Consider the following 72,089-nt stretch of genomic DNA (forward strand, 5'->3'; position numbering starts at 1 on the left):
AATAACACTGAAAATATTTCATAGCTTTTGTATACATTTTTTTTCATAGTACACTTTACATATACTTTACAAAAATTATTTTTTGAAAAAAATACAGAAATTTAGTTAGGTATTAGTTTATTAATGTGTTTAATTGCTCAGAATAAAATCAACTATCTTAAAATAATGACATTTATTAATTTGCTATTTAAGTAAATGATATTTTAGTAAGAATGAAAAACAGCCCTAGAAAGCTTTACCGCTTATCTTACGATGACGAAATCATACAGCCCGAATTCAAGCGAATATACAGGGTTAAACTATATTCATTAAAAAATTATGTTTATATTTACATATTTAAAATTGCAATAGTGTCAAAAAAATATAAATTTTTTTTTTATTGTTTTGAAATATTTACTTTTTTGTAGAAAGTTGTTGAAATTATGAATCATGGTGCAATATAGGATTTCTGCTTAAAATTATATAAACTCCCTCACACAAAATTCTTTCATCAGTGTTTCTCTGTCTGATAAACAGTTACCAAGCAAACATAAAAGTACACATACCTATAAACCAATTAAACGGTGAAAAATATTCAATATTATAAGTTATTATTTATCTAAATACACTTAAAAGACACTAAAAATGGATCCAAACCAGTTGACAGAAACCATAAAATCATCGTTCATATATAATTTCAGGTAAACCCTTTTAAATATATCCTTTTAAATAAAGTAGTAAGGGGTTTATGTCTGTAGCCTAAGATCTCATTCAATAGGTTTCTTTATTTTACATAAGCTTCATACAGGTCCTGTTGTGGTTTTAGGCTATTTCATTTTCAGATTTAAGTTATAGAATGCTTTAAACTTAATTTTCTAATCCCTCTCTAGTCCATTGAATACAGAGCCCTCAGATTCTAATGGCTTGTCCGTTAGTATTTTATAAACTAGCGGCTTCGCCTCTAGCCTCTAGGGGCTTTGCCCCAAGAGGTTTGATCAAACTAATTTTTCGTGTTTTAGATTTTAAAGAAATTTTTTTTTTTTGGGGGGGGTTAGGGGTGTTCTACCCCCCAAGAAAATAGTTATAAACCTTCCCGGACCTATGAAAAGCTACCATTTAAAGGAGAACTCGATCGATTCAGCGGTTAGCGAGATTCTTCGCTTCAAACAAACAGACAGACAAACAAACAGACAAACAAACAGACAAACAAACAGACAAACAAACAGACAAACAAACAGACAAACAAACAGACAAACAAACAGACAAACAGACAGACAGACATCGTTCTACTTTGCATTATAGATAAAAAAGTTATTCATTATGCACAAATTAAAAATGATGTAAACAAGAAAATCCTAATTTCTGTTTGGATGGCCGAATAAAGATATTTTTAGACTAGAATAATATCCACAACAGATATACAGTATAGATGTATATACAGACAACTACCTCCCTTCCTTTTTCAAAGACCTCTTTCGTCTGCTTCTAAATTTTTTTCTGCTTCTTCGCTGTGTTAATATAAGCGACACCATTGGTTGACTTTCGTTAACCCAATAAAAAAGGTTTCACAAGGCGGTTGCGATGGGGAGATACAGTTATTTAACCCTTTCTCCCTCTAGTGTTTTATTCTAATATATTTTATTCCTAGAACTGGAAATGTGATGCTGGACACAGTGTTAACTGGGTTGATCATCATGTTCACCACCCAGATTGTTAACTTCCTGGCGCAGTTCTGCAGGATGGACTACTTCTGGACCTACCTGGACAAGTTCAAGTCCACAGACTCAAAAATTATCATTACGGGGAAAAAACTACAGGTAATTTTTTTTCTATTTTTAAAAAGTAATAGGATCTGCCTGTCTATGTGTACCGAAGGATCTTGATAATATTTGAATCGATATGGTTCTCCACTACCGTCCTAAGAGAAATCACCCCTAAAAAGTCATACCCCACCACAAAAAAAGTTTTTACAACTCAAGTGCCCCAAGAGGCCTCCAGGGGCGTAACCGCTAGAAAAAAGGATAAGAGCAAAAAATTTACGGAATAAGACAATGGACGATAAATTGATATTAACCCTTATCATGATAACAATTAATTCTGTAGATGCTAATTGTTGGTTGAAAAGTTTAAAACACAAATGAAACAGCTGATTATTTGTTTCAGGGTATGCACAGCACGCGGCTGGAGTACAGTACCAACTTCTTCGCTGTACTGCACCAGATCAAGAAGCTGAACTGTGTGGAGGCCAACATCTTCCAGCTCAGCGAGGTGCCCATCCAGGAGCCAGATGAGGCCAGGTATAAAAATAAACAGTGTTATAAAAAAATAACTAGTCATAGAACGCTGTACTCCAATAAACACCCAATAATAATCCAAACCGTAGCTATGTCTAGTGTCCTAGGAAAATTTGGCCCAACTATTCTATTGACGTCATAGTATAGTAAAGGAAAAGAGAAAGGGAAGGTGGAAAGAAACCACTCAAAAAGAAATGGGATATAGGATATTTCCTGACGTCAATAGAATAGGTAGGCCAAAGCAGTGATATCTATCCCCATTTTGCTAGGGCACTATAGATAGCTACATTCAAACCTTCCCCCTTCCCTTTTCAATTCACATCATATTGACTGCTTCCCCTTCATTTTTTGTACAACCATCTTAAAATAATGATATAAAGGTTTTTTTTTCTTTGTGAATTGTAAGTACCTATTAGATTCTTTTTATCAGAATCATTTGTTATCAAAGTTAAGTTTGAATGTTTTATCTTTAAAGATTGGGTTGAGAAAGATTTCTAAACTGAATGTGTTTTTTTTCAGGTACAACTACCAGGACAATGGGGAGTCCTACAGTGACTACAGCCAGGAGGATTATGAAATAAATGGCGAGGCTGACAAGGACAATGTCAAGGGGATGAAGACAAACCTGATTGTAAGTCAGTCACAGCCGTTCAGATTGTCTGATAAAGTCTGGGGAAAGGTTAATATCATGCAGAATGATGACAATAATGAAAAGAATCCCATGAAAACAGAGGAATTCCAGGTTATTATTGGATCTGAAACGATGACCACAGAAGAGCTCCGGCAACTGCTGAATGTTTGGGTTAGAGAGTATCATTCCTATTTGAATTCAGACAAACATCTGCGCTACTTTGTGTACACACCTTCTAGTGACTCAACCAATGATTACTATGACGCCACAGCAAATTATTCAGAATTCAGATTTGAGTCGGGAAAATCTTTTGATAACATTTTCTTCCCCGAAAAAGATGATATTCTCCGACGAATTAACTTTTTTAACAAGAACAAAAAGTGGTACAAGCAGCGTGGCATCCCCTATACAATGGGATTTTTGTTCTACGGTGAACCTGGTTGTGGCAAGACTTCAACAATCAAAGCCATTGCAAATCATACAGACAGACATATTGTAGCCATCCCTCTGAACAAAATTAAAACAGGCAAAGAGTTACTAAACGTATTTTATAACACTAAAATGAACCACAAAGATATTCCTCTCCACAAACGTCTCTATGTTCTAGAAGATATTGATTGTGCTGATCTCAAGAATGTTGTTGGTGACAGAGCTAAACTTGATGAAGAGGCTGAGAAAGAAAAGGCTGAAAAGAGCAACAATGATAATACAGAAAGTGGCGATGATGGTTTTGATATTCTTAGCCTACTAAAAGTATCCAATAATACCCCAGCATGGGATAAAAAAGCAAACAAGCTTACCCTAGCCACTCTGCTGGAAGTTCTTGATGGTGTTATGGAAATGGAGGGACGAATGTTGGTCATCACAACCAATTATCCAGAAAAGCTGGACAAAGCCCTGATTCGCCCAGGCAGAATTGACCTTAAAGTAAAATTTAACAAATGCACCAAGGAGAGTTTGATCCAGATGTATCAGCATTACTTTACCAGCGACCTGCCTGCAGATTTTGATCCTGCCAGCCTGCCAGACCTTGAGTGGACGCCAGCAGAGGCCACCCAGGTTTTCCTCAATAATATGTTTACACCGGAACAGAGTCTACAAACTTTGGCAAAGTCAAAAAAGGGAAATTATGTAACATTGGAATAAACAAATATTTATCACATTGTAATATAGACAGCTTTCCGCGGATATAAAAACGAAAATATTATAATATTAAAGAAGATTTAATAACCCCGAAAGGCCAATGTCTCAGTCTTATAAAACAGGGTCATATTTTATGATTTTTATTTTATTCATGAAAAATTGTTTGTAATACGATGCTATACGGGATTTTTCAGTAAGGTTATAATCAATCTGATATTGATCGGTTTTGAAATATCTATTAAAATTGGCGTAATCAGGGTCAGGCTAAGATATTTAGCAATTTTAAATACCTGGTCTGCAATCAGTATTTTTGCAAAGTACTTCAATATATTATTATTTATTTGAATAAATATTCAACTTTATGTGATAAAATAAAATAAAATTAATTCAAAGTGCAACCTAGATGTGATATTTGTTAGGACAGCGGAAAGTGTCATGTGTGACGTCATAAAAATACGTTTATTATCCCTCTCTTTTGTAGGGGTATCATTCCCTTCTCCTCTCACCCCTCCCTTTTAGACGTATTTATATGACGTCACACAAGACACCTTCATCTGTCCCTATTTGTATAGTAACTTAACATTCAATGTTTCAATGCTATTCATGCTTGAAAATAAATCATCAATTTTTAATATTTGTTTGTCCTTTAAGAAGCAAAAAAACAGTTGATAGACCAACGGACAATGTTAGTTTTGTAGCATGAGTCATAAAAAAGCAAAAAATAACAGAACCTTTTTGCATTAATCCGTCAATCTTAAATATCTTCGACAATATACTAGAAATATTGTGGTGGTTATTACACAAGTCCCCAAAGTTTTTTTAAATATCGTTTTCTTATTCGTTAGCTTTAAAATTTTGGTGACTCTTGAATTTTAATTCGTTTTTGTATTAGGTTAAGTGTCCGAACGTTTTAACCACTAAAAGTAATCTACAGAAGTGGGAATCTTGTGTATTAACATTGGGGATGTACAGCAGTTTATTAGTCATTTTCTTATCCCTTTAGATCCCTATTGGTTTTTAGTACCGTATGGTTAATTAAGCTACGCTATAATTAATATGTTTTGCCCTTGTCTTGTATACTCTAACGTTCTTTGTAAGGTTTGAAATAAATTGTTCTATTCACTAGAATTTCAATATGAAAAGCTAATTTAAATGTCGTCATATTAGTTAAAATTCTTAATTTAGTATATTTGAAAGATAAATTATAATTATGTATTACTTAAATCTTTTTAATTATATTCAAAAAGACGGACAAAGTGAGTTTTAGAATATATATAGAGTTTCCGTCGGATGGACATACGTGCATACATAGTCATTGAGTATTTACGCTACTAAAAATAAATCATATATATAATGTTAGAAATGTTACCTATATTTTATCAATTTAAAATATGTTTTTATTCACAAATAATTAAAATTAAATTTTACAGATTTTCAATAATATTTTTCCTTTATAAATTAAATCTTTGAGCAACAATATAAACAAACTAATTTAGTATTGAATTAAAATTGAAGTAAAATATATTTTATATTAGCAACAAAGTTTAAATGAATTATAAACTAGAAAAATTACATTCATAAAAAGATGACATAGAATCTGTTTAATTTTAGTCTTTTTAGTAGTGCAACTACTCTGTGTAATTGAATATGTTTTATAGTATTATATTACAGACAATTTTCCACATATATTAAAATAAAAATCATAAATCAATGCAAGTTTTATTAGCCCGGGGTAAAAATTTTAAGGGGGGTAAAAAAAATTTGCGGCGCGCTTCGCGAGCCATTTACCCCCCCCCCCCTTAAAAAAAATGTATCCCCCCCAAACAAAAAAGCTTGAACGCCCCTGTTACGAAGTATCATACGCTAATTATGGACACAATTGATCTTGTTCACTAAAAGCAATTTTCAAATAATACAATGAGGAATATTTATTTCTCGCATCGTATTATAAACAGCTTTCCGTTGATATGAAATGTAAAATTATAAGATTAAAACCAGTTTTTTTAGCCCCGAGATGGCAAAGGCACGGGCTAAAAAAAACTAGTTTCAATCTTATGATTGTACCTCTTCATATTCGTGAAAACTGGATATAAAACGATGATAGACCTAGTTTTTTTCGTATGGATAAGAACCGGTTATAAAAAAAACTTATTTAAATTTTGCTGTGTCAATTCCCCCATATTCTAGAGACGCCGTGTATTGTTTATGATAATTTTTAAATGTTTCATCAAATTCATCCTCCATTTGTGTGTCGAAATGTTCCAGCTCTCTCCGCAGGGTTTGGCTTAACCTAAACATCAAAGAACGTGTCCTAACTTTTGTGATTTTTCTAACCCATTCGTGACAAGCTCCCAAAGTTCAAAGTTTTCATTCACCAGGCTTCAACAAAATAGTTTTTTCACTCAACAGCATTCAAAAAGTAATAAATCAAATTAAAGATCTTATTATTTTTGTTCATAATGGCAATTTTTTTTTTTTTTTGTTGCCTTTTAGTACCTTAAAACTAACTTAATTTTAAAAAAATCTTAAATTATTTTTTAAAAAGAGGTCTACAAAACAAACCATTTGCATTTCTAAATTCTATGGATCATTTTACATCTACTAATCACTGAAAGCACCGACTAGCTGTTTTTTTTTTAAATATCACAAAAGTTAGGACACCTTCTTTATAACAAACAAAAAATAATAAGGTTTGAATGTAGCACAGCAGTTGATATAGAATATACGTGGATATCATGACCGAAGAAAAATTGTCATCAATTTAGGTTGCTAACAGCGAACTCATTTATTTAGTCAGTTTATTCATACAGTAGGAAGGGAGAGGATGGCGTGTATCGTTATATTTGCCCGCTGCAAGTTTCTCTTTATTAGAATACATGTTAATCTGGTGCAAGATCCAAGTAATAATAATTATAGTGATTTACCTATCAAATTCCGCCTGCTTTAAATCTAATTCTTCTAGTTTGTCCGTAGTTTTAGATTGTTTCTTTTCCAGCTTATGTAACTCCTACAAAAAAAATTATAAATTATTGTTCTCAGAAACTATTCAATATTAACCTAATTTCTTTTGGAGTGTTTTAAAGAGCCAATAAAGGTACTAAGAAAGAGAGGGAATGTCTGATTGAGCCAATAGGAGAATCGCATCGGAATTTACATTGGATCTCATTGGTTGAAATTATGTACACATTTTCCTACGAAGGCATGTTTTTTTTCATTTCATACATACATAAAAGTCAGCTGTTAACAGTATATTTTCTTAGTAGAAAGCTTTGCGGAATCAGAATTAATTGCCCAAAAATTTCGTTTACAATTTGAAAGCTTGAAACAAAGTTGGATTCTTTAAAAAAAAGTTAGGCTGGCAACTCGCTGGTGAGGCAAAATTATTTTTGTGAAAAATCCTCCAAAATCGAATAAAAAATTTTACAAAAATGAAATAAAATCTTAAGAGGGTTATTAACATATGATTTTGTTTAATTTTTGTAGATTTTTAATGTGCTTTTGGATGATTTTTCACAAAAATAATTTTGCCTCACTATCGAATAGCGAGTCTATCATTTTTTAAGAATCCACATCAGCTTGAGTCGAAAGTAAACAATACTTTTGTCTGCTAGGAATGTTCTCTCTTAGATTTGACGAAAAAAGGGTTCAGAATATTCTTCTACTCTTCTATTTCTATTAAAGAGCCTTAATGGTCTCAGTAATATTGCCATATCTGGTTGTTTAGAGTTAAAGGGGAGGGAAAATTGGTTGAAGATTATTTTTTAAGGAACCTCTGCCATGACCTTTCTGCGACCAGTTGGATACTGTCGAACTTGTTTAATCTTTTTAACTGGGACACCCTCTAGGCAGGGATCTAAAGGGATCAGACACTCGCCAATATATTAATGTACATACTCCATGATGATACACAAAATTACCTCTTCTGTAGCGTAAGATTAATGGTTGAAACGTTTGAACTTAAGAAACCAATCAATCAAAATTTACTAAAGTCCCCAAAGTTGTTAGGCCAATGAATAAAAAAAACTGTATTATAAAACTTTAGGGACTAGTGTAATAAACAGGCCATTGTCCCTCTCTCTCTATGCTCTGTATGTGTATATATATCTTGGTGAAACATGTTCAATTATCGAATTGTCAAAGTGGAAATGAGATGGGATAACATCCAGGCAGGGTAGGGACAATGGGCTGTTTATTACACTAGTCTCCAAAGTCTTAAAATAACGTTTTCTTATTTTGTTGACCTAGCAACTTTGAGGACCTCTATAGAATTTTGAATAGTTGGTTCATAAAGTTGAGTGTCAAAAAGTTTTGACCCATAATTGTATAAATGAACAGAAGGGGTGATTTTGTGTATCATTGTACATGTACATCAATTTATCGGCCATTGTCTTATCCTTTTAGATTCCTGGATAACATCAAACTTTTCAAAAGAGAGTATTTCTTTTCAGGAAAAAAGGAAGTCAAAATAAACAAAGAAAGGTATGTTTTCTGGTCTGTGCAAATTAAAACCCGTTTAAGCCGCAAATTTAAAATAAAAAAGGTATTGCCATATTTTGTTTATGTTTAGACTTTTAGCTGATTTTTAAAATTGTGTTGATTTTCCAGATGCTTACAGGTGGCTGAGCCTTGTTTTATTCTATAACTAAAACTGCAAACTATAAGATATTAAATATTTTCTAAAAATCCATCTGTATAAAATATTAATCTACAAAATCAGAACCTTTTTATTAATTGTGGTATAATAGTTATTTATCGTATTATTGACAGCTTTTCGCGGATTTCAAAATAAAAATTGTAAAACTAAAAACCAGTTTTGTTAGCTGGAACTTTTTTATTTAATGATTTTTATTTTATTATTCATGAAAAATTGTCGGTAATACGATACTTTACATAATTTTTCAGTTTGGCTGATAACCGGTTCTAATCCAGCGGATATTGATCTGTTTCGAAGCCATACTGGAAAATAATCTACTTATACATTGATTCCTGAAGAGATTTTAAATATTTGACAGGTATATGGTCAATATTCTACATTTTTGAATTTTAGAATATTTTACGTATATAATATTGTGGTATCCGCCTAGGATAAATGGCAGACACCAGAGTTCAAAATGACTACGGCAGTGTGAACAGACGTGGACACCTATACTATAGAGAAGCTACGCTTCTCTAGCAATCACTAAATAACAAACAGCATCTATTCAGTTGTTCCTTTATTGAAGGTCTAAGGATTACTAAAGTTATATACAACAAACAATAGCTACACAGATAGGAATAAATAATCATAAATAAAAGCAATATAATACATATACAATAGTCAGTTTGGGCAATAATGATCCCCCATCCCTGGGAAGGGTGGGGGGAATTAACAATGCAGCTTAACCATAATAAGGCTGTCAGATTCAATCATTAATTTTAGGCATAGGGAGGGGGTCGGCAGACCCCTTCCCCAGGACTCAGGGAGGGCCTTTGGCCCTTCCCCGAACCCCGGTCAGGGGTGCCATAGGCATGGCTCACGGTTGCCGAATACCACAACTCTCCCCTCGGAAGGCTGGGAGGGGGTCTCCCTGCCAGACTTCCGACAGTGGTTGAGGCCTTCGGCCCGCTCCTTAGGGCTAAGATATATACAAATGATAATGATTCAATGGAATCCTAGTGGTGATTTTCAGGGCTGATGGGCTCCCAACGTGGGATAGAAGGTAGAGGCTGGCTTTGGTTGGACACGTAGCTCGGCGCCGGCAGGTGTCAGGTTGGCGTGGGGCACAGCTGTTGCGGGGCCGGTCAGCAGCGGGGCATTCTGGTTGTTGTTGGCAGCGGCTGGGGCACTGGCTGCCAAGTTGACCGTCTGAGCGGCAGCCTGGCCTCCCGAGGGGCCGCGGGGTCTTCCAGAGGGCGGTCCAGGCCTGCCTGGGCGGTCATGCCCGCTATCGGCTGATTGCATGGACACCATTTCCTCGGCGGCTTCCCGGCCGATGGGAATGGCATCCCAGTCTACTGAAAAGTCCCGGGACTTGGCATGGGTGAGCCGGGCTCTGGCCAAGGCCTTCCTGTACAAGGTTGGATGGTACGGGAACACTTGTGACATCGCATTCATGGCGGCCCGTACACCTCCTTGTGCGGCTGCCAGGGAAATGATGGTCAGATCCCCCAGCAGTTTGAGGATCAACAACAGCAAACACAGTATGGCTGCGCCATCTCCCCACTCGTGAATAGCTTGTCTGAACCCAGCCCAGACATCCAGGGCAGCCTCTCCTTCCTCCGCCAGTCGGTCGATATTGTAGGACACGATCCCATGGTCTCCGGTGGCCGAACAGCTACCTTGCTGAACGCATGAGCCATAGGACAGGCCGGTCAGCATGGCGGATTTATACGCTGGGAACGCTAGCAGCTGCTGCCAGTCGTTCAACTCAGCCTGCGAATACAAGCCTCCCGAACTAAAGTCATCCAAGGGTTCTGTCAGCAGCTGCTTGGGCGTATCCAGCGGGGGTGGCCTCTTCTTAGGTGCGGGGGTTAGCTCTATCCAGCCTTCCTCCGCGTGCACAGTCAGGGGGTAGGTGGAGGAGCAGGGAATCTTGGTGGCGTGGCCGCTATACACCCGTGTCACGGCGTCTACAAATCCTGTGGGTTCCACTGGTACTTTGTCCCAACATTCCTTGCTTTCACGGACAACGTATTTGTTGCGTTGGCAGGTAAGCTGGAGCAGGACATCTCCCCTCAGCACAGAGAACGTGCTCCCCTGGACACGCACCGGGTGGGCCGGGTCTAGTTGCTGGAGCTTCCAGCAATTGGCCGCTACTTCTTCTGCCGCTGTGCTTTTCATGCGTGTCTCCAGGGTAAATCCAATGTAGCCTGCATGTATCTGGGCCTGCAGGGGGACATCCACATCCCTGGCCGATACTCTGGGCAGCGCTGCCGCGGCCGGGTCAGCTGCCACGAACAATGCTGGGTGGTTGGTGGCATGGGCCTCAAAGTCGCAGTTCACTATTGAGGTGGGGGTGGTCATGTTGATGAAGAACTGGGCTTGATGGTCAACCAGGAACGCATCCATCACTAGGCTAGGCTGGAGGCTGCGGATCAGCCTCAAGGGGCAATCTCTCCCCAGGTGGTCCCACACGTAGGTTGCTTCCCCAGTGATGCAAGACAGCTCAGAATGGGGACATTCTAGGGTCAGGTGGTCAGATTGGGACTCCACCCGTCCATCCTCTACTACGTAGGTCTCTTCCTTGACCAGCAGCCGTCGTTCCTGGAGCACTAATTCATTGCGGTACAGCTGGCCCTCGAAGTGGACGTCCTCCCCTTCACAACCCACCCCCTCGGGGCTGTTGACCAAGGCGCCCACCATGTCGAGGGTGAAGAACAGGGGATGGTTCAGCTGGAACACCAGTGGCTGGGTCTTGCCTGGCAGCGTATAGACTCGGTTCCTGGCCAGGTCTCGGCACGTTTCTGGATCAATCTTGGTTGGCCTCATGAGGGTGGGGACCGAGGTCACCTTGAGGTGACCCCATACCCCACACCTGAATGTCCACTGGGACACGGTGAGTTGGCAACTGTATCCTGTTGTTTCTCTAATCTTGACTTGCTGCAGGACATGTACTTCATGGCCCAGGGGCACCTCCTGGTGTAGCGGTTCCGTGCTACACATCTTCTCCTTATTGTAGGCTGTGACATGGGTGGGGTTGGCGCAATCCCACCCTACCAGGACGTAGCTAGTTGTAGGCCACACGGCTGCCAGCAGTAGTCCCCACAGAACCATCCACCAGTGTGAGAAGCTACCAGACAGCCATCTACCTCACGCACGCGGCTGGGGATCTTCGGCTCGGGTTACGGCTGCTTCTTGGGGCTGGACACGGCTGGGCTGCTCCTGGCTAGATACAAATTTCCATTGAGCGTTATCTTTGTGTGTCCGGGGCACCCCGATACCCTCCCCAATGACAGACTGACAGGCGACTGGCGCCTGCCTGGGTGTCGGCTCCCCTAGCCCCAAGGGGTCCCTTCCCTTGTCCATGGCATGCCCAGTGGCATGGGGCTGAAGTGCGTGTGGCACAGGCTCGCCCTGACTCACGTCCCTCCCCTGCCCTAGGAACTCAGGTGCATGTGGCACAGGCAAGTCCTTATATCCCGAAATTTCAATCTCCCCAGCCTCTGGTGCAGGAGGCACAGGCAAGGTTGGGGTTTTACAATAATTTGGATACAATACATTTGTTAAATTTAACTTATCCTGGCTCGACTGGAAGTGCTGGGCAGCTGGGTTCCCTCGGCTGGCAGGGGGCGCTGGATGGTGTATGGCTGGGCTCTCCCTACAGGCTGGTGGCGCTGGCTGACTGGGGGTGACGGTTGTCACCCCTTCCTCTGGGACTGCTGGCTCGTTCCAGGATCCAGGTATCTCGGTGGCGGCGATGGTTGTCGCCCCAGGCACCAGGTTGGAGGCGCTGGATAGCACCCCCCAGTCATCGCAGGTGGCGGCGCCGGGTGGCGCCCCATACATCGACTCTGATGCGCTGGCTAGCGCCTCCTGCCTCTCTCGTTCAACGGCCGCCAGGGCCTCCCCGTACACCGTCTCAGTGACGCTGGGTAGCGCCCCTCCACTCTTGCTGGGTAGGCTCGGTCGGGCAGGCCCCATCATGTTTAGGCTAAAGGGCTGGGGCCTCAGAACTTCTGGCTCGGCAATGTTGTTGGGCTGCACAAACTCCGGCCCCAGGTGGTTGAGGCTGAAGCCCAGGCCAACCCGGTTGGGTTCAGCCGCGCCTCCCAGTACGTTGATCCTAGCTGGAACGGTTCCAAACTGCGGCATTCCGTCGGCTCGGCCCGCTGCGTTGGGGGCGGCTGCTTGCTGTGGTGGTGCTGGGGGCGCGCTCCCTTCCATGTTGGCTACTCTGCTGGGCTTTCCTGGGGGAGCGCCCTTGTCTGCAGTGCGCCTCCGGCCGGCTACCTGGTCCCAGTCGGCTCTGCACTCGGCCGCTGTATGGCCAGCATAGTGGCAACGCTCGCACTTGGCAGGACGGTCACGGCGTGGCTGGGTGCGTCTCTCCTCCAGGCTGACTTCCATAGGCGTCGGACAGTCTCGGGCTCGGTGGCCTTTCCCTTGGCAGCGGTAACAGCGGCCTGAAGTCTTGTCATCTGGGGCGACCTTCCCCATCTGGTGGAGACCCGGAGCCAAGGCGCCAATCTCCATTGGCTCCGACTCGTCGTAGTTGGGCAACTGGACGCTGGCTGATCCCGTGAGCCCGTCGGTGGCGTCCACTAGGCACACACCCTCCTTCAGCTGCTTGGTAATCATTGTGACGGTGAACATGGCTCGCCTCGTGTACTCAGGTACAGAGGCGATCTCATGACTCATCATTTCACGTTTCACATTAGCGTTACGAATGCCATGATTTAATTCATCGATTAATAACTCGAGATCCTCATGGCTGTAGGCCTCCCTATACAAGGCACACTTTGTGGATATGTATGCTTGTATAGGTTCTGTCGAGTGTTGCCTGTAATCCCTGAAGGCTTGCTTCAAAGTCTGGGATTCAAAGGCTGGACGAAATAACATTTCACACTCGGCCTTGACTTGTTCGTAAGTCAAGGCTTGGCCTGCCTCGCCAAACAGATGAGAAGCCATTTCCGCCGCTTGCCCTACCAGTGACAGTAAAAGGGCGTTGCGGCGGTTGAGGGTGTCATGGGGAGGCACGCGGTAAGCCGCCCATGACATCTCGAGTCTGCGGATGTGGGAACTCCAGGATTGCTTGGGCGGCCCTCTATACTCCGGCAGGTTACTCAGCATCAGCTTGCGGTACTCGGCTGGAGCCGGCTGGGGGTCATCCTGGAGCCATCCTTGGGCTTGGTCGCCTCCTGGCGCTTGCGGCTGCTCCATCGGGTCAACGGTTCAGCGGCGGGACACAAAGTTATAAGGCAATATTATAAATGGTTTATCACTTGAGGCTTTCTAGCCTAGCAGCCAACACTGTTTATCACTAGGTTGGTAGTTTAGCTACAAAGATATAACTTAGATGTACTTGTCACTAGTTTTATTCTGAGTTTGTAGAGTAGGCGGGTAGGGGCAGATAGCTGTTGAGGGTCTGAACTGCTGTCAGGAACTGATTGGGTTTTCCTTTATCACACTATAGATAGGAGGGAGAAGCTTGTAGTTCTTATTTTCTAAAAATATCTCTGTTAGATGCTATGGAGTAGCTCCGCTCCTGTGTGTGTGTGTGTGCGTGAAATATCCTTTCCTTGCAGCGCGCTTACGCACCGTCAAATCCGCGCACACAGGTAAAACGCGCACTTATCCCTCAACTCGCTCTCTCATTGGTCCGCTTTGTCCGTTGAATTTTATGATATGTCCCGAACTCTGTTGCGCGACCCGTAAATGGCGCTCTGTTCTCCCGGTCGCTAGCTCCACACCGTGGGCGGACTTAGTCAATCCTTGCTCATAAATCTATTGTTTAGCCATCACACTAGGGTGGTAATCCCTACAATGTGATATAATATCTGCTTTTCTAGATGGGTGGCTGCGCTGTAGCCTCTCAGGATACTTGGAGTTGACGTAGTTTCCTCTGCTTGGTACACTACACTCGTATGTTGGCTCGCAGCTCGCAGCTATTTGGCGTGTTTCAGCCTATCGGCGGCAGGGAATGTCCCGTCCTGCAGCGCCGTGTATCCGAATCCGGCTGTTGGCGGCAGGGAATGTCCCGTCCTGCGGCGCCGCTGGTTCGAATCCTTGGCTTGTTTCAGTCTATCGGCGGCAGGGAATGTCCCGTCCTGCAGCGCCGTGTATCCGAATCCGGCTGATGGCGGCAGGGAATGTCCCGTCCTGCAGCGCCGCTGGTTCGAATCCTGCTATCTCTTGCAGTAAATGTTGGCCTATTTTCAGCCGTTTACACTTAGTTGGCCTGTTTCAGCCGGTCCGCAGGCCTGTTTCAGCCCTTGAGCGCTCAATTCTCCGTTAGATGTCGGCGCTTCTTGCGGTTCTCCGTCAAGTTTCGCTGTCTCGCTTCCACAACTGCCGGATACAGAGTTAGACCTTGCTATCCAGGGTGGGTAATTCAGGTTGCTTGTGTCAGTTTTGCCAGTTTCACTGCTGGGAGTACCTTAGCCTCAGCTGCGCATCTGCTCTACACTTGTGGTTTGCCGTAATCTCACACAGCTGTCACCAAAAGTTGTGGTATCCGCCTAGGATAAATGGCAGACACCAGAGTTCAAAATGACTAGGGCAGTGTGAACAGACGTGGACACCTATACTATAGAGAAGCTACGCTTCTCTAGCAATCACTAAATAACAAACAGCATCTATTCAGTTGTTCCTTTATTGAAGGTCTAAGGATTACTAAAGTTATATACAACAAACAATAGCTACACAGATAGGAATAAATAATCATAAATAAAAGCAATATAATACATATACAATAGTCAGTTTGGGCAATAATGATCCCCCATCCCTGGGAAGGGTGGGGGGAATTAACAATGCAGCTTAACCATAATAAGGCTGTCAGATTCAATCATTAATTTTAGGCATAGGGAGGGGGTCGGCAGACCCCTTCCCCAGGACTCGGGGGAGGGCCTTTGGCCCTTCCCCGAACCCCGGTCAGGGGTGCCATAGGCATGGCTCACGGTTGCCGAATACCACAATATAACCAAAAAAACAACTTTTTTATCATGAAAACGGAAAGATTCAACTAAAGCAGCTTAGAGTGCCTAATAAAAAATGACGTCATACAATACAAAAGACCAATGATAGGCCAGTATCGGCCAATTACACTGTATACTGGCCTATCATTGATCATATGTATTGTATGACGTCATTTTTATTAGGCAGTATAAGCTGCTTCGCATTGTTTTTTTTTTCAAGAAAGTCAAAACAAAAAGAATAAAAATTCTATAGTAGTTATTTATCGCATCGTATCATAGACAGCTTTCCACGGATATTAAAATAAAACCTTGGGCCCATCGGAGCTAACAAAAATAGTATAATTTTTTTTATTTCTATTTTAATATTAGTGGAAAAATGTCTGTAATACGTTGCTATACATGATTTTTCAGTTTTTCTTACTACCGGTTCTAATCCAGCGGATATCAACCGATTTCGAAGCCATACTGGAATTTTTTTTACCTTCAATGCTTTTATTCTAACAGCCATACTATGGTCTACGGAATCTAAAATATAAAAATGCATTCTTAATTTGTTAAGTTTGACTTCTGAGATCTGGATTCCTAGAACATTAGGTATAATATTGAAAGCGGAACATCTCTATAGTGAAGTGTTAAAATTAAGGTTTGTCAATATGAGGCAACATGTATTTGAGTAATTTTGAGAATTATTTGTATGGAATTTTTTGTTTCTTAAAAATGTCGAATAATGCGTTTTTTTTATATAATTGTAAATATTAGGTTGTCCGACTTCCGAATTTTGAAGATAATCTTGACCATTTTTCTAGAAAGAAAAAAACAGAATCAAATAAAAGGTTTACTATATTGTTTTTGTAATTGGAACATTTCCACATTTATACCGATAAAACGATCCCCTTATTCTAAATTAAAGAAAGAAAGGGAGAGGAGACTTCACCCTTAACAACGAGGGGCTCTCTGAAATCTTATATTACCTACAAGAAGCACAACAAACCTTCTATTAACCCTTAACAGTCGGGCCCCTTGGCGCACATTTATCGGACGTGGGAAGAATGGGGGGGGGGGGGGGGGGTTCTTCAAATTGAAATTTTAATATGTTTTGTAGTCATATAAGAAAAGCTTAAGTTTAAAATTTGAAGTATCTGAGTAAAGAATTGCTGTCACAGGAGGCTTTTTAAAGATTTCTGTTTACACATAGAAAATGAGATAGAAAAACCGGAGAGGGGGGCGTTCACCCCCCCCCCCCAACCGTTAAGTGTTAAGTTAAGAAAAAAAACAAACTTTTAGGGAAATCACTAACTGTTATATTACCTAATATTTTACTATAATCAATAGCCAGATATGCAAGAAGATCGTCAGCCTCTGCCTGGTTTATATACAGGTCTGCCATGCCATTCTGAATATCAGCTACCTGAAATAAACATTTTAAAGTACGTAAGGTTTCGTGATTTTTTTCTTCATATTTACAAGAATAAATATTTACTTAAAAAATAATTTTTAAAAATATAATAAATGAAGTTTAAGTGTTAAAAAATGAGGAAAAAGTAAAAAGGTATGGTTTGTATTTAAAAAAAATAACTTATAAAAAATATTTTCAAAGGGATGTTATTTTTATATCCTCATGTATCATGCAAAATTTTTTTTTTTGACAAGCAAAAAATAAAGAAGTAAAAAGTTATCTTTTTTAAAGAACGTGTCCTAATTTTTGTGATATTTTAAACCCATTCGTGACGAGCTCCCAAAGTTTTGATTCAACAAAGTTCAACAAAATAGATTTTTTTCAATAATTACTCAACAGAATTTAAAAAGTAAGGTTTCAAATTAAAGATCTTACTATTTTTGTTCATTATGGCATTTTTTTCTTTTTTTTGTTGCGTTTTAGTACCTTAAAACCAATTAAATTTTAAAAAATTAAATTACTTCAAAAATAAGAGGTCTACAAAAAAACGACTGCATATCTAAATTCAATGGATTATTTTGCATCTACTACTTACTAAAAACACGGACTAGCTATTTTTTAAAAATCAAAAAAAGTTAGGACACCTTCTTTGGATTAATGCTCGTTCATTGGTGATACGTGGGATTGTTCAATTTTAAAGACGACATTCCTAATATATTCCGCCAATACCTCTACCTTCCTAAGCAGTTCATTCCCCTCCGTTTCCTTCAGGTTTCGCATAGACTTTCTCTGGCTGTCTCCGACGGTCACTAGCTCCAGCAAATTTCTCCTACATGAAACATTATTGATTTTTATTTTATTATTCGTGGAAAAGTGTATGTAGTTCGAAGCTATACATGATTTTTCAGAACGGCTGAGAACCAGTTCTAATCTACCGTATATTAGTAGATGGGATAAATGTATATATGTAGAATAAACGTGGATATTATGGCAGGGAAAAAATTGTCGTCAATTTTGATTGCTAACATGGAATTCATTTATTAGTCAGTTTCTTCATTAAGAAGAAAGGGATCAGGGAAATGGGGTGGATGGAGGGTGTCGTTATTTTAGCCCGCTGCAAGTTTCACTTTATTATAGAACATGTAAATTTGGTGTAAAATCTAAGTAATGATAAATCCATTATGGTATATGTCAGAAGGGCCCAAATTGAAGACGACATTGCAATCGTCCAATATTTTACCTATTTCCTAGCTTTCATCCGGCACAGTTATACTAACTAAATATTACCTAAATGTAGTAGTTGCAACAAAAAGTTCCATTTTTTCTTCGCTCATTGCCCTAAAATAATATTTTTATATAAAGATATTTGAATCAACACTCTGGTAAATTATAACGGTTATACTATCAATTTTTACAAAAGGTTGAGCTAAATTAGACAGCTCATCAAAACAAACTGTAAAAATTATGACAACAATCATATGGGCGAAGCTCGGAAGTGAACAACCGAAAAAACGCTAATGAACACTTAAAGAGAGTCAAAAATCTACATATTGTTGTCCTAGGAATCATTATTACAAAAATCAGAAGAATAGAAAAATTATGTCATACAAAAAAGGGTTGACAAAAAAGGAGAGCTAACCGTGAAAGGATGGACGTACAGACACAAATTATAGAAAAGCTTCGCTATTAAAAATAATTGTATCTTGTTATACTATTTACAATTATATTACCAAACCAACAAGGATAAAAACGTCCAAAGAAACTTATTAAAAACATTGCAACATCTAATAGTAAAAAATAATATAATTATAGAAATGCATCGCCTCTGAAAATAACAGTCTGTAAACTTTTATTATTTGCTTTTTTAATTACTTTGTTGCTTTCTTGTTTAATTACAAATATTTTGGTCATAACTAGGACAAAAGACTTTTGAGAAGCGAAGCTTTTCTATAATTAGGGTCGATTCTCATGGTGATTCCTATAACAATTAGATACCAGTTAGGAAGCGTAGCAATTCTATAATTTGTTACCAGAAAGACCATACGTCCATTTTAAAAATGCAGATTTTTTACCTTTTAGGCAACAACAGTATGACCTTTTACTATATCCTGTATTTAGCAATTTTGCCACAAATTTATATACAATTTTGTTTAGACTTATAAATTAATGTTTAACTTTTATGCATGTTGTCATCCTTGTTTAATTACATCATAACTAGGACAAAATATTTTTTTTAATTATCTTTGCGAAGACTCTTTACATATTAGATTTGTTAGTTTGTCGGTCGATTTGCAGCATTAATTTTAGATTTATTGTAATTGATCCATCTAAAAGTAAACCACTATGGGCAAAACTGCTATCCATGACACTTTAATTTGTCTATAAGTCTTAAATGTGACAAAGACCAAAGTGTGTTAAAAATAACCCATGAATTTCCATCTCTTTTTAGGGGTTTTCTTTCCTACTTCTCCTTACATCTCCCTCATTTTTATGACGTCAGGAATCATTTATAACGTATTTAGGGAATCATTTATAACTTATTTAGTTATGACGTGGTGTTAAGCCAATATTCGAACCTATCACCTCCCCGACGATTAGCGGATGTACTACGTGTTGAGCTATTGTCTATCTAATAGTTATTTCTTCCATCGTATTATAAACCGCTTTCCGCGGATATAGAATGTACATCGTATTATATCCAGCTTTCTACGAATATAGAAATGTACAATCATAAGATTAAAACTCGTTTTTTTTAGCCCCGAGGTGCCTAAGGCACAGGCTAAAAAAACTGGTTTTATTCTTATGATTGTACATTTCTATATTCGTAGAAAGCTGGATATAATACGATGCTAGACATAGTATAGATGAGAACCGGTTCCTATCCACCGGATTCGAATGAATACGAGAATAATTATTTCTCGTATCGTATTATAAACGGCTTTCCGCGGATATAGAATGTACAATTATAAGATTAAAACTAGTTTTTTTAGCCCCGTGGTGTTAAAGGCACCACGGGGCTAAAATACGAGAAAAGTTATTATGAACCTTACCTAATGTCTTTTCTCAGTGTTTCCAGTTGTTTTCTAAGTTCCTTTTGATGAAGCACTCTGGAAGCATATCAGACAAATATTGAATCTAACTTGTTACCAGAGTAAGGATTAACCATCATACAATTTATATGACCAATACATTTTATAATTGTGTATAAACTTGCAAAATCACTTAGACATAAAAAGGATCTGTTTAAGAAATTACTTATTTTTTTAGGACTTATAATATTGTACCTTAATGATATGTTCTAGGAATTATTACTCAATAAAAAAGATTATTAGGATATGTTGTATAAAAGCTTTAAAGACTGCTTGTGAACATATACTGGTAACGATTATAGAGAAGCTACTTTTTAAAAAAAATTCTAAACCTTTTAGAGGAATCAATATTCCACATTTGAAATCGATAGGACAATTCTAACATGCCTAAATTTACGATAAAAGCTATCCATTACGGACAAATGGACGGACAAAGCTTTGCTTTTAAAAATAATCGACTTTTAAACAGTGTTTCGGAGTCGGAGCCGGGAGCCGTGGAGTCTCAATATTTTGCTGGAGCCGGAGCCGTAATTTCGTTAAAAACGGCTCCGGCTCCGGACTAAATAAATAAAGTGATTTTTTATGAATTATGATTTGGTAACTCTGTTTGTCATGTGCAAATGCCCTTTTTAAGTTTTTCAAGTCCATTTTTATCAAAAATTGAACTTATAAAACCTTCAAAAGTCAAAAATAAAAAATAAAATTTTTTTATGGGGAAAAAAATATGTCGAGTTTTTTTTTATTTTTGGTCGGAGCCGGAGCCGCACCAAAATCAAACAGCTCTGAAACGCGGCTTTTAAATTTCTTTTTATAAGCATGGACGTTATAATAATAACTTTTCGATCCAAAAAGTTTGAATAATTTTATTTGTCTGTGATTTCCTAGTTTTGAACCATAAATCTGCATCCTTCACTAATAGTTTGTCCTTTTTTAATCCCAACTTGGCAAATTTGGAACTCCAAGATTCTTTTATGGATTTCTTGGTTTGGAAATTTATGGATAATTTTGCCTCCTAAAATTTTTGTGTCATTTTTCCTTTTTTTATTTTTTGTTGTTGAAATAGATAAAAAGAGAACGAGAAAATGGTCAAAGATATTCATATAGAATAAATTAAATTTATAGAGAGAAGAAAAGAGTTTTACATTTTTTTTCCTTGTCCTCTCCCTCCTGATAAATTTGAATTAAAAAATGGGTATTTTTAGGATATTTCCCTTAGGAGTTTGGTACCCTTCCCTAAAATATCTATAAACCTTTACAGGACTTATAAAAAGCGACAATGTAAAGGAAAATCGTTTCAGTGGTTAGTGAGATCCTTCGTTTCAAACACACAGATCCTGTTACTTTATTATAATAATAATTAAAAACACAAATAATTTTCCTGAAGAAAAGATCTGAAATCTGGATCCTTCCTGAGGACTGGGTGTCGGGCTAATCTGTTTATATATCTACATAATTCAAATCAATTATTGCTTAAAACTTCAAGGCTTTTCAGACAAGGTTGCTACATTAGAATCGGTGTAAATTAATCAAGTTTATTTGTATTGTACACTAATTCTTTGTTATATTTGTATTGTTTAGAAAATGCACAACTGGACATTGTTTTAATGCAGGTATATTTAACCTTCAAAGTCGAAAATGCTTTCTGCCCCTCAATCTGTTGCATATCATCTCAGCTCCTATTAGAGAGCAAAACAAATGTGGACATTCTCCATTTGATAAAGAATTTCTGACTATAAGTCAGTCCGTATCATAATTTGCTTCCTTAAACCTTTTACATAACAACCTTTGTATTAAGGTCCTTTTTTACTTGACAATTTTAAATGTTTGTAATTTTCTTGTTTTTTAATATATTATTATTGATTTTACAAATTATATTAGCAATAATTCATTCCTGTCTAATTCTTTACATCTCAATGCAATAACTCTGAAAATAAGGAAAAATTTCAATAAAAAATCTGCATTCTACATAGAATTTTAGCATTATTCTTTTTTGTCCAACATACAAATCTAAATTTTTAATCATAGTAATTATATAAATTTAAAAATATTATTCAATTTACTTAATGTTTGTTTAAGTAACTAATTTGCGACAAAATGAAATTAAATTTGCAAATATAATTAATCATATATAATTTATTTACCTGTCTAAACCACTGTTGTTTAAATCAGATACCTAGAATTTTAATTAATTATCAATTAGCAAAATTGTTATACAACTACAAATCTATTTATCATTTAATTATATCAAAATTTGAATTAATACTTTGAGTATACAATGTACATATTTTAGTACAAAATTTTATTCTTGACGATACAATGCTTGGCTTGTAAAATATTAGTATGAACAGTGTCCTATCAATCAATATATCATTACTTGGATGTTGCACAAATTTTTGTAATGAAATAAAGTGTTGCTCGCAGCTAGATGCTCAAATAATGATACTCTTAATCTACCACCTTTACCCCCTCTTATTGGTTGAATGACTTGACCAATAAATGAGGTCCATATGAATAAGCTTAATTTTCTCCTGTCAATATATCCACATATATCCTACATACATATATGTATATTGTCCTACCTTGCTCCAAACAGAGGTGATTTGATTTTTCTCTGGAGGAGGGGGAACAATTACACATGTTGATCCATATGATGTGCTCAATCTTTCTGATAATGCAAGGAAATCCTAAAATAAATTATGAATTTTATTTTCAATCAATAACATCTAATGATTAGTAAGCAAATAAATATTTTTCATCTTTTAATATGAAGATGATTAAAGTCCCTCCACAGATTATGACATCATATGATAGAATAGCCAATGACAGGCCAGTATACACTGTAATTGATCAATAATAAAATTTGTACTGGCCTCTCATTGGTTATTCTATCATATGACGTCATAATCTGGGGAGGGACTTTAATCTTCTTCATTAATATCTTAAATTTTACCTTGTATCTTCTGTAAACTTGAAAATCTGAGTCATTATTACTCCCTAAAAATTTTTATAATTTAAGTAACTAATATGGCTACTAAGACCCAATTAAAAGGAAAATGGAGAACCAGTGTGTATGGCCTATGCTCTGGAAAGAAGAGATAAATGGCGATGATGATGATGGCTTATATTATTAATCCTTTGATAAACCTTTTATCCTAAACACAATTTTAATTATTTATCACATTATTTTTAAAAACTTGAATTTTTTTTTGTAATACAATGCCATACATGATTTTTCAGTGTCGCTAAATTGTAATCCAGCCGATATCAAATGGTTTAGAAACCATACTGGATGGCAAGATTTTAAATGGGTATTAACTAAGGAGTAAAAACAGTTTCAAGACAAAGTTAATAATACCTGAATGAGATATTTTTGTGACAAGTCTGTAGGTAATATATGCAAACATCCCTTTTCCAACCTACATTAAAACTAGTATTATTTTATTATTCTATTTTAATATTTGTGGAAAGTTGGTTGTAACATGATGCTATACATGTTTTTTTTAGTATGGTTGCGATCCGGTTCTAATTAAGCAGATAATAAGCAGTTCCAGAGCCATACTGGAAATATAAAATCAGAGTGTGATAAATTTTTATCAACCATAGTTAAAAAAACAAACAAATATATTTTGAACTTGATTGTATTATAATTTTGACACTAGACAAAGTGAAAATGCAACATTTTTAGAAGATGCATTTTTTGCAGAAAATCTCAGAAGTATTTAAGTTATAGTAAAAACATTTAGTATGCACTTATTTTCGAAGAGTTTTTGTATTTTTACAATTTTGCAATTAGATGTGTAATGCAAAAAGTTATATTGATTCAAACTTCTCTTTAGATTTTTTTGCTTGGAAGAAAGGAATTTTTGTATATTAGAAATATATAAAATAGAGTGGGCAAAAGCTATACATAACCCATGTAGTCAAAAAAGGTCTCCACCACATGGGTCAGGTAATTGTCTGGATTATGCATCTATACTTCTAAATTCAATCTAACCAATATGGTACTCCTTTACAGTGTAGCTTCTCATAGATCCTGGGAAAGTAAATAACTATTTTGGGGGAGAATACCACTAACTTCCCAAGAAAAATCGCCAATAATTTACTGACTTACTGGGCCAAAACTTTTCTTTCTTTAACTACAATTGAAAGTGAGGTGGTCGAATAACCTATCCCCCTTCCCCCATCTCAAGGTCCTCTTGAGGCTTCTATTGGCGTAACCGCTATTGTAGGAACCTGTATAAATAACATTGTTTACCTTAGTAGGATTGTCTACCGTAACTGTTATTGTTTGCGTAGAGGTCAAATCCTTCATTTTGTTTAGCTGAACATAAAAATATATTTTTTTATTATTTTGATAATAGTTCAAATAAAAACAAGGATGACAACATTCACAAGTAGCAAAGATCTTGGATGTAGAAGAACGGACAACAAAGAAATGAAAGAAAAATAGTGCCTAACTGATAGACAGACGGAAATAGTAAAAAATCAGGGGCTGCTATTCAGCCAATTAATTCCATTGAAATTGTCAAAATTTAAATATTTTGTTGGAGTAAAACTTGTTTTTTAGTGTAACTAAAAGGGAAGCGGATAAGAAGGTGGGAAAAAAGTGTCAGGAGTTGAGGGAAAATTTTCACATTAGAATTGTTTGTCATAATTACATTCCCTTTTCCCTGGTAAGAAATATATGCTCAGTGGTCAAATAGCCAAAGAGAAAAACACGTTTTATCTACAGAAAATTTGTTTTCTCTAGAGAATTGCCGACAGACTGGCGGACCAAGTGATATATATAGTACATGTTTATTTATCACAAAAAAACTGTATCTATTTGACGGGGAAGGCGTGGACAGAAAAATCCTAAAACCCTAATCTAAAATTGAATAGCCTTAGGCCATCCCAGGTTCATATAAGCATTAGCAAATGAAGATTTCCCTATACAACTTTAAATATTAGGATAGCTATCGAGTAAATAAACCTTTTCAAATATATATATGATGACGGTAAGAGCATTACCGACGCAACAAGTTAATTATATGCTGGATGCTCATTGGTAAAAGAAATTTTCACAAATATTTTCAGCTGTCTATATGGTTCCAGGACAAACGCAGGAGTCCCAAACGTCGGAGTGGACAAACGCAGGAGTGGACAAACGCAGGAGTGGACTAACGCAGGAGTGTTAAAAGATTAATTTCATTAAGTATTTCTGTACAGATTAGGTTAGATTAAGATATGAATGAACAAATAAGCCCCCCGCAGGGGTGGTCTAAAATATTTCTAAGACGAGAACGCCTAAAATTTTATTGACGCATTTTTCTAGCTTTTTAGTGAGAACGCTTCATGGAACTTATTATTTACGTTTTGTTAGCCCCCAATATTTTAAGTCATTTTCCTGTCTGCGATAGATTCACAAGAATTCTACAATAATCGGCACATTCCCTGATATTTTTACAGGACCCCTCTGTATTTTGTTAAATTGATGTAAAAGGGGTTTAATAATACGTAATTATCGCATCGTATTATAAAAAGCTGTTTGCGGATTCTAAAATGAAAAATAATTAAGGTTAAAATTAGTTTTGTTTGCCCCCTGGGCCTATACATGATTGAGAACCGGTTCAAATCCAGCGGATATCAATCGGTTTCAAAGTCATACTGGAAACTCTTTTATGGATGCATGTATAGGAAAGGGGGGGGGGGAAGAAGCTTGTATATTTATTCCAAAGTTCTTTTCCTCCACGGTTATAGTAGTTTAGGTTCAAATTAAATATTACTTTAAGTATTTTTAGAAGCGAAGCTTTTCTATTATTAGGGTCGGTCCGTCCGTCCGTTAATTTAGGAATGTTAGAATTTTCCTATCAATTTTTAAACTTTGTATGATGATTCCTCTAGTAATTAGGTACGATTTAGAAAGCGTAGCAACTCTATAATCATTACCAAAATGTCCGTACGTCCATTTTATACATGTTGATTTTTAACAACCAATTTTTATGTGATCTAATTATCCGATTGATCTGATTTTTGGTATATTGATTCCTGGGACAACAAAGTATAATATAATAAGCGAATCAACCTTATAATCAAGTCTTTAAATTATGATAAACATTATCCTGTATCAAGCAGTTTTTCAACAAGTTTACTTACAAGTTTGCTTCGACTCTTATACATTAATATTCTGATTATTCAGTTCTGACACTCTACAAGAGTTAATGTTCATTTGTCATATCGTTTCAAGGCTTGCTTTTATAGATGTTGTCATCCTTGTTTATATTATTGGGATGTCTAGAAATAACCTCCGTTGGGAAGGGTGGGGGGGGGGGGGACGGGCGGGTTAATATCAGTCGGGGGATTTCTTCCGATTTTCCAGCTAAGCATGAAAAGCTTGTTTGTAAAAGAGCAAGTTGTTTTAGTTTACAACAAAGTACGGCCTACTTTTTAAAGTATGCATAGCAAAAAAGTAAAGCTTTTTTCTGGATTGCATGCTTAACTATTAATTTCAAACTTAAGCTGGTTGATTTGTTTTACTATGTAACATTCAAAAGAAAATCTTAAACAAAAAAAATTAAATCATAAATCAATTACTTTTGTGGAATAGTTATTTTCCGCGGGTATAAAAATGTACAATTATAAGATTAAAACCAGTTTTGATAGCTCCGGGATGCCAAAAGTACGGGTTAACAAAGCTGGTTTTAATATCACTTTTTTGATATTAAAACCAGCTGGTTTGTAACTTTTTAGATTTTAAGAAAACTAGATATAATACGATACAATGCATGATTTTTCAGCATGGCTGAGAACCGGTCCGATTTTGAAGCCATTCCGAAGCAGAAATGGAACAAAGACCAAAGTGTGTTGAAAATCAGCCATGTGACGTCATAAAAATGAACGAGATGAGAGAGGAAGTGGGAAAGAAAACCCCAAAAAAAGAGATGGATAATCCCCCATTTTTATGACGTCACACGAGTGATTTTTAACACACTTTGGTGTATGTATGTATGTAGCCTTGATTCTCTGAAGTTAGGATTCAGATGCACGAGGAGATTGGAGGTGAGAATCCTTTGGCCAATTTTAGATTGGTAAGCTTCGCGCACAGCTGAGTGTATTCTATGTTACATTACAAGCTGACCCGCAATTCTCGTGGAAGCTACTCAATTATAACATCACCCTGGCCTAGAGTTTTGGCAGGTGTTCCATATTAAGCCACCCTAATTAATGGCACTCTCATATGAATGAGGAGCATGGAAGAGGGAAAGCACGATTACAGTTGCTTGATAGGTAGGATCCTAACTTCCTACAAATCTCCCTCCTTACAACCTAAGGGCATCTCAATGATCCAAGTGCAATATCTATGAGGGGACTTGAAATCGGATTTTCCCAACCACAGCGTAGTGCGCTAACCACTACTCTATGGGACACACTTTGGTCTTTGTCAGTAATGGTTGACAAAAAATGCTGGCACTCACCTTAAGATTTTTCAATTTACCCGCCAGGATTTCCGCCGTCCGGTTTCTTGTGCTAACTAGCGCATGGCCACATTGAGGACACTGAAAAAAAATCAGATGTAACATTTCTATATAGGTTAGGTTGAGTTAAGAAAAGAATATACAAATAAGAACCCCGCATAAGTAAGGAATACAAAAAACAGGTTTGAAATAGATTAGGTTAGGTGTCCACTCCGACGTTTGTCACTCCTGCGTTTGTCCTAGGACCCCTTCTTGATCTTAAACTTTTAGAGCAGCTTAAAAAATGAATAAGCATGTAACACTTTTTATGTTTTATTTCTGGAATAGATCATTTACAAAGTTGAACTCATTTGACTTTTGCCATAAATATTTGTACTAAATATACAGGGTGTTTAGTTTGTATTTTTCTTAAGATATTTAAGAAAAATAACTGCAGCGTCATTCCGTGTTGTTCAACAGATTTTCTAGAGATGTCATTCAGTAATTAATTGAAAAAACCTGCAAACAAATTATTGTTCATTTTAGAAACCTTTTAATTTTGTATTTGCTACTACCTAAAGCCATTTCAATCCTGTTATATTTTAATAGATTAGGTCATTTACATAGGTTTGGAGGTTTCATTAATATTCATTTGCCCTCAAGGGATTTTTCCTCATGGATCTAGAGGGATAAGACAATGTCCGAATAATTGATGTACATCCCCAATGTTTAAACACAAAATAACCCCTTCTGTAGATTACAATTAGTGGTTGAAACGTATAGACATTCAATTCAATAATCCAGTCAATCAAAATTCATTAAAAGTCCCAAAAGTTTTTATCCAACGAATAAAAAAACGTGATTCTAAAACTTTAGGGATTTGTGTAATAAACAGCCGATTGTCCCCTCTAATGTGGCTTTTCCTAATATCTTATATATCAAATGTCTTGTTAAAGTCAGGACAACAATAATTCTGATTTTATGATTCATGGTTTTCTCCCAAGACTTTTTTTTAGTAAAAATTACAAAAATGCAACCTACTAGCATAAAACCATCCCAAGATTTTAAATCTTAGAATAAAATAGCCTAAATCCACTCTACAGTATATGCAAACAACTAACATAAAACCATCCCAAGACTTCAAATCTTAGAATAAAATAGCCTAAATCCACTCCACAGTATATGCAACCAACTAGCATAAAACCATCCCAAGACTTCAAATCTTAAAATAATATAGCCTAAATCCACTCTACAGTATATGCAACCAACTAGCATAAAACCATCCCAAGACTTCCAATCTTAAAATAAAATAGCCTAAATCCACTATAGGACCTGTGTGAATCTTCACTAACTTAGAGAACTCAATCAGTTTAGTAGTTAATGAAATCTTAGTCTTTAGACAAAAAAACACTAACTACTTTATTTTATAGGATAATTATTGAAACATCCTGTATTTTGTACTGCTTTTGAAAATATTAACATCATACAACTTTTTCAGTTTAAATTCCAGGAAAATCTGTTTATCAAATTTTGAACTTTGTAGTGTCAGTCTTTGCCCCAGTAAAATAGGAAAATTTCTGCATAAATAATTTTAGACCCCTTTTCACTATGGACGTCCAAGCTTTTTATTTTGATTGGTTAAAATGAGGGGTTTCAAAATTTTTACACCTTTACATATTCAAAAATGATTGTTTTTTTTCAATAAAATAAAAGAATATCTAAACATTGACAATTAGGTCCAAAAATTTTGTAAATCCCAAGGAAAATGTTTTTAAATTGAGAACTTAATATGAATGGCAAAAGTCTAAACAAAAGTACTTTCACATGAGCTTGAACATGAGAGGACATGTAAGGTTTGCCAGAGATCTTAAGGGATAAGACAATAGCCTATAAATTGATGTAGATCTTCAATGGTGATAGACAAAATAACTCCTTCTGTAGATAGTAATTAGTGGTTGAAATGTTTGTACACTCAACTAAATGAATAGATCAACAATAGTCGGCGTTATACCCGCCCCCCGACAACGACGAACAACTACTTTAGGTTAGGTTAGGTTTTAGGCTAGGGAGCCGAGCGCTGCGGCCAGAGTACATAGTTCGCTGTCGTGGGGGGGGGGGGGGTGGTACTCAAATTTTCAAAATTGAAAAAAAAATTTCTAAGAGGATGAACACAGTAATAGTGTCCGACTGATTATGACGTAACAAAAAAAATTAGCCAATGAGAGGCCGTTATTGACCAATGGTAAAATTTATAGTGGCCTCTCATTGGCTAATTTTTTTTTGTTACGTCATAATCAGTCAGACACTATTACTGTGTTCTAAGAGGATAATACCCAATAGTCACCAAAGTTGTTAAGCCAGCGATTAAGAAAACTTTGGGACTATTTCATAAAACAAAAATATTTTTACCTCAATTAGTTTTTCGTTGCAATTGCCACAGATGAGGTGACCAGATGGACACTGAAAAATATTTAAAGAATTAATAGATATACAAAAAATATGTTATCAACAATGGACCTACTCTTAAAGACCCTGCTCCCAATTCTTAAACTTATGATAATGAGAAGCTACTAAATAAAAATAATCATTATATTTTCCAATGTTGCTTAGAAACCAATTTATTTCCTCTGGAATCATGTATCGCATCGTATTACTATCAATTTTTACATGGATATTAAAATAAAAATAAAAAAATTAATACCTGTTTTGTTAGACCAGGCCTTTGGCTTCTCAGGTCTAACCAAACTGGTTTAATTCTTAAAATTTTTCATTTTAATATCCCTGGAAAGCTGTCTATGATACGATAACAAATAACTTTAATTTAAAATATATTCATTTGTACTTTTTTAGTACAAGCAGTACCTGATAGATAGGTTCTTCATCCGCAGTCTCCAGGCAAACTGGACACTCCAGGGCCTCCAAAAGCTGGCTGGCCTGTGCCTGCACCTGGAACTGACCAACGTTGTCATATGGAGCACTATCTGAACATATAAAAATCAATAAAGTACTAATTTACTAGGGGCAATCAAGCAATCAATCTATCAAACAATCTATCTATAAATCAATCTATCAATCAATCTATTAATTAATCTATCAATTAATCTATCAATCAATCTATCAATCAATCTATCAATCAATCTATCAATCAATCTATCAATCAATCTATCAATCAATCTATCAATCAATCTATCAATCAATCTATCAATCAATCTATCAATCAATCTATCAATCAATCTTTCAATCAATCTATCAATCAATCTATCAATCAATCTATCAATCAAACTATCAATCAATCTATTAATCAATCTATCAATCAATCTATTAATCAATCTATCAATCAATCTATCAATCTATCTATCAATCAATCTATCAAACAATCCATCAATCAATCTATCAATCAATCTATCAATCAATCTATCAATCAATCTATCAATCAATCTATCAATCAATCTATCAATCAATCTATCAATCAATCTATCAATCAATCTATCAATCAATCTATCAATTAATCTATCAATCAATCTATCAATCAATCTATCAATCAATCTATCAATCAATCTATCAATCAATCTATCAATCAATCTATCAATCAATCTATCAATCAATCTTTCAATCAATCTATCAATCAATCTATCAATCAAACTATCAATCAATCTATTTATCAATCTATCAATCAATCTATTAATCAATCTATCAATCAATCTATCAATCAATCTATCAATCAATCTATCAATCAATCTATCAATCAATCTATCAATCAATCTATCAATCAATCTATCAATCAATCTATCAATCAATCTATCAATCAATCTATCAATCAATCTATCAATCAATCTATCAATCAATCTATCAATCAATCTATCAATCAATCTATCAATCAATCTATCAATCAATCTATCAATCAATCTATCAATCAATCTATTAATCAATCTATCAATCAATCTATTAATCAATCTATCAATCAATCTATCAATCAATCTATCAATCAATCTATCAATCAATCTATCAATCAATCTATCAATCAATCTATCAATCAATCTATCAATCAATCTATCAATCAATCTATCAATCAATCAATCAATCTATCAATCAATCTATCAATCAATCTATCAATCAATCTATCAATCAATCTATCAATCAATCTATCAATCAATCTATCAATCAATCTATCAATCAATCTATCAATCAATCTATCAATCAATCTATCAATCAATCTATCAATCAATCTATCAATCAATCTATCAATCAATCTATCAATCAATCTATCAATCAATCTATCAATCAATCTATCAAACAATATATCAATCAGTCAATTTATCAATCAATCTATCAATCAATATATTAATGAATCTATCAATAAATCTATCAATCAGTATATCAATCAATGTATTACCTATGATAGTGGGATAAAGTTTAGATGGTTGAGTATCGGACTGGTCCGGAACTGTATCTACATAGTTTGGTGGACTTTCTTTTCTTGAATGCTCGTTTAAAACATTCTTTAAACCCTTAAAAATATATACATTTATTGTATTCTAATACTAGCCGATGACCCCTAGCATCTATAGGGGATCTATATTGAAAGGTATATGGAAGGGCATAAAAATTTCCTAATACCATTTCCAGACTTTTTTTTATAAAAATATAACAGCCTTAAACCATCTCAGGACGTATAAGAAGCTTCACTGTAAAGGAGAACCATATCGGTTCAGCGGTAAGCAAGATCCTTTGATACAGACAATAACTCTTACTACTTTATATTATAGGCTAGGATGACTTGGGGGACTGCCATTTACAAGTCCAGCAAATTTACAGTGGGGATGTATTTTCACCAGTGCAATTCAGAAAGTATGGATGTATTTAAGTCAAACTGCATGTTGAAATAAAATTGATTCTCCTTAAACTTACATCTAAAATATTATTTATACTGTCAATAATACACTTAATTAGGTAACCCTTCTAAAATTAGTACATTAGAAGTTTTTACTTTAGTGTAATCATTACCATATTTCATTAGAACTTTTTAGAAATGATAAACGTCTTTGGCTGGCCTTAATGATAGAAAAGTTTTAATAAAATTTTCCTCTTAAATCAAATTGTATATTCAATATTTGGTAAAGCTAACATTGAATGAAATATAAAAGCAACGCTAAGCAACGTCATAAGATTTTCCGTAGAAATTCCCCACTAATGTATAAAATATGAAAATAAAGTTTGTGCTATTATTCAGCTAAAACCCTTATTTTTAAAATAGCCACACATGGCAAGTAATAGATTATTCTTTTGTATTAGGAGTTGAGTACTAAAGACAGGGATCTAAAGGGATAAGACAATGGCCAAAAAATTGATGTACATCCCCAATGATAATCCGCGAAATTACCATTTATAATTGTATATTACAATTGATGGTTGAAAAGATTAAACACTTAATTCAATTAATCAACCAATAATAATTCACTTAAGTCCCCAAAGACAATAATCCATCGAATAAGAAAACGTTATTATAAAGCTATAATGACTAGTGTAATAAACAGCTCATTGTCCCCCCTCTCTCTCTCTCTGAGTATTAACTGATGCGGATTTTGGTATGGGTTCGGTTATTTGATAAAGGGAAATTCTTTGGATGCGGCTGCCAAGCCATGAAAGATTTTAATATATTTTATTTTTTTTTGCATATATTCTAAAAAATTGTGGTATTAATGAAACACTTTATAAATCAAATAATTGACGCTAACCTGATGAATTATTAATGTTAACTGCCTAATGATAATTAAACTAACTTGGAGGCCTACCTAGCACACTTACATGGGACATGAGATTGAAGTTTATGAAAGAACCTACGTTGGATTATTTTAAAATATTAATTTAATACTTCTTTCGCTAATTTAGGCCAGGTATTTTTTACAGAGAGAAAGGGGACAATGGGCTTTTTATTACAGTAGTCTTCAAAGTTTTATAATACCGTTTTCTTATTTTCGTTGGCTTAACAACTTTGGGATTTCAGTGAATTTTGATTGGTTGGTTTATTAAGGTGGGTGTTCAAATGTTTCAACCACTAATTTTAATCTACAGAAGGGGTTATTTTGTGTGTCAACATTGGCGTTGTACATCAATTTATCATAGTCATAGTCATAGTCTTATCCCTTTTAATTCCTGAACAAAACCTAATTTGTCCTAACATAGGTTCTTTTTACAAAGTTAAATTTTTATTCCGGGGAGGGTAGTTTCCTAACAAAGTCGCTGTATACAAAATGTTTAAATATGTATCATTATAAACATTCCCAAGGACAGTTTAATGCATTTTTTTTAAAGCAATGGTTTTCCAACATTATCAAAAGCGAAGTGAAATCTTTGTAAATATAATAAGGGTGTATGTGTCCGTCCGTACGGAACGGTTAGCCCATTTCGTTAATATACATTGTCCTTTCGATTTAAAACTTAGGATGAAGAATCCTGAACAATAGGGTATGATTAAAAAACGTAGCAACTCTATAATCGTCACGTTAAAGTCTGTACGCTCAATTATAACATGCTGATTTTTAACTTTTGATTCAATTATTATATTGAAACATTGATTACTAGGACAACAAGGTACAATATTTCAAGCAAAGTATCTCTACAATCAAGCCTGGAACAGAAAATTTTGGAAGCATTTCTGAAGCAAACAGAGGACAGGATATATTAAATTTTAGAGGGGAGTTTTTGCAAGGAGAGGGGGGATATATTGGGTTGTTTATTATTCTAGTCCCCAAAGTATTATAAACGGTTCCCTATTCGTAGGATAAACAACTTTGGGGACTTTTATTGAATTTTTATTGGTTTGTTGATCAAGCGGAGTAATCAAAAGTTTTAACCACTAATTGTAATCTACAGAAGGGGTAACTCTGTGTATCATTATTGGTGATGTACATCAAATAAACAGCCATTATCATATCCCTTTGTATCCCTACAAATTTCATGTGTACCTGTATGCCACCTGGAGGCGGGGTCGGGTTAGACTTGGCGGGAGTCTGTACCTGTATGCCACCTGGAGGCGGGGGCGGGTTAGACTTGGCGGGAGTCTGTACCTGTATGCCACCTGGAGGCGGGGGCGGGTTAGACTTGGCGGGAGTGTGTACCTGTATGCCACCTGGAGGCGGGGGCGGGTTAGACTTGGCGGGAGTCTGTACCTGTATGCCACCTGGAGGCGGGGGCGGGTTAGACTTGGCGGGAGTCTGTACCTGTATGCCACCTGGAGGCGGGGGTGGGTTAGACTTGGCGGGTGACAGGCTGTCTAGGTTTTCAACTATATCCTCGTCTGCACGCACTGTTTCTATCTCGTCCTTAATAAAGCTTTTTATAGTCCCTATTAAAAATTGCGTAGCTGTCTATAGTACCACAGGAAAATAGAAATAGATGCCACCGCTTTTGGCTTACCTATTCTATTGACGTCATAGTAATAAATAAAGAAGGGGAAGGTGAAAAGAAACCCCCTTGAAAAGAGATGATGTATAGGAAAGTTTCTGAAGTCAATAGAATAGATAGGCTAAAAACCATACTGAAAAATCATGTATATAATAGTAATACAGACAATTATCTACGGATATCAAATAAAATAATATAAATACCAGCCCTGACCTTAGGGCAGCCCCTGCTAAAACTGATTTAAATCTTGTAATTTTTTATTTTAAATTCCGCGGAAAGCTGTCTATAATACGATGCGATAAATAACTATTCTCCATTTAAAGTTTATTTTGGAATTTTACATATCACTATAGAAGTCCATAATTGCGTTTAATAATATAACGTCCATGTTAGACTATACATATGAGGTCTTCAAGTATCCGCGGACATAAAATCAGAATACCTAAGGCTCGGGTTAACAGAACTGTTTAATGCTATGATTGTACATTTTATATTCGTGAAAACTGGATATAATACGATACGATACATGGTTTTTCAGAATGCATTAGAACCGGTTCTAATCCAGCAAATATAAATCGGTTTCGAAGCTGTTTCGGTATGTTTTTCTTGTATTCCCTGGCAAGTTCGAACCCATTAATCCCTGTTTCCTTACACCAAATTTCCTAGAGAATGAGTGTGTTACGCGGCATTCCTAACTATCTCCGCGCGGCGCGTGGCTTGTAAACGGACAAAAGAAACGCGCACTTTTCCTTTGATTAGTCCCACGTGAGGAGCTAAGTGAATAAAAATAATGTATTGCTTTAATATACATGTGCTCTGATGTGTGGAATATCTCAAATAAGCCTTCTGCTTAGTTTGACATCATAATGTGGTAAGAATTTATCTTTAATTCTTAAAAATAAGTGTAGAATGGTATAATTTTATGAGGAAATTTAAAACATTAATTTTTCAATAAATAGACCATTTAACTGCTAAGTTTTGACATACGAATATTTTCCTTTATATTATTGATCATTTTATTCTAAAATTATCAATTTCTGATGCTATTTAATATGATTCGTGCCAATTTAAAGTTTTTTATAAATTTCATATTTTTAATTAAATTGAAATCACGCAACCTCGATCTTACAAGAATAATAATCATTAATTTTATGATATTAATTCTTATATTTTTGTTTTAGACTCACTGTTTTCATGGTAATAAATACACATTTGTAAACTTCACATGTTGGTCATTCGGAGGGCTTGAGATTAAGATATCGAGAACGGCTAGGATTGCGTTCCGATACAATGAAAACAAGACAGAACAGATGCAGCTAAGAACATTCTGTGAAGTTTTGTGAATGTGTTGGTTGTGATACCTTACCACACATTATTATTATAGTCATAATCAGTACAGTTAACTTTAGTGACAATTATGGGTCCTAAAAAGAATAAAGGTGAACAATTGAGTAAGCGGCTGCGTCCAGCCGTTGATGCCCTAACCAGTGAGCTAAATAGAGTGATGAAGTTGGTCAGTGATACTTCAGAACTTAATGTTAGACATCTCACTAAGGAATCAATCCTTGTCCATGACAAGTTCGAGACATTTGACAGCATCATGGTCGGTTTTAGCAAGCTCGGTTTGAGAATCCAAGAGCTTGATGAGTTTAGTGACATTTATTCTGATATAGTTACTGTACAAAAAGACTATAGTGCCCTGAAAGACGCTCTTGATGCTATAGAAGAGCTTAGTGACATTCAAAGTGTTGTTGATGTTGTTGGTGATAATTTGCCTAACCATCAGGCTGAACTTTATGATCGATGTTTGAAGATTGTGAAAGTTATTAAAGGGCCATATTTTCCCTTACCTGATGCAATTATAAACACTTTGTCTGCCTTGATGAAACGTCTGGCTGAGGTTAAGCTTGAACCTGTGAAGCCACCCACGACGACGGCGGGTGCCTCGACAGCATCGCCATTTGTGTCACCGTTTGGCACACCACAGTTCGTCGCCGGTTCTATGTTCACGCCAGGATATATGAATCGTGTCGACGAACGTCTTCTTCCATCTTTCGACGGCCTGGAAGCTTCCTATGTAAGTTTTAAAGACACTTTTAAAAAGCTTACTGTAGGACAAGACCCGTCGTATTTACAGTTATTGTTGAGCAGTGAAAAGGTCTGTAAGAATAAAGAGCTTAGACTCCAGTTAATTCAGATTCAATCGCATGAATCTCAGTGGGCCTACCTTGACGCACGTTTTAAGTCCAAAACACGTCAGATGCTCTGCCTTTTCAACCAATGGGAGAAGAAGTCTAAACCGTCGGACTCCAACCAGATTGTGACTGTGTTAGCAGAGTTTGGCGGAGCAGTTAGCCAGCTGGAGCAGCTGACTAAAGATGATGAAGATGATGAAGTTACCACTAGCCAGTGGTTGACTGTGATACTTCTTGAGATGTTATCCAAGAAGTTGCCACGTGATTTTCAAGATAAGCTCAATTTATCATTGGGCTCGATGGATGTCCCAAACGTCCCAAAGCTGTTAAAGATTATTGAAGAACAGCGTGGCGCCATTTTAATGAGGTGTTCGACTGATATGGACACCCCCTCTAAGAAGAAAGGTAACCCTGCGACAGCCGCTACCGCCGTAGGTAAACCTGGTAAATCTAAGATGAAGCAGTCATGTTTTGTTAATGGCTGTAGTGAGATGCACTTACTTTACAAGTGCCCAAAATTTCATGACCTGTCAGTGTCAGACAGGAAGAGTATTGTGGAGAGTGCTGGATGCTGTTGGATTTGTTTGCAAAAAGGGCATAAATCTGTGGATTGCCCGAAGGCAGATGTAATAGGCGGCTGCAAAGTGGACAATTGTGGTCAGGCCCATAACAACCTTTTGCATGAGAGTGTTGATATGGCTGCCGCCGTCTATGAAGTACACACTTCCCCTGAGGCGAACCTAATGTTAATGTTACAACAATTAGACGTTGTTGACATTAATCGCCAGAAGGTCCCAGTGAACGCTATGTGGGACACTGGTTTAACTACCACAATGGTAACCCAGTCACTTGTTAATAAACTTCAGTTACCTTTTACTGGACGTTCAGCAAGAATTTCTCTAGCTGACGGTGAAGTTAAACGTCTCCCGACGGTCAAGCTATGTTTAATTGATCGACACAAGAATTATCACATATTAGAACCTGTGGTAGTGCCTCTCATTGGTCCAAAAGAGGCGATCTGCTCCATAAATCCTGTGGAGGCAGCTGTTTTGTTTGATATGAAACCTGAAGATTTTACTTTGGTTGATGGGCAGGTTGATTTGCTCGTAGGGCACCTGCACCCATCGATGTTTCCCTACTCTGAACGTTCAGTAGGAGAAACCATGCTTTACTCCAGCCTGTTTGGATCTGGATATTTTGCTGTTAGTGCTAATGGTTTAGCAAAGAGTAGGTATGTTGTCTGCTCAGATGTTCAGCCGCAGCCGACTGTTGGTGCTGCTTGTGATGCTATTATTGAACCTGTTGGTTCTGCTTGTAACGCGGCTGATGAACCTTTTGGTTCTGCTAGTGCTGCAGCCGTTGACAACCTGGCTACGGCGGGTGCTGCCGTGGTTATTACTGATAATGATGTTAGTTGTGCTGCAGTTATTCCTGATGATATTGGTAACGATACTGTAGTCGTTGATAACTTTGTTACGGCGGGTGTTGAGCCGCTGAATGATTCGGTTCCAGCCGGACAAGAGCCGACGGGAGTTTCGGTTCCGGCTGGACAAGAGCCGATTAGAGTTTTTGTTCCAGCTGGACAAGAGCCGACGGGAGTTTCGGTTCCAGCTGGGCAAGAGCCGATAAGAAATTCGGTCTCGGCCGGACAAGAGCCAACGGGAGTTTCGGTTCCGGCCGGACAAAAGCCAGTAGATGATTCCAAGTTTTATGACAGCCACACTTTTATTACGTGCCCTGGTGGTGTTATGAATCAAGAATCGACTTGGTTGCTGCCAAGCTGGCCGCCCGACGCAGGGTAAGAGGCCTGCCAATGGCGGGTGGAAATATGGCGGGTGTTGCCGCCAGAAAGTCATTGAAATTTTTCAAACCACACATATCTAATCTACAACATGAACTATTATGTGAAAATGATCTTTAAAGAAAAAAAAAATATATCACAAGTTATATATTAGGCTTGTGAAGGGAACCAAATGGGTTCTGTAAAGAATAAGTATTCATTATTCAACTAATTTTATTGTTCATACCTAAGCACAAAAATTCTACAAAACTGTTTAGACTTTTAAAGCAGATTTTAAAAAGATTTTGTTTCTTTAAGTATGATTTTGAAAAGCAAAAGTTCGTGAAATGATTTTTGCAGATTTTAAATTGAGAAAAATAGATTTTTTACAAATTATTTTTCTAGTTTTTTTTATGGTTCACGTTTACTTAAAAAATGTTATTTCTCAGATTCTCATATGAAATAATGCATTAAAGTAAAGAACACAACATGTAATATTATTATGATAATGTTTAAGATATTCCTCATTATTATTTTAAAAGATTATCGCAAAAAATCAAGATATTTGTTTAAATTTGTAAGCAAATCAAAGATTTTCTTTCATTCCGGAGGCAGAGATTCTTAACAATTCATGTACAAAGTTTTTTTTGTTCACTCCGGAAGCTGGGATTCCATTAATCCACGCGTAAAGATTTTTTTTCATTCCGAGAGCAGAGATTCGTAGTAATATACGTACCTAGCGATTTCGGACAATTTTAAAACCTTGAGAAAGTATTTTATAGCAATTATTTTCCTAGGTATATATATTTTTCGTTCATGTTTAGCATTTATAATAATGAACACGATGTGTAATATTATTGAAATATTGATTAATATTTTATTTGAATATCACAGAATTAATTTAAGATAAACTATGCATATTTTAAATTAACTCTACCTTCATTTTTATCGCATATATTAAAATTGAAGCAGTATTTTTAAAAAGAAATGGGTAACATTTCTTAAGATTTACAAGTAACGCAAATTTTGATACAATTTCGTTTAAACTTTCAAATCGATGCAAGATTTTTTCATTTGAAATGCAAACTTAAGTTTTTTATACGTTTACGCAAGTTCTTTCAATGATTTAAGTCTTTCCGGGACCAGGGATTTTTTTCGCGGAAATTTTCCTAGGTACCTACGCAAATACAAACATTTTTATCCTTGTTTGATTGAAATTTGATATGATAAAAAAATTAACACAATGAGATTTTTTACATCACATAAATATTTCTTTAAGATTTATTATAATCACATAAATAATTTAATATTGCATGCATATTAAAATTATTACTATTTACCTTTTAACCGATGTACCTAAAGAAAAAATGCAGATTTTTTTCGCCTTGAATTAAGTAGATTCTTTGAGTTCGAAGATTTAAGCTTAATAAGACCGCTCTATAGTGTATCTTAGCTCTGTCACCTCGGCCAGACATACTACAGAACGGCAAAACTAAAGCATAAGATAATTTTATTTTGATTGCTTTGATTGATGATTCTAAAGTTTCTTGAATTATTCATGATTCTTTAATTTTTGATTTGATTTAAACATCACTAATTATGTTTATTTTCAGTTGATGGAGCCCTGCGCCAGAAATCCTGTCGGAAATTATGCAGTATCAAAAAATTGTGATGGAAAGACATAACGTCCGTCAGGATAGCTGGAACATGGCATTATTAATATTTTAAAGATTGGTTAGTTTGTATCTTGAGGGATTCATTCTAACTGAGGCCCCAAATTGCCTTAATTTTGACTGTATGAATATGTACAAGTTGCTTTCTTCTTAAAACAGAGAGAAATTGCAAACTCAGCATTTAGAGAAGTTCTTTTCTTATAATTGAGCTTTTGTTTTATTTTGGTAATTTAATTTGCATATTTCAATTGCAATTTTATTTTACGCAATTTTGATTCACGAAGATTTAAAATTATGAAATTTTAATTTTCCGATGTTTGATGATTTTACAGTCATATTTTATTTAGATTTAAGTATCTATTTTATTAAAACATGTTAGATTTAAGGATCTTACCTATCTTATCTTAAAAATGTTTAGATGTAAGCCCGAGTATTTTTCCGCTGGAAAAATGCTAATTATTGAGAAGTTTTTTATGAAATTTTACTTTTCTTTTCTAGCAAAAAGATTTAGTAGAAAAAATGTCATTATTTAATCTTTCTTTCTTTTGATTAAAAGTTTGAGTTGATTATTTAATTATTGATGCGATTTTTAATATAAAAATCATTTGCCTATTATTATGTAGATACCTAATCAAAGTTTAGGTACTATTGATTATTAATTCATGTATTCGCAATTACATGGTCTGTAATTCTAATTTTAATTGAGATTATGAGGCCATGATATAATGAGATGTGTGAGTGGTAAATGTGCAATTCATGAATGTTGAATGCTTTTCCCATTCCTTATTCCTATCCTTATGTGGTAGTGGACTCGGTTTGAGTTATTGTGGTATTCACGAGTTACCATAATTAATTTTAGGCCTTATGGCCATAACATTTTAAACTCTTGTGGTTTATGTGTTGTGAGATTGTGATTTAGTGGACACTGTCTGCACGCATATTGCAAAGATGAGGTATTGTGTTCGATTCCCAGTGAATAGACGGGTGTGTTTCGGTATGTTTTTCTTGTATTCCCTGGCAAGTTCGAACCCATTAATCCCTGTTTCCTTACACCAAATTTCCTAGAGAATGAGTGTGTTACGCGGCATTCCTAACTATCTCCGCGCGGCGCGTGGCTTGTAAACGGACAAAAGAAACGCGCACTTTTCCTTTGATTAGTCCCACGTGAGGAGCTAAGTGAATAAAAATAATGTATTGCTTTAATATACATGTGCTCTGATGTGTGGAATATCTCAAATAAGCCTTCTGCTTAGTTTGACATCATAATGTGGTAAGAATTTATCTTTAATTCTTAAAAATAAGTGTAGAATGGTATAATTTTATGAGGAAATTTAAAACATTAATTTTTCAATAAATAGACCATTTAACTGCTAAGTTTTGACATACGAATATTTTCCTTTATATTATTGATCATTTTATTCTAAAATTATCAATTTCTGATGCTATTTAATATGATTCGTGCCAATTTAAAGTTTTTTATAAATTTCATATTTTTAATTAAATTGAAATCACGCAACCTCGATCTTACAAGAATAATAATCATTAATTTTATGATATTAATTCTTATATTTTTGTTTTAGACTCACTGTTTTCATGGTAATAAATACACATTTGTAAACTTCACATGTTGGTCATTCGGAGGGCTTGAGATTAAGATATCGAGAACGGCTAGGATTGCGTTCCGATACAGAAGCCATGCTGGAAAGAAAATTAAACCTGGTCTATTGTTCCAGAGAAGAACGGATTCATTTTATCGAGAAGGCTGGGTTTCTCAGCTTTTTCATCTACTCATTCCAATACACTTTTAGTTATTATTTACTAGCGGCTACGTCCCCTTGAGGCCTCTAGGAGCGCTTAAGGAGGGGGGAGTTAAATTGGATTACCCATTTTTTTTATTTTAGATTAAAAAAGAAATTTTTTTTTTAAATTTGAGGAAGTATTTTTTTTTTTGGGGGGGGGAATCTTTCAGTTCAAACAAACAATCATCCTGTTACTTTATTATAAGGATTTTTAGCCTTTATTACCGCAGTTACTATTTATTTATGAAATGTATGTCTGTCCGTCCGTATTTTGCGCCATCCTCAAACAGCAACATTACTATAACTAACTATATCCAATTTCCCAGGGAGGGAGGGGCCATTGCACTGTTTATTACACTAGTCCCCAAAGTTTAATTGTAACGTTTCCTCATTCGTTGGCTTAACAACTTTGGGAACGTTTCATGATTGGTTGATTCATTAAGTAGAGTGTCCAAGCGTTTCAACCACTATTTCTAATCTACAAAAACGGATAATAATGCCTATCATCATTTGGAATGTACATCAATTTATCGGCCATTGTCTTTCCCTTTAGATCCATGCAATTTCCATAAATGTTATTTCTAAAATGCAAACATAAGTACATACTACTATAGTATAGATGTATAACTAGACAACTACCTGGATCCCCCTGTTGAAGACCTTTTCCATCTGCTAGCAAATTGCTTTTTGCTCTTTTGTAGTAACTTGGTGTGTTAAAATTCCAGACGCCATTAGTTGATTTCCATAAACCTAATTGAAAGTTAACACAGGGCTCTCGGGAAGAGGGCTTACAGTTAATTAAACCCTTCCCCCTCTATTATTTTACTCTAATACTAAAAGCGTTCCTTTAGCCTGGCTATCTACTGTATCTTGTTTGGGCGAATCACTATTGAAAAATGGATTTGTTTTGTCTGTGTCATCTAAAGTTGTCTCAGTTTCTGAAAAAAAATATTAAAACTATTAAAATTAAAGTAAAAAATTGATTTTGCGAAGCAGAATTTACCTTTTAACTATGTATACAGCAAAGCATTTTAATACTCACCTGTTTTAAGGCCTAAGAATTCTACAGCAACACAGAAACAATGTGAGATACATGAAGCAGCTTGTTGTGCCTAATACAATGACGTCATACAATACAAATGAGCACTGATAGGCCAGTGTACATTGCAATTGACCAATGGTAAAATGTATACTGGCCTTTCATTGGTCATGACGTATTTTTTCATTTGGCACTATAAGCTGCTTCGAACTACATACCTTGTCGAGTTTCTTCCGTTTTCTCTTCTTCATGTTTTACCTTAATATTTGAGTTTATTCATTTTTTTGTTGATGCTTTTAAACACAAAATTTTCTCAAGACTTTTTATTTTACGTGCATTTTAAAACAATGAAATTAGACATTATTTTGTCTGTCTTTTCTGGACTTTTCCTAATGTCTTGTTCTTTGTTTGGTTAAAAGAAAAAACATTCATAAATGTAAATATTTAGAAAGTTAGAATTAACATGACTTTTTTTTAGAAAGACAATGAACTATTAGCGTTAGGGGGGGGGGGTATACCCTCTTATTATTAAAATTAGAAAGGTTTGCTTTCCACTTATTTTCATCCTTGAGGGTTTGAACCCCTCTGTGGCAAAATCATGTGCACGCCACTGCAATGAACTTTTTAAAAAAATCCTTAAGATTTATTTATTTATGCTGTTCTACTATTCCAATTCCATATAAAATAATTTAAGTACTATACACAATTTTGCACTAATATTACAATAAAAATAATATAATTATTACCAGTATTGTTAGCCCGGGCCTTCGGCCCCTTGGAGGCGAGCAAAACTGGTTTTAATTTTATATATTTATTGTACAATTCGATGAAAAAACTATTCTTTTTATTATTGCACAAAACATGAAATCATAATTTAACTTCTAGCACTGACAGACGTATAGAACAATCTAAAATGTAGAAAACCTTCGCTATATATAAACAAGGATGACATCCATAAAAGCGAAACTTCGAAACGGTAGGACAGACGGACATTAACACTTTTAAAGTGTAAGAACTAAATAATCAGAATATAAATGAATAAGATTTAAAGCAAAATTGTAAGTAAATTTGTTTATAAACTTCTTGATACAGGATAATGCTTATGGACATACTTACATTTTTAGGATTATAGAGTTGCTTCGATAATAATATTGTACTTTGTTTTCCCAGGAATCAGTATACCACAAATAGAACAATCGGATAATTAGATCACATAAAAATTTGTTGGTAAAAAAGTAAAAATTAGCATGTTTAAAATGGGCGTACGGACATTCTGGTAATGATTATAGAGTTTCTACGCTTTCTAAATCGTACCTAACTACCATACAGGAATCACCATGCAAAGTTTGAAATCGATAGGACAATTATAACATGCCTAAATTACCGAAAAAACCTATCCGTCTCGGACGGACGGAAGGACGGACGGACCGACCCTAATTAAAGAAAAGCTTCGCTTTTAAAAATAATCCAACCTCATTAACGTTGGTGGGTTCGATCATGCTCTACAATATTCTCTTTCTCAATTTCAATCTCATTTTTATACAAAACTGTCCTGAAAGCAATATCCTATTATATAAAATAGTAAGCATTTTTTTCTGTAGCAAAGGATCTTGCTAACCCCTGAACCGATAAAGTTATCCTTCACAGTGAGGCTTCATATAGGTCCCAGGATGGTTTTAGGTTATTTAATTTTGATGAATAATTTTGGGTTTGGTTTTAAGCTATTTTTCTGCTCATTCATATCCCTTCAAATATAGAGACCCTAGATGCTAGGGGAGCAGTCGCTAGTTTACCTATAAAGTACTTTGGAGCAGGGAGGAAGGGGACATTGAGCTTTTTAATATACTATACCCCAAAGTCTTATAATAGCGTTTGCTTATTCGTTTGCTCAACAACCGTTGGGACTTTTATTGAAGTGTGATTGCTTATTTCATTTGGATGAGCGTCCAAACATTTTAATCACTAATAGCAATCTACAGAAGGGACAATTTGTGTATCCTCATTGTGGATGTACTTCAAAGTCATTAAAGAATGTTATTGCTAATAAGACGTTTTAATATAAAAGTACAAGTTATTTTTACTTTTTGATATATAAAACGTCATTAATTGCAGGTGTTCCATTGTATTAGGGTAGGTTTAAGGCTATTTTAGTGAAAGGTCAGTTTAAATTTGTATAGATCAAAAAATTTACATTCCTTTTATCTATCTATAGAACATCTCGCTAACCACAGAATTGAAATGCTTCTTATTTGAAGTTTAGCTCCTTATAGGTTTATACTAGGGGCGCAGTCGCTGGCAGTATTGTTAAGGGATATTCTTTCCAAATAGGAGACAGGACCCTGAAGCTCTAGTGGCACTTTAAATGTTGTCTATAATTTTCTAATAATTTTTATGTTGCGTTCAAGTCTCTACGTAAATTTTCTTCGATCTTTTTGTGATTTCTCTTGGGAGGGTGGTGGTACTCTCCCCCAAAATAGTTATAAGCCTACCCGGGACAGACATTGTTCTACTTTGTATTATAGATAAAAAATGGATAGATTCTAAAACTTATGGCGGAAGTATCCGGAATGATGTCATTCGGGATACTAGTTTTAAAGATTTATACTTTTTTTATAGGCACTATAAAGAGCTGATTCATGACCCCTAGAATATTTTTAAGCCCGACGTACAAAATTAACATAATTATTTAAAAACTGTATAGTTCTCTAAAAATAAATATTTATATTCACAGAATTATCAACATTTTTTTAGAAATATGAATCATTTTATATAAACAAGGATGAAAAAATGCTGAATATCGCAGCAAATAAAAATTTAAAAATCTAATTGTAGAAATATTTTATGTTGTTATTTTATGGTTAGTTCTCTTGCAGGGATGTAAAGGGATAAGACAATAGCCAATAAATTTATGTTTATCCCAAATGGTAATACACAAAATTACTCCATCTATAGATTACAATTAGTGGTTGAAACGTTTGGACACTCAACTAAATGAAACAAACAATTAAAATTCAATAAAAAGTCCCTAAAGTTATTTAGCCAACAGATAAAAAACGTTTTTTTGGGACTAGTGTAATAATCAACCCATTGTCCCCTATCTCTCTCCGGAATATGACAGAAATAGTAAGGTCAAAGATAAATAAATCTTCAATCTCCAATATTTATTATCTATTCATAATTTCACCAATATAAAATTCGGGAAATGATAATTTATCATCCATTGCCATGTCACTAAAATCCCCAAGATAATGATAACTGATTTTTCTCGGAAGTCCAAAGTGTCAAAAATTTGTGATAACTTTTGGTGATGTTCATGTAATAAATAATACTTGGAAATTATATTAGCAGATAACTAATCCTTATACAATAAATGCAATAAAGTAAAAATAATTCATTAAATCTCTACGACGGCTATTCAATTATACCACAGAAACAATTTTTCGTTATGTAATCATACTGGAAAAATCATGTATAGCATCGAATTACAGACAAATTTCCACGAATATTAAAATAAGAATTATAAAATTAATGACAATTTTGTTATCACGGGCCTTCGGCCCTCTGTGCTAACAAAACTAGTTATATATATATTAATGTCTTTCATTTTAATTTCCGCGGAAAGCTGTCTATAATACAATGCTATAAATAACTATTAATTTGCCCTTTTTATGGGAACATAATTTTTACGCACTATTAGCCATTAGGCGGAAATAGCAAGATTTTTATTTAGTATTTGCGTCTTCAAAGACGCACAAGGAACTATTTTAAAAGTACATAATTAACTTATGAATTCTTTCCCTTAATATGCCTAAAGGGCACAGAAATCACTCCCCCCCCCCTTTTTATTTTTGAGAAGGGGCAGTTTTTCCTTAAAAACCTCGTGAGAAGCCCTAACCATGCAGGTCTTATACTAATGGTGCCCTAACACTGTTATAACCTAACCAAACATGGTCTATCTAAAGTAAAACACACAAAAAACTACCACCCCCCTTTCTCCTTAATTTTAATTTAATTTAAATGGGGGGGGGGGTTGAATGCTTGCATAGACACTTTAAAGGGAAACCGCTTCCTTACTTATAGAAGACTATTGCGTATATTATTTTACTTCGAGACTAGACAGCTACACCGCTTCTGTAATCTGTCAAAATTTACATCATTTTGTCGATATGCAATGTTTTTTTTTTCGTCGACTAGATGGTCGTTGCTGACATTATGTCGAAATTAACTATAATTTACATCGTTATTTGGCATTAATATAAAAAATATATATTCTATTATATTAAGTAGTAAGGATTTTTTTGTCTGTTTCTTAAGATTTCGACAACTACTAAACTAACTGAGTGCTTCATTCTATGAAAACTTGTCATAGGTACCAGGATGGTTTTGGGCCAGCCTCTTTTAAATATTAGGATGTTTTTAGGATATTTATTTCCTAACCCCTTAGAATACAGAGCTACTAGATGCTATGGCACATCTACTAGTATGTCATATATTGTATATAGCACACTTTTCTGAAGACAAAAATCCATAAAAAAAATTTCAGCCGCTATTTTAATATCAAAGCAGCCTTCCTAGACGAGCCAGAATGTCCGTAAGTCCATTTTGAACATAACGATTTTTAACTTTTTTACCACCAAACTTTTGAATAGTTCTGACACTCTACAAGTGTTAATGTTCGTTTGTCCTAATGTTTCAGAGCCTCGCTTTTATGAATGTTGTGATCCCTTTTCTTTAAAAGTTTCTTGAACTTATTCGTCTGATTTTAACAAAGTGTACAATTAATATAAAAAAGGATGACAACATCCATAAAAGCGAAGCACTGAAACGGTAGGAAAAACGAACATTAAAACTTGTATAGTGTCAGAACTAAATAATCAGAATATAAATGTATAAGAGTCGAAGCAAAATTGTATGTAAGTTGAAAAACTGCTTGATACAGGATAATGTTTATGGACGTACTTACATTTTTAGGACTTGATTATGGAGTTACTTCGCTTGTAATATTGTCCCAGGAATCAGTATACCAAAAATCAGATCAACCGGATAATTAGATCACATAAAAATTTGTTGTTAAAAAAGTAAAAAAATCAACACGTTTAAAATGAACTTACGGACATTTTGGTAATGATTACAGAGTTGCTACGCTTTCTAAATCGTACCTTACTACTACAGGAATCACCATGCAAAGTTTAAAATCTATGGGACAATTCTGACATGCCTAAATAAACGAAAAAAGCTATCAGCTCCAGACGTACGGAAGGACGGACGGACCGACCCTAATTATAGAAAAGCTTCGCTTTTAAAAATCAAAGTTCAAAATATACGATCAAGTCTCATTTATAAATATTCTATTCTTGAGAAATCTTAAGATTTCTCAGAAAGTACAATTTAACTAAAAATAGCAAATATTTTTATTTGATACAAAAATCAAGAAAATTGCAAATCTTGTTATTAAAATGTGATTATTACTATGAAAGATCGGTAAAAGTTTTTGTTAACCCCTTCAATCCCACAATTTCTCTGATATCCCTTGAAAATGAACCCCTTACAAATATCTGTGCACACCAACTGTTAATATAAATGGTACCCAATGTTTTATGAGTAAGATTACACTTTGGCTCAAACATTTTGGATACTTTTTTATTTAATGTTGATTGTGTTATACAATTTTTGGTACCAAAACCTTTCTGTCATAATTTTATTCGACATAGATTAGAGTAAAACACTATAGGGAGAAAGGGTTAAGTAGCTGTATCTCCCCATCGCAACCGTCTTGTGCAACCTTCCTATTGGGTCATTGGAAATCAACCAATGGTGTCGCTTATATTAACACAGCAAAGTAGCAGAAAATAATTTAGAAGCAGACGAAAAAGGTCTTTGATAAATGAAGGGAGGTAGTTGTCTGTATATACATCTATACTATAGATGTGTTCGATTGAGGTGGTAATTTTGTTTATCGTAATCAGGGGTGTAAATCAATTTCAAGTCCATTGTCTAATTATTGGAAAGAATCGGACTTGAGAAATAAAGTTTTATTTGTTTGTCCATAAAGATCTCACTTTTTATAGAAGCTGTAATTTGGTCCTAGGTTTTAGGCTGTTTTATTGCCTCCCCTACCTCTAAATGCAAGCCTGTAATAATTTACTACAAAATCTTATTAACTTTATTTGATTGATCACTGAAAATAAAATCTGGAAAAAACTAATAGAAATGATTATTATGGAAATACCAACATACAAGGATGACAACATTCATAAGTAGCGAAGCTCTGGGAAAAATGATCTATAGAGTATACTATAAAAAACTTCAATAATAAAAAATCACGAAACCTTTTAAAAATGTATGATGGTCTTTTGAAGCATAAAGCTAATAAGAAAAACGTTAAAATCAAAATTTGTTTTGGCATCCCAACCAATGGCGAGTCTTTAGAAAACTAGGTAAAAATATGTAGAATAATGACTATTTAATCACTAAAAATTCCACCCGTTCATCTTGCCTTGAACAGGAGTTAAGATATTACAAAAAACTTTAAAAACTAGGAATTGATCTTGCACCCCAACCAATAAGGGTATCGTAATAAAACTTGATGGAAATATGTAGAGTTTAAACTTATTCAATTCCTGAAAATTTCAGCTGTCTATCTTTTATAGGGATCGAAAAAATCATGAAAACCTAAAAATCTAGGAATCGATCTAGCACCCCAACCAAAAAAGGCATCTTCATAATACTTGATGGAGTTATGTAGAATTTGAATTTCTTTAATCCCTGAAAATTCCGGCCATTCATCTTGAACAGGAATTGAGAATTGCAAAAACGTAAAAATCTAGGAATCGATCTAGCACCCCAATTAATAGACAGACGGACAAAACAATGTATAAATTAGATGCGCATATGTAATAGTAATCTTCACTAAAAATTTTAGCTGTCTATCTCTAATAGGAGCCGAGAAAATCACGTTTCCCCCATAGCGTTACTGACTGATTGACTGACGGATGGACGGACGGACGGACGGACAAAAAGACAAATTGAATTATAGAGTAGCTTCGCTACAAAAAAACCAGGGATAAAGTATTAGGTATAAATTATAAATACATCTTCCCCTATATATATCAGAATATCTAAATAGCGGAAATTTATTATAAACCGGCGGCTCCGCCCCTAGAGACGTCTAGGGGCACTTTTCCTATCGACCACCCTCACTTTCTATTTTAGTATTTAAAATGTTATTATGCTTTGGGGGGTGGGGGGGAAGGGCGGTGGGTTGTGTCATTTTCCCTAGGGGCGATTTCTCTAGGGAGGGTGAAGCAACTTTCCCCCAAAATAGTTGTAACAAACCTTCCACAGAATTATAAGAAGCTTTACTGTAAAGGAAACCCATATCGGTTCAGTGGTTTAAGAGATCTTTCGGTAAACACAGACAAACAGACACAGAAATAGATCCTGTTACTTTATTTAAGGACTAGCGGCTGCGCCCCTAGCATATTCAAAGTAAGTAAGGACAGAAAATAGTTAAAAACCTTCCCTATTCTTATATTTATAAAATAACTATGCTAAAACCATCCAGGGACCTACATGAAGCTTCCCTTAGATGGAGAAACCAATCGGTTCAATAGCCTTAAGCTACATACCAAGAAAAACCCTTACGATTTTATATAATAGGATAGCTTGAAAACATTGTATATGTACATATATTTTTCCCTTAATCCCTGTTTAGACTGCAACCTTCACTAAAAGTTTTATGCAACTAAGTGACAAAACTTTATTCTCATTTTTGGTGGAAAAAGAAAAAACAAGTATAGCAACATTAAAAAAAATAACCCACTAAAATTCAATAAAAATTGATTAACTATTGCTGATAATAATTAATGTTTTAAACTAGTGTATTTTTAATAAAGATAGGTTGAAAAACATTATAACTTAAAAATATTAATAACATGATTTTATAAGAGCTATCAAGCCTTATATATTCGTCAGTGACATCATGACTACGTTTTAAATTGATTTCCTATTATTTAAAGTAGTAAGGTTTTTTGTCTGTAGTCTAAGATTTCAAGAACAACTGAATAGTATGAGTTTTCAGAGAAGATTTACATAGGCCCCAGGATAGTTTTAGGAAGTTTTTTATAGATTTAATTATTGTGGTGGTTTTAGGCTATTTTTGTGCCCATATCTTCCCAATTGAATACTGAGACACTAGAAGCTAGGGGAGCATCCACTATTGTAAAAAATGAGCTTTTAAAACTCATAACGGGTTAAATAGTATTTTCCTCAAAGCGTTCGAGTTGACAGAAAGAGTAAGGCATTGTGTAGCTAAAATAATAAAAAAATGTTTAACAAACAATGTAGAAAAAGTAAATCACAAGAAAATAAAAGTGAATAGTACATAAAAAGTTAAACAAAACATGAAAACAAAGCATTAGTAGTTAGTTATCTCATCGTATTATAGAAAGCTTTCCGCGGAATTTATAATTAAAATAAAACCAGTTTTGCTAGCCCCCAGGAGCCGAAGTCCCGAGATAAAACGGGTATTAATTTTATGATTTTTATTTTAATATTCGTGAAAAATTGTCTGTTATTTATGCTATACATGAATTTTCTGTATGGTAGAAAACCGGTTCTAATCCAGCGCACAGTGGGCCAGCAGGTGTCAAAATACAAAACTTGGGGGTGGAATTTGGTTTCTTGGTATTTATATTTTTTTCTTTATATGACTAAATTACATACATTAGGGCTTTTAAAAATGATATTTTCAAGGTCCAGGTGTATTTCTGAGTGCGTCCAGTGCCTAACAAAGTAGAGTAGGGTTGCATTTTTTAAGGCAATTTTTTACCACTACCAACCCATCTTCAAACATTGATTACTCACGCTAATGATGGCCGATTTTCGAAAAATCAAGCTTCAGATAAACGTTACAACAATTGTAATCAGATAATAAAAGTAAAACTAGAAATAAATAAATAAAATGGTATTTAAACAATCAATTATATAAAAAATATTCCTAAAATTTTGCTTATTTTTAAGCATAGGTCAACTTTCAAAGCTTGTAGAAAATTTTGGATGGACTTGGACGGTCTGGGATCTTAACTCTCATAAAATTTAGCTCATTTATAGGCCTGGAGAAAAGATTTTAGCTGCAGCCGTTTGCAGCCGTGCATTCTAGAAAGTTTTGAAATTTGCTGGTTGAATCTTGAAAACTACAAATTTTAACATACGTTAATAATTTGAGTTGCGCATTTTTTTTCAAATAAACCTAATATTATTTGTATAAATGTGACAATTTCGTATACTCTCTCTCTCTCTCTCCTTCTCTCTCTCTCTCTCCCTCTCTCTCTCCCTCTCCCTCTCTCTCCCTCTCTCTTTCTTTTTCTTTCTTTCTCTTTATCTCTCTTTATCTCTCTTTCTTTCTCTTTCTTTCTCTTTCTTTCTCTTTATCTCTCTTTATCTCTCTTTCTCTCTCTTTATCTCTCTTTCTCTCTCTTTATCTCTCTTTCTCTCTCTTTATCTCTCTTTATCTCTCTTTATCTCTCTTTATCTCTCTTTCTCTCTCTTTATCTCTCTTTATCTCTCTCTTCTCTCTCTCTCTCACTTTCTCTCTCCCTCTCTTTCTCTCCCTCTCTCTCTCTTTCTCTCCCTCTCTCTTTCTCTCTCTCTCTCTCTCTTTCTCTCTCTCTCTCTCTCTCTCTCTCTCTCTCTCTCTCTCTCTCTCTCTCTCTCTCTCTCTCTCTCTCAAAGTTTTATAACCCAGTAATATTATTTGTTGGCTCAAAACCATTCATTTAATATTGTTGCTTGGTCCCAAATTTCTTATCAATAATGTTATTCGACCTGGTTAAATTTGTCAGGGATCTTAATGGATAAGACAAACAAGATTAACATTTCTTTAGATTAAAATTACCTATAGAACTCAAATTTAATAAAGGTACCCAAAGTTTTAAATCCAGCGAATAAATAAGTTTAAAACTTTTGGTATTTGTGTATTTGACATTCCTATTCCCCCCCCCCTTCCCCCGAACTTTGTTAATTTATTATCATTATCAATATACCATCCATTGTCCTATCCCCTGTGATCCCTGGATAGAATAAATTAATAATATAAGTTGTGGAGATATTTATATTGATTATTATGGATTTTGTCATCCTTTTTTTGGATTTTGTCTAGTTTTTTTAAACTATGTATTCCCTCCCCCCCCCCCCCCCCAGTTAAAAATGTTTGCATGCCCTTGAACAAGAATGAAAAACATGCATCTTTATAAAGTAAAAACGCATTGAATACTAAGATTCTTAGATAGTACCCTACTGTTGGAATTATTATGAAAAGTTTGAAATCGATAGGACAATTATAACTTGTCTAAATTATTAAAAAGGGCTATATGTTTTGAACGGACAAACTGATAGAACAACCGGAATTATAGAAAAGCTTAGGCTTTAACAAGTATTACTTATGCATAGCTATACTACTATTCAAAGATCAAAAGGGATAAGACAATAGCCAATAATTTGATGTACATCCCATGATGAGACACAAAATTACAATTCTGTAGATTACAATTATTGGTTGAAACGTTTGTACACTCAACTTTCAAACTCAACAATGAAAATTTAAGTCCCCAAAGTTGTCAAGTCAACGAATAAGAAAAAGTTATTATAAGACTTTGGGGACTAAAGTTATAAACAACCCAATGTCTCCTCCCTCCCAAACTACTATACTGCTTTTTCCAGAGAGAGAGAGGGGACAATGTGTTTATTACACAAGTCCCCAAAGTTTTATAAAAATGTTTTCTTATTCCTTTGCTTTTCAACTGTAGGGGGCTTTAGTTAATGTTGATTAGTTGTTTCATTGAGTTGAGTGTTCAAACGTTTTAACCAATAATTGTGAAAAGAAGTTCTGTATGTTAAAAAAAAACGCGAAAAATACACCAAAACCACATGAAAGAGGGGTCAGAGGTGAATTGTACATAAGAGCAAAGTTGCTTAAAATTAAAAAAATATGAAATTGTTCTTTTGGTGTTGAAACTGTCGGACAAAGTTTAAAAGTGAATTATTGAAAAATCAGCGAAAAATACACCAAAACCACATGAAAGAGGGGTCAGAGGTGAATTGTACATAAGGGTAAAGTTGCTTAAAATTTAAAAATATGAAATTGTTCTTTTGGTGTTGAAACTGTCAGACAAAGTTTAGTAGTGACTTATTGGAAAATCCGCGAAAAATACACCTAAACCACATGAAGGAGGGGTCAGAGGTGAATAGTACATAAGAGCAAAGTTGCTTAAAATTTAAAAATATGAAATTGTTCTTTTGGTGTTGAAACTGTAAAATAAAGTTTAGTATTAAATTTTTTTTAAAATCCGCGAAAAATTCACAAAAACCACATGAAGGAGGGGTCAGAGGTTAATTGTACATAAAAGCAAAGTTGCTTAAAATTTGAAATTATAAAATTTGTCTTGTCTTGATAAATCTGTAAAATGAAGTTTAGTAGTAATTGTTTTAAAAATCCGCGAAAAATTCACAAAAACCACATGAAGGAGTGATCAGAGGTTAATTGTACATAAAAGCAAAGTTGCTTAAAATTTAAAAATATGAAATTGTTCTTTTTATGTTGAAACTGTAAAATGAAGTTTAGTAGTAATTGGAAAAAAAATCCGCGAAAATTCCCTTAAAACTGAGTATACACAAATAAGCAAACTTTTAGTTTTTGCATAGATAAACATTTCATATTTTACAATTTTTTCTGTAAAACCAATAGTTTTCGAGTAATTGAATTTTGAACCGTTTTGGGCCATTCTGGCCCACTGTGCAGCGGATATTAATCGGCTTCGAAGCCATACTACTGGAAAGTTGGTTACTCAAATAATCGAATGCTCGCTTAAGTCAAAACTACATTAAAATAGGAATCAAACCATAAAGTATTTCTCTAAATAAATACTATGCAGCTTAAGATCTTAAAAATAGTTGTCTTAAAAAAATCAAATTATTCTTATAAATACATATTTCTTTACCGGCTTTTTGTCCAAACTCTTTGCTTTTGGTTAACTTGATTTATTCATAAAATGGAAAAAAATGGAGAGAGAGAGAAAGAGAGAGAGAGAGAGAGAGAGAGAGAGAGAGAGAGAGAGAGAGAGAGAGAGAGAGAGAGAGAGAGAGAGAGAGAGAGAGAGAGAGAGAAAGAAAGAAAGAAAGAAAGAAAGAAGTGTAAAAGAAAAAGAGAAATATAAACAAATATTTTCTGTAAGTAATCTAAGACCATTAATTTAAAATTGAAATTTTAGTCAGGTTAGCCTTTTCAAAATAAGGTTCCTGAGATGGGTTTTTGAGAAAGAATGCCGCGTTTTTTCGGCATTTTTTAGACATTGATTGATTGATTCAATCAATCATTATTATGAAAATGCCCTGTAGGATTTCAACAGAGTATACAACTAAAGAATTCAAAATTTTAAAATTAATATTTTAGCCATTTGTATAATGTCTAATACAGCTCTAAAAAATGCATTAATTAATATGCAGCAAAAATGGATTTGAGATAATTTGTTTTTCTTCTATGAAGGCCGTACCAACAAAAGCGAAATAATTAAATAAATAGTTGTATACTCTGTTTTTTTCGACAGGTCTAAAAAAAGTAAAAAAAACGCGGCATTCTTTTCTTAAAAACCCAACTCTGGCCTTCTTAACAAGAAGAAGCAGTTCATAATTGGATAATGTGGTAAAATCGATCTACAAAACCTTAGTTTTCCCAGCCACTAGGTAATGTATTAGTTTGGATGTAAGAATTAGGGGGAATTTTAATTTATCTTTCCTTGTCCTAGCAATGCAATGGATATATTATTACTTGGATCTTACACCAGTTTTTCCTGTGCTCTATAATCAAGTGAAACTTGCAGCAGGCTTAAATAACGATTCCCTAAATGCAAACACATTTACATTATCCCCTCCCCTCCTACTGGATGAATGAACTAACCAAAAAATGAGTTCCCTTTTAGCAAGCTAAATTGACGACAATTTCAATAATATCCACGTATATTCTACATCCAGTGTGTTGTTATCTCTGACTCTAATGTTATAATTTTGAAATAAGTTTGAAAAATTAGGGTAAATATTAATTATCTTATCTCTGTATCCCTGACTGTTTAATCAATACTTGGAGTTTAAACTTGGCCTTACACCATTATCAACATTTCATGTTTATACAAAAAAGAGAAAGAAATAGCGTAAAGTGTCATGCGTGACGTCATAAAAATGCGTCTAAAAGTAAGGGATGAGAGAAGAAGTGGGAAAGGAAACCCATAAAGAAAAGATGGATCATAGACATATAAAGATAAACATAAAGATAGACATAAAAATTAAAGATTACGATTAAAAATTCTCAATATCAAAGCTACCTTACAATCCGTTAATCTTATCTGTCTGTAAGATCTTATTTGTCCTTAGCCTTATAAAATTTATTTTACTGACTTTAAGAAATATTACAGTTTTATAATCCCAGAGCTATCCTGTATTAAATCAAGGAACATTTTTACTGCATGTCCTATTATATAAGGTAGTAAGGTTGTTTTGTCTGAAGCTTAAGACTTCATTAACTGATAAACTGATGGAGTTTGCCTTTTCAGGGAAGCTTTACTTACATCCCGGGATTGGGTTTAGCCTCTTTAATTTTTTTATTTAAGCCTTTAAATTTACTTCATAATTTACTACTGCCCATGTGGCTTAATATTCATAAATATCTATGAATCTATAAAATTTTATTATATATTTACAGTTTTGGCCAAGTAGCCTGAATGTAAAAACTCCCCAACAATGGACATAAAAGTAACAACAAAAATGAATGTCTCTAATGTACATAATAATTAGGGATGCATCTTTTTATTTAACTAGCGGCTTCGCCCCTAGCCTCTAGGGACTGTGCCCCAAGAGGTTTGATAAACCTAATTTTTCGTATTTTAGATTTTAAAAGAAAAAGTAAAAAAAAAATATTTTTTGGGGGGTGAATATTTTTTTTGGTGGAGGTTAGTCGACCCCCCTTTCTTAATTTTAGTTTTAAAAAGAATTTTTTTTCTTCATTTTTTGGGGGGTTGGGGGTGTCCCAACCCCCAAGAAAATAGCTTAAAACCATTACAGGACCAGTAGGTATATGCCCTGAAGAGTAGAGCCCAATCGGTTCAGTGGTTACTGAGATCTTAAGCTTCAGACGGACAGACAGACATCGTTCTACTTTGTATTATAGACAAAAAAAAGTTTAGCAGTAAAAAATGCTATTCAAATCCATTTCTTCTTATCTAACATTTACAAATACTTCAAGTTGCTGAATTATTTAGATGAATTATCATTTTTAAAATATCATGGCGAATTTTGTTCCAAATAAGTAGGTTTGCCTATCTTAGAAATTAATATACCTACCCTAATGGCAGGTAAACTTTTTATTATGCTTAAATTCTATAATATTTTTCCAGCCTTTTTGTCTCTTGTCTGTCGTAGACAAGTTTAGTATTTTAAACAAAAGATATTTTTATTTAGAGGATTTTTCAGAATAAAAATTCTTGATTTAAAAAATTACAAGCATTAACTATCCTAAAATAAAAAGTAGTAAGGGATTTTTGTCTGAAGCTAAATAAATGGTTGGGATGGTCTTAGTCTATTATCCTGACCTCACCATCCCTTCCCGAGAGGTTAGGGACAAAGCAACTAGTCCTATTATATGAAGTAGTAAGCTTTTTTGATCTGTAGCGAGGGATCTCACAAACTGCTAAACCGATATGTTTCTCTTTTACAGTATAGCTTCTCAGAGTTCCTTGGAAGGTTTAAACTCTTTATACAAAACTTTTTATATTTTTTTTTCTATAATATCTTAAGTTAGCTTATTAAAAACAAATCAGTCAAGTTATTACCAAAAAAAAACTAATCAAAAAAGGATGACAACATCCATAAAAGTGAAGCACTGAAACAGTAGGACAAACGGATATGAACACTTATATAGTGTCAGAACTGAATAATCGGAATATAAATTTGTATAAGAGTTGAAGCAAAATTGTAAGTAAATTTGTTGAAAAATTGCTTTATACAGGATAATGTTTATGAACATAATTACATATTTAGGACTTGATTATAGAGTTGCTTTGCTTATAACATTATACTTTGTTGTCCCATGAATCAATATTCCAAAAATCAGATCAATCGGATGATTAGATCACATAAAAATTTGTTGTTAAAAAAGTAAAAAAATCAACATGTTTAAAATGGACGTACAGACATTTTGGTAATGATTACAGTGTTGCTACGCTTTCTAAATCATACCTAACTACTAAAGGAATCACCATACAAAATTTGAAATCGATAGGACAATTCTAACAATGCCTAAATAAACAAAAAAAGCTATCCATTACGGACAGATGGATGGACGGACGTACGGACGGACTGACCCTAATTATAGAAAAGCTTTGCATTAAATTTACTTCTGAATTACTATTATGTTTATGAATACAAATCAGGTTTATTAAGGTATTTTTTAAACATAAAAAAACTATATATATTGTTATATATATAAAGTAGATAAAGTAATAGGATGTCTGTTTGTCTGTTTGTCTGAAATGAATGATCTTGCTAATTTCTAAACTCATTTGTCCGTAGAAGGGTATAACTTTTTTAGGAGAGGGAGAAAATAATGAAATCAACCCAAAAAAGATTTTATGGTTTTTTTTATGGTGCCATAAATAAGCCTTTGCGTGTCATTACCACTTTCAATTTGTATTCAGCAGAAATCATTTTGAATTGATAAACACACAGAAAATAAAATTTCATTATTGCAAATATGCACCCCACATGGCTAAAAAAATCTGAGAGAGAGGAATAGGCTGTTTATTGCATTATTTCCTAAAGTTTTATAATAACGGTTTATTATTTGTTAACAACTTTGGGGACTTTAGTAAATTTTGATTGGTTGGTTCATTAAGTTTAGTGTTTAATAGTTCCAACCACTAATCTACAGAAGGGGTAATTTTGTGTATTATCATTTGGGATGTACATCAATTTATCGGCCATTGTCTTATCCCTTTAGATCCCTGCAGGAAATAAAAGTTATTTTAAATTCTAAATGATATTCTATAGTGTGTAAATCTATTCTAGTCCCTGAAGATCAAGGACTCTGTCTGCGATTAAATACTTGTTATGTCTCCCACTAGGATGGGTCGATTTTGGACATTTTTAACTCATTCCTAGCCTGAGAAAATCTCAAAACATCTCTGGACAATTCTAAATAAACCTCTACAAATGGTGGTTTTTTAATCATTTCTAAGGCTAGGAACGAGATATTTTAAAATGGACAAGTTCCTGATTCTACACCTCAAGCATAGGCGTCCAAGGGGGGGGGTAATGGGCCATTTGGCACCCCAAACGATTTTGGGGGTGCCGTAGGCACCCCCAAAATTTTGTGAACAATACCCCCCCCAAAAAAAAATTACCCCTACCTTGGGGGTGCCATAGGCACCCCCATCGATTTTTGGGGGGGTATTTAACCCCCCCAACGATTTTGGGGGGGGGTATTTACCCCCCCCAAACCATTTTGGGGGGGGGTAATTACCCCCCCCAAAATAAATGTTCTTTAAAAAAAATTTTGGGGGGGGGGTATTTACCCCCCCCAAATTGAATGTTCTTGAAAATTTTTTTTTGGGGGGGAGGGAGTAAACTAGTTATAAAACTTACCAGGACCTATAAGACGCTTCACTTTAAAGTATAATCATATTGGTTCATTGGTTAGTGAGTTAATTATTGTATTTTTATGTTCTAAAGAATGAGATACTACTATATATTTGAATAGTAGTGGCGCCCTAAGCATCTATAAACTCATGTTTTCTAAAGGGTAAAAAGGGAGGAGAAAAATAGCCTAAAACCACTCAAAGGATTGACCTATAATAGTGTGGAACCATCATGGGATCTATGTGAAGCTTTCCTAAAAAGGAGAACTCAGTATTAAAAGTAATGAAATCTGAAGCTATAGTCAAACCCCCCAAAAATTTTACCCCCGGGGTAAATTAGTTTGGGGGGGGTAATTACCCCCCCCAACAGAATTGGGGGGGAATATTTACCCCCCCCAACAGACTTTAGGGGGGGTAATTACCCCCCCCAATCAAATTTTACCCCCGGGGTAAAAATTTTGGGGGGGGTAAAAAAAAATTTCGTGCCATTTTACCCCCCCCCCAAACACGAATTACCCCCCCCCTAAAATTTTTTACCCCCCCCCAAAAAAAAAGCTTGGACGCCCCTGACCTCAAGGCCTTTCCCAGGAGCACCATGAAGCCACAGTTCTGATTTAATACATTTTTTACTCTCATTTACAAATACCAATACAATTTTATGTCTGGTCGTCAGCGGTTTTAAGACATAAGATAAATTTTAAATCATCCAGAGGTGTATTATACTTATAAAAATCATTTGCAGATTTCCGCTTTGGTCTCAGATAAAGATGTCAAAAATCGACCCGCCCTATCTGCCACCCCACCCACCCCAGTAGTAAAATTCAAAATAAATAGAGAGGTAGGGAGTTTACAAGGTTGTTGATTACAGGTTGATCATTAGTTTTGTGGACCCATTGTTTTGGTAAACAGTGGAACACCCTTCGACCAATATTGAACAAATAATTTTGAAAGCAGATTATTTGTAGGCCTATTTTAAGTTAGATTAGGTGGAAAAAAATTAATTTTAGGGTGATTATTTGTTTAATCATTAACCATCTGAATAATCATAAAATTTTAGTTATATAAGTAGCTACTTTATAGTTTTAATGTTGACTTTTTATGTATTGAATTATTGCTATAATATTATGAACCTTACCATTGGCGTGTTGAGGGTCTTACCAGGGGGGTGCGCGAAGCGCACTCAAAATTATTGAAACCCCTTTTTTATCCAAATTTGAATATTTGTATATGACTCATGGTAAGTGGGTGTAGATGGGTGTATCCACCCCCTACTTCTAAACACTTTTGAGACTCAAGTTATGACATTATTCAAATGCTTAAATTATAAAACAAAAGATTGACAGAGAACCTTTTTTTAAAATCCTTGGATGACATAGAAATTAAAATTTCTTGTTTTGCTTCCTTTCTGTCTGGATAAATTTTGTTAAAAATACACTAGGGGATATTTAAACAATATTAAAACTGATATAGCCACAAGGGCAGGTGTTTAAAAGGGGCATTTTCGGCATTGAACCCGACCCCCTACCCCCCAACCCCACCCACAGGCGTCTAAAATTGTACTTTTTTCACTATTTTATTTTTAGGGATGATTTTTAAGTACTCCCCTGGGCCTCCCCCAATAAGAGTAGGAAGAGAAAAATAATGATTTATGATGTTACTTATACCCTTTTTGAAACGGCTTTATTTTGAAAATTATGGTTTTCTTTTAGTAGCACTTTGTATTTTGTTTAAAAATACTTTCTTAACTCTTAATTATTAATAGAATACTAATATTTGTAAATTGTTATAAAAATTTAATTTGAAATTATGAGAATTAAACTTTACAATTTATGTGTATAAAACGATTCCAAACAAAACAAATTAAATTACTACAATTGTCTTAGCACTGAAATAGAAAACTAAATCAGATTTAAATATTTGTGAAAATTTCCAATATATAAATAACCTAGGAACTAACGGGATAAGACAATGGTCGATGAATTAGTGCACATCCCCAATGATGAAACACAAAATTACCCCTTCTATTGATTACAATTATTGGTTGAAACATTTAATCACTCAACTTATTAACCAACCAATAAAAGCTCGATAAAAGTTTCAAAAAGTATATAATGAGAAAAAAGTAAAAAAATACTAAATGATGAAATTCTGATGATAAGTGTAATAAACAGCCCAATGCCCTGGAGAATAACACTTGTTGTTAAAGCACAACAGTATTTGTTAAAGCAAAATAAAAAAGTAGATTTTAAAAATACTCAAATAAATAATTTTTCGCGAACTTTATGTTTAGGAAAATTTGTGATTAGTTAAGTAGTAAGGTTTCTTCGTCTATAACAAAGGATCTCGATAATCTGATATGGGCGTTCTTTACTGTTAAGCTTTACAGAGTTCCAAGTATTTTTTTAAGCTTTCAGATATAAAAGTCTTGGAATCGTTTATGCTTTTTCTAAAATCTTTGTTGAATACAGACCCAATAAATGCTAGAGGCGCAACCACTAGTGACTTTTTGAAGTATGAGTAGCACTACAAATAGAAACAAAAATATAAATAAATCACTGAAAAAAATAAAAATTCGGCAACTGTGCTTATTATTAGGCCCACTTGTTGCAGTAGGCCCGTGGAGGCCATTACACAGGAGAATTATTCTCCTTTCTAGTCACCAAACTTGATTATACTAAAGAGTAAAACTTTATTTCTACTGGGTTTATATCGCTAAGAGAATGGCTAGGACAGTTTTGTTCATGACTTGCACAGATTTGAGACAAAATTTAATAAAAATTTTATTCTCGTATTCATTCAAATCCGGTGGATAGGAACCGGTTCTCATCCATACGAAAAAACTATGTCTAGCATCGTATTATATCCAGTTTTCTACGAAAATAAAAATGTACATCATAAGATTAAAACCAGTTTTTTTTAGCCCGTGCCTTCGGCACCTCGGGGCTAAAAATAAACTGGTTTTGATCTTATAATTGTGCATTCTATATCCGCGGAAAGCTGTTTATAATACGATGCGAGAAATATCTAATCTCACATGAGTGGCAAAGCTTTAGGTTAATTTCAGGGATCTAAAGGAATAAAACAATGGACGATAAGTTGATGTAAATCTTCAATAATGATAAACAAAACTTTGGGTACCAGAATAACTTACAGTCCAATATCCCATCCCCATATTGGTTAAATTAGTTATAAATAGTATAATTAAGCTTAAATATTTCTTTTTGATTAATTAGTGGATACGCCCCCAGCATCAAGAGGCTCTATATTCAAAGGGATATGGAAGGGGGTAGAAAAAATAGCCTAAAACCATACCTAGGCCTATTCATTATAAAAAAAATAGCCTGAAACCATCTCAATATCTATAAAAAGCTTCACTGTAAAGGAGGACCATATCGGTACAACGGTTAGCGAGATTTTCCCCTACAAACAAAAAAGCTTACTATTTTATATAATGGGATAAAAACAAGTAGGTATGATTTTATATTATACCATTAACAAATATACCATTAACAGCTCTAGAGGCCGGACAGGTAGATTACAGAGTGGCTGCGATGATAGTAAAACAGTAGTTGTTGTTCTGGCAGGGAAAGCCATGGCGGTTTTTACCCGTAACCTCAGCTAGAGCATTCAGGGATTAGGAGATAGGTCAAAGGTCGATAAAATAATCTTACCCCAATTTATTCTTACGTATAAAATGTTGACTTTGGTACCCGTTATATAATAGAAGATGATTGGATGTAAAATGTTTTAATCGTCATTGTCCTATCCCTACCTGGATTCTATTATTAAATATTTATTTCTCTTTTTGGTTTGGAATAATGAAAAGACAATTTACAAATATAATAATAGTTATTTAACCTTTGCGTGTCAATATTTAGTGTACCTAGCCATAAGATCTCAAGGGTCAGACATACTGACACGAAAGTCTTGTGGAGTAACATTAACATTTTATTTTTAACATTAATAAATTGATGTATATACACTAAGTTTATACACAAAATTACCCCTTCTATAGATTACAATTAATGTTTGAAACGTTTGGACACTCAACTTAAAAGCACCAAAATTTAGTTTAAGAAAACGTTATAATAAAACTTATAATAAACAGCCCAATGTCCCCTCACTCCCTCAAATAAGATATATTTATAGAATTTATTAGGTATACATACATTAATGATTTATTAAAACAAATTACTATGGTCAAATACAAATGATTACACAAGCACAATCATCCCCATGAGTAAAACAATAGGCGTAAACTAATACCAAATTTATTCGGAAAAAAAACACAAAATCTACACGTGATTTTCAGCTTTCGATGGAAGGCAACACTTAGTAGATTGACGACCTTTTTATCAACCCACCTCCCCCCCCCCCCAATTATTATTTTATATATAAACTTACGGCTACACCCCTAGAGGTCTCTAGGGGCACTTGTGGAAGGGATAGTAGAATTTGATAACCCAATTTCGTATTTTAGATTTTTAAGGAAAAGTAAAAAAAAATTAAGGGGTGGAATTTTTTTTTTTTTTTTTGGGGGGGGGTTGCCCCCCCCCCCTTCATTTTAGATTTTAGTCAAAAAAATTAAATTTTTTTGGGGGGGGTATTTTTTATTTTTTGGGGGGGTTGGGGGTGTCCCATCCCCCAAGAAAATAGTTATAAACCTTCCCGGGACCTATGAGAAGCTCCCCTTTCAAGGTGAACACAAACACACAGACACACAAACAGACATCCTGTTACTTTAGTTTAAGGATTCGCTTGTTGGCTATCTCAAATTTCTCTTTAAAATTAATTTGAAACTGTTTGTGCAAGTATGTACTTGTTTTCTTAAAGACTTTATAGTATAGAAACAAAAGGAGGGGGAAAATATCACCTTCTTAAATATTCAGAAAATTTTTCAGTATAACGTCGAAACCGATTAATATCCGCAGGATTAGAACCGGTTTTCAGCCATACTGAAAAATCATGTTTTGCATCGTATAATAGACAATTTCCCAGTAATACTAAAATAAAAATCATAATCAAAACTTGTTATTTTTCAATATTTTTCAATATTCTATCCGCGGAAAGCAGTCTATAATACGATGCGATAAATTATTATAAATTTATAATCCTAATATTTTTTGATAGACTTACGGACAAATTTAAATGTGTAACCTAGAATAGCTTTGCTTATAAATAGAATACACATATTTTTTCTACCTGCTTACCATGTACATTATTATTAGCTAAATTTAAAAAAGATTTTCATAAAATTTTGTATTAAACTTCATCTCATTATATATTGACCCTTTTTTGTAGAGGCTTATTTTATCAATATTAATTTGCTTTTGGAGCAAAAAAGTTCTTCAAGATTCTTTTTTAATCTCAATTTTTAACCCCCTCAAACCTTTAAAACTTCTCATTTAACCACCCTCGAAATAAAAAGCTTGGACGTCTGTTGGCGGTAGACGGTTGTATTTAAGCTCTTTAATTCTAGACTGTTACTAATCATTTAAATTTAATTTAATTTTTCCTTCTTAATTAATATAATTTTTGTTCGGCATGTATGTATGGCTGAATTATTATATGTGTATTAGAGGAGTCACAGAATTTGCCATATTCAAATTCAGACAAGGGACCACACAGCTTTTTATTAGGATGGGGGTAAAATGTTTTCTCGTATTCATTCGAATCCGATGGATAGGGACCGGTTCTCATCCATACGAAAAAACTATGTCTAGCATCGTATTATATCCAGCTTTCTACGAATATAGAAATATACAATCATAAGATTAAAACTAGTTTTTTTAGCCGGTGACTTCGTCACCTCGGGGCTAAAAAAACTAGTTTTAATCTCATAATTGTACATTCTATATCCGCGGAAAGCCGTTTATATTACGAGAAATAACTATTAAAGGTTTGAGGTGTGTATTTGCAATCTAATGTATTTTTTTTTTTTAAATTAGGAAATTGAACTGAGGGATTTCAAAGTTTGAGGAGGGGTGGGGGGAGGGGTAAACAACCCATTACCCCACCTTTGGACGTCAATGTACTCATGAAAAGTAATTTTCAGTAGCAAGCTACTCTTTGAACTAGACCATTTATTTCTATCTCAATTAATGATAATCTCTTAAAATCTATATTTTTTGCTTAGATTCTTAAGGTAAAAATTATAAAAGGAATGTATTTTTACATAGGAAGTGTTATTTTTATTATTTATGTTCATGTTATAAGTCATGTGTCTGTACTTTGACAGGGCAAGTTCCGTGGGTCCGCATGTTATGTGTTCTGGTATCTGTAATAAGAGATATAAGTTTTCCGGAATTGTAATGTTGGGAGTAGATTTGAAATCTGCATCAAATTTTAAGGATTTTTTATAAAATTCGTTTTTTGTATAATTCTTTATCTAAAAGCGAAAATACAAATTAAGTTAATTTATTTTGGCATCTGTGATTGGTGGATTTAAAAAATCTGCGCTCTGATTGGATGTTGTACATCATTCAACCAATTAGAGCGCAGGTACAGTGTGTTTTTTTTATGAGCACTTTTTTGAAAGCAATTTTACCCCACTTATAGTTATCAGAATTTAATGATTAATGACTTATTTTCTTCGTTTTTTAAGGGAAATTATGAAACAACCAAAAAAAATTACAGTTTTTGTTAAAAAAATGCAGTAAAGTTGAAAATTAAAAACTTAGGTGACAACATCTAAAAATGGTTTTTGCGCATTTTTCTTTTGCTCAAAATTGGATTTTCAGTAGTCGACTTTGGGGGGCCAGTACTTTCTCCCTGATTGAGATATGGCCTTCAAACTTTAACCTATTCTAGTACATGTCCCCAATAGTATCCGTATAAATTTATAGCTCTATATCTCAACATTGAAGCGTTTTGCAGCCATTCTTGCAAAAGGTAGAATATTTGAACATAAGAAAAATGCGCTAAAACCATTTTTAGATGTTGACACCTAAGTTTTTAATTTTCAACTTTACTGTACTTTTTCAACAAAAACTGTAATTTTTTTTGGTAGTTTCATAATTTCCCCTAAAAAACGAAGAAAATAAGCCATTAATCATTAAATTCTGATAACTATAAGTGGGGTAAAATTGCTTTCAAAAAAGAGCTCATAAAAAAAAACACACTGTAGTTTAAAATCCACCTATCCTATTGGTCAAAATTAATTAACTTAAAATGTATTTTCGCTTTTAGATAAAGAATTTTACAAAAAACGAATTTTATAAAAAATCCTTAAAATTTGATGCAGATTTCAAATCTACTCCCTACATTAAAATTCCGGAAAACTTATATCTCTTAATCTGTAATTCACCAGGGCAATATACATGGGTCTAAATATTATGAGTTCTGGTGTCTGTAATTCACCAGTGCAAGTTCCGTGGGTCTGCATGTTATGTGTGCTGGTGTACGTACTTCACTAGGGCAAGTTCCGTGGGTCCGCATGTTATGAGTTCTGAGCTGGATCTTTAAATCATTTTAGTGGTGAGCCAGATCGGGGTGAGCCAACTTTCCACCAATGAGAGCACAGCATTTTATGAAATGCCGCGCTGTGATTGGCTGAAATTCGGCGCACCACGATCTAGCTGACCACTAAAATGATTTAAAGATCCAGCTCTGGTGTCTGTAATTAATCAGGGCAAGTTCCGTGGGACCACATGTTACGTGTTCTGGTGTCTGTAATTCACTAGGGCAAGTTACATGGGTCTGCATGTTATGTGTTCTGGTATCTGTAATTCACTAAGGCATGTTCCGTGGGTCCGCATGTTATATTGTCTGATGTCTGTGCTGCAACATGGCAAGTTCCGTGGGTCCGCATGTTATGTGTTCTGGTATCTGTGATTTACCAGGGCAAGTTCCGTGGGTCTGCATGTTATGTGTTCTGGTGTCTGTAATTCACTAGGGCAAGTTCCGTGGGTCTGCTAATGCAAATAAATAAATGAAGCATTCAGGTTGATCGTGCTCTTATCTATTTATTATCATTATTTGATTTTATTAATCTTAATTTCATTGTAATTGACCAATGGTAAGTTGTTTACCGGCCTATCATTGGTCATTTGTATTGCATGACGTCATTTTTTATAGGAAAGTATACGCTGTTTCGGTTCATTGGTTATTGAGATTATAAGCTTCAGACAAAAAAAAACCTTTCTACTTTATATAATAGGATTTACATATTTTTCAATGTATGCCCTTTGGTCTATTTAAATTTCAAACTGCTGTACTAAGTTGAACATATTCGTCCTTGTTACAAGTAAAGATTTTATATAATTAAAGAACAATTTACTTACAATTTTATTTATTACTAGTGGCTTCGCCCCTAGCCTCTAGGGGCTTTGCTTTTTTTTGGGGGGGGGAGGTAGTCGACCCCACTATTTTAATTTTAGTTTTAAAAAAACAATTTTTGGGGGGGGATATTTTTCATTTTTTGGGGGGGTTGGGGGTGTCCCACCCCCCAAGAAAATAGTTATAAACCTTCCCGGGACCTATGAGAAGCTACCCTGTAAAGGAGAACCCGATCGGTTCAGCGGTTAGCGAGATCCTTCGCTACAAACAAACAGACAGACAAACAAACAGACATCGTTCTACTTTGTATTATAGAGTATACAATTATATTCTGTTCTGACACTCACAAGTGGTAATGTTCGTTTGTCATCCTTGTTTTTTTTTATGATTTACTGCCTAGGGTTAAAAGATTTCACCCACTCTATATTAAGTATTTGCTTAATGATCAACTAAAAATTGATTGCCCATTTAATGCCTAATTTCCGAAATTGTACAACAGATAACCCAACTATTGCAAAAGCTATTTTCAGCTACTTCGGTCAAAGGGAAAAGCGATATAATGTATAAACGATTTATACATTCAAATTTATAACTTTTCAAATTTAGATATTTTTTTGGAATTTTGGAGCTTTTTTAGCTAGTAGTAAATATTGAGATAGTATGAGAGTGCTATGTACACAATCGGAAACTAGAGGTGGATTCTTAAAAACCATATCAATAAAATTTGACTGTATATATAAATGTATATAATATTCATTTAATTCATTTATTATTTTGTTGTTTTTTTTTCTATGTATGTACACCCAAGAATAATAAATCTAATCTAAAAAACGTTTTGGCTTACTGCCTCACTAAAATTAGTGCTCGCTAAATTTTTTTGTAAAAAAATCCTCCAAAATCGCATAAAAATCTACAAAAATTAGATAAAATCACTAAAGGTTATTATCATAAGATTTTGTTTAATTTTTGCAGATTTTTAATGCGATTTTGGAGGATTTTTCACCAATTTTTTTAGCGAGCCTCACTAAAATTCAGCTGATCTTCTTAACAGATAAGGATTCTAGAATTGGTACTTTTATCTGTTTTAAGATTAAAATCAAATGTACATTAAATGCATGATTATTGACATGCTCAATTGTACAATTCATGATTTTTCCATGATTAGGAAAATAACTTTATTCTGTTTCCATTAAAATAAATGATAAACAAGGATAAATTGGTTCATTAGTAGGAATGATTTTGATTAGCCCTTATTTACAAAAAGAAGTACAATTTTAAAAAAGAATAAATTACTATTATATTAGAGTAGGGAGGGAGGGGACATTAGTATGTTTATTAAACTAGTCCCCAAAGTTTTTTTTTTATAAAAAACGTTTTCTAATTTGTTGTCTCAACAACTTTTGGACTTTTATTGAATTTTGATTGGATGGTTCATAATATTGAGTGTCCAAACGTTTCAACCCCCAGTTGTAATCTACGGAATGAGAGTTTAGTGTATCATCATTGGAGATGGACATCAAATTATAGGTTTTTTCTTGTCGAAAAAAATAGGCGACACTCAAAGATGTTAAAAATGGTTCCTACTGCAGCTATGTCAGGTGCGGGACATAAATAGTAAGAGTAGGAGAAGTGCATTGTCCCATAAACAGGCGCTATTCACTACCATGCACAATTAGAACTTCTCAGACAAAGGTGGTGCAATCAAAGGGTTGGTTGTCTGATAGAAGAAACTAAAACTAATATCCTTGGGTGTTAGAGTATCGCCACCCATTACACGTGGATGATCTGGATTATCTCTATGGTCACGAGAAAATACATGATTATTCACATGAAGTAATACTTTATCATTATCTTATAACAATAATCACAAAAATAAGTGTTGATGATTTCATTTCAAACTGGATATTCGAATTTCATCATATTTAAATTAGGTTCATTTATAAGAAAACTTTAGAAAAGCAAATATTTTTAGCGTTTTTTTTGTCTTGTTTTGTTTTATGTAACAGTTAATTACTTTAGATTAGGTTGTTTTGGATACTAGATAGCCCCGGCACCACCTGCATAGTCCCCGCAGGGGTTAGGCATAGGATAGAATATCCCCTCCCCCCTCTTTATTTTTATTATTTCTCAATTGCAGGGATCTAAAGGTTTGAGACAATGGCCATAAATTGATCATTCACCTTTTGTAATTACAATTGTTAAAACGTTTGGCCACCCAACTTAATGAACTAAATAATAAAAATTCAACAATATTCCTAAAATTTTTGAGTCAATCAATAATAAAACGTTATTATACAACTTTGGGGACTAGTGTAAAAACCAGTCCAATGTCCCCTCCATTCCTGGCTTAATTTGCACATTTTGTATGAAAACACCTAGCACTTTCAAGTTTTGTTATCATCAATGTTGTTAGCGTGTTATTACTGTGGTACTTATGGAACTTATTGTTTTTGTTCTTGTAGCGGTGCGCTCTAGTTTGATGTCGTCTTGATGTACTTTCAATTATTTATGTACTTCGAGGATTTATTAATTTATTCATAACGAGGTTGCGCGATTTTTAAAATCCAAATAATTCTAGCTTGTAATAAATAGTAATAAAATGCAGGTCATTTTTTTATAGATAAATATATATTTAATATAAAATCATATATTCTGTAAATTTATAACTGAATGAATTTGAATGGAAAAATTAGGTAACATTGATAGATAAATACATAAACTTTACATATTAAATATGATCATGAGATTACATTGATAAATATCAGATCCATGCAGTAGTGATTGCCATCCAGTCCTCCAGCTCAAAGCTGGCGCCACAGGCGGGCAGATAGATAAAAAAATCAGGTAAAGTGTGAACACTTCAGGTACAATGATCAGCGCGCAGTTATCAGGTGTCAGTGTGTGTTCAGGTAGAAATGGCCAAGCCACTGGTAGAAAAAAATGTGGCATTACAAGGCACAATTACCGTTCACTCATGATAACTCTAAAGTCTGGGCACTGGTGCATGAATCCAACGATGGGGTTGATGTCCACCATGCTGGGGTCCTCCAGGTGGGTGCGGAAGCTGAACTTTTGCAAAAGACCTGTCAGAAACAGGAAAAGCTCGTGTTGTGCCAGGTTCTGGCCCAGGCAGTATCTCTTGCCAATCAGGAAGGGGATGCAACGGTCGTTCTTGCGGAATTGTCCTTGCTCATCCAGAAATCTGGCAGGGTTGAACTGTTCAGGTTTGTCCCAGTGGTTGGGATCATGCATGATCCACCAGATGTTGGCGTACACAGCTGTTCCCTTGGGCAAGGTGTAGCCGTTGAGGTTGACCTCCTCTGTGGTAGCATGGGGGGTGGTGTATACAATGCAGGAGTGGCGCAGCACCTCATGGATAAAGGCATCTGTGTAGGGCATGACAGATCTGTCATCCAACTCTGGAGTTCTGTCGCCAACAACAGAAATAATTTCTTCCTGGATTTTCTTCTGGACCTCGGGGTATCTGATCAAATAGTTAAAGGCAAAGCAGAGGATGGTGGCTGTGGTTTCAGATCCTGCACCGAATAGATCCATGATTGACCTCTGGAGGTTTCCCTCTCCAACATCCTTGTAGAATGATGATTGTTGGTCCTCAGTCTCGGTCATTTTCTTCAGGTAGCAGTCAATAAAATCTCTCTGGTGGT

General features: G+C 34.8%; 4 protein-coding genes and 1 long non-coding RNA gene across 5 annotated transcripts in view; 1 reads left to right on the forward strand and 4 right to left on the reverse strand.

Annotated features, from left to right (window-relative positions):
• Positions 1–299: 299 nt before the first annotated feature.
• On the forward strand, positions 300–4,679 carry LOC145330065 (uncharacterized). The gene is made up of 4 exons (XM_080174609.1): positions 300–680; positions 1,628–1,796; positions 2,143–2,276; positions 2,793–4,679. Exons 1-4 carry the CDS (start codon positions 625–627, stop codon positions 4,048–4,050), a joined length of 1,617 nt encoding a protein of 538 aa, XP_080030735.1. The 5' UTR covers positions 300–624; the 3' UTR covers positions 4,051–4,679.
• Positions 4,680–5,405: 726 nt separating this feature from the next.
• Positions 5,406–21,177, reverse strand: LOC145330066 (uncharacterized). Its single transcript, XM_080174610.1, has 8 exons — positions 21,027–21,177; positions 20,107–20,163; positions 18,344–18,394; positions 17,792–17,885; positions 16,969–17,068; positions 16,142–16,185; positions 6,972–7,054; positions 5,406–6,337 (listed from the first exon to the last, which is right to left on the reverse strand). The coding sequence occupies exons 3-8, from the start codon at positions 18,388–18,390 to the stop codon at positions 6,196–6,198; spliced, it is 510 nt and encodes a 169-aa protein (XP_080030736.1). The 5' UTR covers positions 18,391–18,394; positions 20,107–20,163; positions 21,027–21,177; the 3' UTR covers positions 5,406–6,195.
• A 325-nt stretch (positions 21,178–21,502) lies between these two features.
• On the reverse strand, positions 21,503–42,410 carry LOC145330819 (uncharacterized). Its single transcript, XM_080175482.1, has 13 exons — positions 42,347–42,410; positions 34,799–34,900; positions 31,972–32,086; positions 30,441–30,559; positions 29,988–30,038; positions 27,600–27,680; positions 24,401–24,466; positions 23,501–23,561; positions 23,096–23,139; positions 22,725–22,829; positions 22,287–22,318; positions 22,037–22,069; positions 21,503–21,590 (listed from the first exon to the last, which is right to left on the reverse strand). The coding sequence occupies exons 1-13, from the start codon at positions 42,377–42,379 to the stop codon at positions 21,503–21,505; spliced, it is 930 nt and encodes a 309-aa protein (XP_080031608.1). The 5' UTR covers positions 42,380–42,410.
• An 864-nt stretch (positions 42,411–43,274) lies between these two features.
• On the reverse strand, positions 43,275–45,077 carry LOC145329287 (uncharacterized). Its single transcript, XR_013882851.1, has 3 exons — positions 44,941–45,077; positions 43,687–43,726; positions 43,275–43,367 (listed from the first exon to the last, which is right to left on the reverse strand). It is a non-coding gene; the product is annotated as an uncharacterized LOC145329287 (long non-coding RNA).
• A 25,956-nt stretch (positions 45,078–71,033) lies between these two features.
• LOC145330067 (cytochrome P450 2B1-like) overlaps positions 71,034–72,089 on the reverse strand; it is a 1,933-nt gene continuing 877 nt past the window's right edge. Inside the window, exon 1 of the mRNA XM_080174612.1 lies at positions 71,034–72,089. This exon is cut by the window's right edge and continues 877 nt beyond it. Within this exon, the coding sequence (XP_080030738.1) occupies positions 71,386–72,089 (704 nt within the window). The 3' untranslated portion in view covers positions 71,034–71,385.

This window comes from Acartia tonsa, chromosome 10 (genome assembly GCF_053477335.1).
Source record: "Acartia tonsa isolate MP-2025a chromosome 10, ASM5347733v1, whole genome shotgun sequence".
Classification (NCBI taxonomy): Eukaryota; Metazoa; Arthropoda; class Copepoda; order Calanoida; family Acartiidae; genus Acartia; species Acartia tonsa.

What these genes read in the sequence shown, in the direction of transcription:
- LOC145330065 (XM_080174609.1), top strand. Translation starts at nt 625, where the DNA reads ATGGATCCAAACCAGTTGACAGAAACCATAAAATCATCGTTCATATAT. An exon ending in TCGTTCATATATAATTTCAG is followed by an intron (nt 681 to 1,627) that starts GTAAACCCTTTT and finishes TTTTATTCCTAG; the next exon opens with AACTGGAAATGTGATGCTGG. An exon ending in CAGGAGCCAGATGAGGCCAG is followed by an intron (nt 2,277 to 2,792) that starts GTATAAAAATAA and finishes GTTTTTTTTCAG; the next exon opens with GTACAACTACCAGGACAATG.
- LOC145330066 (XM_080174610.1), bottom strand. Translation starts at nt 18,390, where the DNA reads ATGAGCGAAGAAAAAATGGAACTTTTTGTTGCAACTACTACATTTAG. An exon ending in GTTGCAACTACTACATTTAG is followed by an intron (nt 17,886 to 18,343) that starts GTAATATTTAGT and finishes TGTTTCATGTAG; the next exon opens with GAGAAATTTGCTGGAGCTAG. An exon ending in TTAGAATAAAAGCATTGAAG is followed by an intron (nt 7,055 to 16,141) that starts GTAAAAAAAATT and finishes TTTTTTTTGTAG; the next exon opens with GAGTTACATAAGCTGGAAAA.
- LOC145330819 (XM_080175482.1), bottom strand. Translation starts at nt 42,379, where the DNA reads ATGAATCCGTTCTTCTCTGGAACAATAGACCAG. An exon ending in TCTCTGGAACAATAGACCAG is followed by an intron (nt 34,901 to 42,346) that starts GTTTAATTTTCT and finishes AGCTTTATTAAG; the next exon opens with GACGAGATAGAAACAGTGCG. An exon ending in CACAAAAATATCTCATTCAG is followed by an intron (nt 23,140 to 23,500) that starts GTATTATTAACT and finishes AAAAATTTTTAG; the next exon opens with GGAGTAATAATGACTCAGAT.